We start from the raw sequence: 69,750 nt of genomic DNA on the forward strand, positions 1-69,750 counted from the left end.
ACTAGCATCTATCTTAGAGGGAAAATGTGATTTGTCTGAACCTCCATTTCCTAATTGGTTGAAGCAGGCCGTACCCTGACGAGATGCAGCACTAACACTCTGGCACCGGAGGAAAAAAAACCATCTGCTTCAGTTAGTTGCCTTGGTGTCCCCCGTACGATGGCCTGGTCCCACCGTCCCAGGCTCCCAGCTAAGGCGTCGAATTATCTCTTTCTAATCGCACTCAGCGTGCCACTTAAGTAAATGCGACGCACGGGCCCCGGCCACGATTTGCAAACCAATGCATGCATTCATGATCCACCGGGAGCTTGGGCCTCCTTTTCCTCGCAGTCCATCAGGAATCGATTGATCGATCGAAGCACGCAGCAACGATCGATTTCTGTTGAAGACAAGCGATCGAGCACCAGAACTTACTCCATCATGCACGAACCAGGGAAACGTCCAGACAGATCACTCAGTTCGCTGCTCTCAGATTCTTTCAGCACAGAACGCCGGCTAGGTTATCACCCCCGTGGGCCATGGAATTTTGACATGCGTTTATGATACACATCCATGAGCATTCCGTGTTTTGTTGCTAATTATTGGTTAGTTCTTACCGATCGAACGCGACAAGCTGTCGACGGTGCAGCTCACGAATCGATCGGCGAGGGTTACAGCTGACGAGCACCGTCACCTTTCCCATAGTTTCCACGCCTTTTTCCCCCCCGTCATGACATTTCCTTCGTCCATGCAAAGTTTCAACCCTTTCCAGGGGGACAAGCATATCTACATGCTCTCAATTCCGTTTGACAAATTAACCAGGGCGTAGTGGCGTGCACGGTTCTCTGCGGTGGCGACCAGCCTCTGCGCCGCATGACTTACGGGAAAGGGCAAATGCGTGAGGACATCTTATGTGTCCATTCCTCTCATTTCATATCTATCTATCTGTTAATTTTCTTAGATAGTTTATGATTTTTTCATCTATTTTTCGATACAAATCTTAATACAAATAAATGATCTTAATAGCATATATGTTGGCAATGTATGGGCTAATGGAATTTTTGCTTCCCATGACGGACTCGACCGCGCGTTGGAGGCAAGAGATCAACGCGATCCATAGGCCATGCATGTGAGATCACGGCGCAGGTGCAGCGAAAGCAGAGGAGGAGGAGAAGGTGGCGAAGACCGAAGAGACAACGCCGGTTCGATCGACCGTGCCGACACTTCACCGGTAAACCTCCCGAATGCGCGGCGCGGGCCCCGCCATGTCAAAAGAAAAGGAAAAGAGAGGGGAGAAGCTTCCGGCCTCACGTCCATGGGTGGCGTATCGATCGATCGTCCCATGTAGGAAAGCAACGTGCGGTCATTCTGAAGATTTATCACATATCCTCTCTTCTTAGCTCGTCAGGGTCTGTGTGTAGAACATGAAAGGCTCAACCCCAGGCAGCGGCTGCTGCAATCAGTAGCGCGCAGTGCCCTGAAAGCGCGCTACACGATCGACAACGCGCACCCTTGTCCATGCACGCAGGCAGAGCACGAGCAGCAGCAGCAACAGGAAGGACAAATGCATGTCTGTGCCGAGGTCTCCGCTGCATCCTGCAGAGTCTATCCGATTTGCAGGAACAGCTCTGCAGTGCGATGTTATGGCGACGACGACCCTATCGTTTTGCAACAAGTGCGGCCGGCTGCATCGAGTCGCTTCCCGACTCCTGTGCCTGATGCAAGGGGCAACTGCAGCTGAGCGACGCTTTGGCACTCGTTTCTGCACTGCTGAGTCACCCACTGAAGTTGCTAATTTCCATTTGCAGCTCTGAACATGGACAGCAACGGCTTCAGATCGATGTCAGAGAGGTTCCCCCGTGACGAAGAGGCAGTCCACATCAGGGAAGGATTTCGTGGGAAGCAACCGGCATGCATGCAGGATCGATTGCCATGCAACCTCACAGCGTTGGAATATTGATTTTGTGTGTGGGTGATATGGGATAATAATCTGATAAGATTATTTAAGGTGGTTGACATCGATGGCTTCATTTGCCACCGCGCATTTTCACTGGAGTAACAATGCCTCCGAGTCTGACGTGACGCGCACTCGGATTTGAAGTGGCATCTTACGATCTCGCCGCAAGGGAAAATATCGTTTGGGGAAGAACAGTGACCAAAGGGCAAGGGCATCCACCCAGAGCGTATGCAGAACGTATGCATGGGCTGCAGTGCAACAAATGGAGGAACGCAACAAGGTTCCATCCGAAGAAACTGCACAAAGGTGCATCTCTGGTCGCTTGCCAGAAGCAGAATATGCGCCCGTGTTGTGCTGATCCTCCTCCTCTTCTTCTTTTAAAGCAGACAGAATGTGCACCCTGTTGTGCTGATCCTCTCCTCCTCTTCTTCTTTTAAAGGAGTTGGGTTCTTCTATTTTTAAAAGAATTGTGATTCTCCTTGTTATTGATTTTTTTTTAAAAAAAACTAAGTTGGGGTGAGCTTTGTTTTATATATGATGAGTGATTGATAAGTTGTTGCTTTAGTTTGATGTTTTTAATATTGCTTAGACATGTATATATACTGTAATGATGATCTTGTCTAACCAAAGTGGCAAAGGATTTGGAGTTTGCGTGTTTGTATTTGAGCTCAGGGAATTTGAACACGCCAGATGATTTGGCGCTTGGCAGATTGAATACGCCAGAAGGTTTGGTGTTCAGGCAGAGTACACATCGGAACATTTTTTATTCTGAGGCAAAAATAGAAGTACACGCCAAATGTTCCGCTGATGGATCTTGTGAACACCGGAGTATTTCTTGTAGAGAGACTGAAAGATGTGTATGGAGTACACACATTGATATTAAGATGCTTGCTTAAGGTCAAGTCAAGCAGCTGTGAGTCACGCTTTGAAAAACGTGTGAGGGGGTTTCGTGACTTGGCATTAAAACCGCGGAAGGGTGAAATGCATGTGGCATCATCGTAAAAGCTAGTGTTGAGGTGAAGCTAAGTCGTGAATGTGTCACGGCCATTCGATGGACGAAGCAAAATTCAAACTAAAATGCCCTCGTGGTAGGTAGGAGACCATTGTAAGTGAGAGATATTTTAGTGACAAGGAAGTTTAAGGGCTAAACAACCTCTTTAGGCCTATAAATAGAGGAATATGGCTGGTTGCAACCCTAGAGTCAGCCATTTTGAGCGCATAGTGATAGATTTTGGAGAAGATGGGAGGATAGACTTAGTCTTTGTAATATGCTAGAGCTTTTGTGAGAGAAATAATTTTGTAAACTGCCGAAAATAAGGCTGATCTCTATGCTTAATTAAAATTATTTTCTTGCATATGTTCATGCTCATTCCTTCTAGACTCCTTCTTTTGGTTCTCCTGCCTCCCTTGTAAGTTTTCTATTTTCATATTGCTTTTTATTTTTGCCTTTGAGCTACAATCCTTTCATCTTGAGAAGTTGTTCTTCTTATTGCTAGAGGGAAAAAATTCACATACGTATATGAGAGGGTCTTGAGTTTCTTTGCCTATAGATCATCAATCTAGAGAGTTTCTTTATCTGGTGATCATCTTCTTTAGTTTCTTTGTAGGTTGCAAATATTCGAGTGCTAAGATATATGGAATAGTTTTGAATGGAATTTAAGGTTCATATTTCATTCATGAAGTCATGTTATCCCGATATCTTTCTTTTAAATTTTCTCTCTATTTTGCTTTCGTTTGAGTTTTGAGATACGTTAGATAAAAATAAAAAAATATTATTAATTTTAAAAAAAAATTATTGAGATATCTATTCACCTCTAATCGTTATTGTTGATAGTACAAAATTTCTGCTAATGGTCGCTTGCAGTTTACGTTTTAGCGGGGGTGTAATAAGTTATACCTAGGAGTACTGTCAGTGAACTAGTGGCGCAGTATCAAAATCTTCTTTAGTACTATTGTTGTACATATATATGCATATAATCGTCAAGATTCTGAGAACAGGAGCTCCAACAGTTGGGAAACCAATCAACTGAATTATTTGTCGGTAAGCTCGTCATCACCCCCGGATTGATTCCCCTTCTAGATTGAGAGGTTTATCGAATAAAATACGATCTATCTAACAAGGCAAAAGTAGCCTCTCCCTCCAGCAAAAAGAAGTGTATGTGCAAGCCAAACTGTAATTTTGAACAAAAATATCGTCAAAATATATAGTATATATGGGGATATAAACTGTCAGTGAATTTGTAACAGGACATACTTTCATTACATTACATTCTATCTATTCTTTTCAAATATATGAAAATAAATTTAATTGACGGTTATACGAAAGCAAATAATAAAAAAAGAATAATAATTTATTTAAAACTAAAAAATGAACATTGGCATGACCTTCATTGGCTGAAACAAGCTAGAAATTAAAAAGATCTAGAGATAGTACTAGCCCTACTAGGAAACTAGCCCTACTAGGAAAAGGGCGGCCTAAATTAGGTGAGATAGCTTGATTAGTGAACAGTTTGGTTTTGCATGGCTTGAACAAACGCTACCTCCTCTCCGGCCATTGTACCGAACAACTTAATCATGCAGGTTACTCATGCAAGGCAAGTGCACATCACGCTTTCTGTTGTGATGGTAACGGCACAGCACTGCACACCAACCTCCAGCCCACGGGCGATCGACGTCGCCATGAATTGATAAATAAACAACGAACATGTGGCCACTCGTATTTATAGTTTATATGATTGTGAGTTTGATATATATGCAGCCCAGGTATTTAAATGCGCGAACTGGGCGTAGCTCGGATCGTTAGATCTTTTGGTGAAACCTGTCCAGCTGGGTTCAAATTCTGGACGTAGCATAGATACTTGTATTTTCCTTGGGATTAATTTCTAGAAGGAAGTAGTAAATACATATTTGTGTTCAGTGGTCAACGTACGTATTCCTGCTACGCAAGTTTATGCTTCCGATTTTATTTAGATGTGTACTCGTACACATTCGCGTGAGCACGTGTGTGAGTACTGTGTGTCCAACCTTACACTTAAAAAAGTATGTATATGTGTGTTTAGTTCAGCTAGCTTTGGGTTTGCATAACTTCAAAGAGGAGCCAACATGATGCATGCTCGATCCCCTTTTTTTGCTTTCTTTTTCACTTTCCCTTTCCTTTCTAGAGGAGGCAAGTCAAGACCAGGCCTCGAGTAAGATTCTAGCAGCATCTTTTTGTCCACAATAGGTACATGCACTTGCATTGTAGAGGTCAATAGATTGGCCGTTCTGTATACGTGTTAGGTTGATTCGGCATACGACGATATTCTTGTAATTATGATAAGCTTATCATATATACTATAGTAGTTGTTGCTCTTTTATCACTTGTTGCTTGCAAGAATATTGTCGCAACCTATGTATCTTAATGTGACATGGAGATGTAAGGAACTACTCTTCTTATTAGGGTTCAAATTTTAGTATGTTTGTTTTGCTGCCACAATTTTAGTGTGATATAGCTTTTTAGTTTTTGACTCATCTGTTATAGACTAATTTCTTTGACATCTTAGACACGATTTTGCTAAATATGCATTCATCGATGGTAGTGAATGGAACAGACTCTTAGCGCCTACAATTTATACACGTGAGTATTTTTAGTGGTTTATTTGTAGGTGTATGATATGAGTCACACTCGCGAGTGTGTGCATGTGATGTGTATGTGTATGTTATCCTTGTAATTGAAAAAAATGATGACTTTCTCGAAGAAATGATCTCTTATATAGTATTAAAGGTACGCACAAGTGAGTCAATAGATTAATTATACTATACTCTTGTAAAGTTGTAGCATGACAATAAATTATTATCGATGTTGAATTTATGAATCATTTCCAGTGGCCACATCTGAAATTAGGTCGTGCACTCGAGATGTACGAGCGCGAGGAGTCACTTGTCGATGAGTAGCACTCACCGGTCAGTAACCGACAACTCACACGTTTGGAGTAGATGATTAGCGTACCAAATTTATTATTAGCTAGTAGTGTCCCGTAGTTGCCGTGCCTTTTTCTTTGGTTTGAAAATGGCAGTATTTCGTAACCGCTCTGCAACTTGATCGGAAAACGAAAGTCCGCCTACCTTGGTGAAGTAGCTTCAAGCTTTAACAAAGGAACAGGACAAGCTGCAAGCCTACAGGCCGGAGTTGTCCCAAAGATACTGGAAGGGCAATATACCGTCCCGACTCCTAATTCCACACAACAACAAAAAAACGTTGTATGCCTCTGTGTTCACCATGCATGAATATCCTGACCAATTTTGCAGTTGTAGCAAACCGGCCATTAACCAACTGATCGAGCATGCAATTTCGAATAACTCAAATTGAAAGAGATCAACAAGTGGCCGGTCGATGAGCAGTTGATCCTAGCTAGCTACCAGGACTTGTTGCATGCGAGCCTCTCTCAATCTCGCATGATCTGAAGCATGCGTGCATGCACTTCCTCGTACGAATCCCTTGAGACCGATCGCTCACATGGACGTCGGTTTCGCATGAACATGCAAGCGAGTAGCGCCAATGCGAGCAGCAAAGCAGTCGTCGCCCAGCGCCAACGAACGAACCGACGGCGCACGTACGTCTACGTAAACGGGCGCCTCACCACCAGCCACGCACCGTGTGTGTCCTTGCGGAGTGCAGCAACGGGTGTCAGTCAGCATGCAGGTAGCTACAGGGCCCACCCTAACCAACCACAAGAGTTGTAGTAGCTGGTACGTCGAAAGAAATTCTATATGATTCGATCTCACAGAAAGACTCTCTCTTATATATGTTATATGTTATCGTTATTACTCGATGTTGTATGTATTAATCGCTAGATCAGAGAATCAGTATAGATCAAAATCTTATAGAGATTTTTCAATAAAGAGTCTTATAAAATTTTCTTTCCTGGTAAGCATCCAGGGAAGGGGGGATTGTCTGGTCCTATGGTAGCCTCGTAAGCACCTCTTCAAATGTTTGTCATGCTCTATGAGATCAAAGACTGTTCGACTTTTCTGACACCGGAAAGAAGATGAGTCCGCGGGGACATTCCTAACAATTTGTTCTGGATCTGCTCCTGCTCGTAGTACTTGATCGTCCAAGCCTTGCACCAGGCTCGAAGCGACGATCGACCGCCCCGCCCGCCCGTCCGTCCGGGCTCCGGCTAGCCGGCGCCCTCTCGCGCGCAACCAGACAACCACGAGCGAGCGGCCGTGGCACTGGCAGGGCGTTCCGGGGCGCGGGCGCGACCTTGACCGGCCACCTGCCTAACGCTCCATCACACGCACCCGTGTGGTACGCTCGCCAAGCGCGCGAACGACGCGAGAGAGCCTGGCTACTAGCTGCCTTTCTCCAACTCACGCCTTGTGGTTGTGGCGTTTGCAAGTCACCTCGCCCCGCCCCGGCCGGCCTCTCTCACGTCTACTAGACGCTATCATTTGCCACTGCACTACTCCGCAGGGGGCTGCTACGTACGTACTCTTTTTTTCTCTCCCCTTTTTCGATGGAACCTACATGCGTATACCTACTTACACCGTGGCAGCATGCATATAGCTAGTGCATGGTAGCTTCCATCGCACTATCATGGTGCATCTGTGGCAAATAGGTAGCGGTTTAGTATCTGACTATGTGATAAATGATTTAATTACATATATATGGTCTTTTACACTTTTCTTCCCTTTCAAGTTTCAGCTCCACGTACATTGTATATAAAAAATACTAAACCGCTTTTGTTTTCTGTGGCTGCTAACTGTATCTATCACATGATGCCAAATGTCAAAACTTTCTTTCATTATTTAAAAATAGTGCATCTGTCAGGTTCGATCGATATTAATTACAAGTTGTGCAGCACCGGGTCCCATAAAAAATTTGATCAATGCTTGCTTGTTGATCACTCGCTAGCTGTGGAAATGTGTAGGAACGCGAGGGTCCTTAATTTCGAATGCCCCGTGCACGATCGGACGGTCTGGAAACGGTTGCCCATCAGCAGTTCAGCACGTAGGAACGGCCGGCCGGCCGGCCCTACCGCTGAAAAAAACTGCGAAACTTGTGCCAACTGCTCGTGCAAAACTTCAACGCTATCTTTGATGCGCGGGCAACTTTTAGATCTGCTTTTTTTCTGGCTGGATGATTGGAGAATCGATCGCCCAGTATTTTGAGCAATGGCCACACATATAGTGCCGTACAGGCGACTCATGCTGAGCATGGTGCTGCCTTTTCTTTGCTTTCTTTTTCTACTGTGGTGGTAGTATAATCCATCTACTCCTGTCTATTAGGGCTCCTGCAACATCGGTACAAACCTCCTTTTTGTTGGAAAAAAGCTACTTTAGATTTAATTTAATTTCTGATATAACATGAATATAGATAGATGCAGATAATCAATATTCACTAGATTTCGATTAGCTCTGACAAGTCTCAACTATCACTCAAATAGCTCGATTAGCTCTGACGAGTCTCGACTACATTCGACTATCACTCGAGTAGAGTTCGACTAGATAGCAATGTACGTACTTGATAGCAACGTGTGATACAGATGCTCCTATGATATCGAAGCAGTAGACGATGATGAAGATGATAAAGTAGTCGAAGTAGATCGTGATGATGTAGATGAAGCAAATCGTGAGCAATCGTGACGAGCGCTTCCTAAAAACCTTATTCGTCCTCTCCCGATGCAGGATCTCAAGAGCAACGGGTTTCGAAGACCTTCTCTACCTTTCGTCGGTGCACGTCGGCGCAGCGGGATGGAGTGTATTGCATACGATAGCACAACAAAGAGAAATTGGTGAGAATCACGTGGTTGAGATATGCCATGATAGAACTTTTAACCAACATGATTTCCATATACTTATATGTTTGTCTATGTAGCAAAAAGAATAAAATTACAAAAAGAAGTCGTACATACGCAAGCAACTAGATCTGATTTTAACAGACCATTTAGGCAGGTGCACCATGGCTTAGTGAGACGAGTGAGTACGCGTGTATTCTCTTGTTCCTCTCATCCACACATGCTAACTAAGGGAAGGAGAAAATCACTTTTAAGTTAGTCCCACTCTACCTCTATTAGCAAGATAGGACTAAAAATACACTCTCACCTCCACATGGTTATACCTTTAAGATTTATTTGGAATTACACAAAAATAATTTTTTTAAGCCTATATATTCTAACATTTTTCCCTTCAAGTGCAAGGATCAGATGCTTTGTTGGCTTGTTTGGATTACACCTGCATTAGTCCTGCCAATCCTAAGTTCGTCAAAATTTTGGCTTAGCTTTTTGTCGCCGCGGTTTCACCCACGTGTTAGGGAGAAAATAGCTAGCGAGGGCAGCGTTGTGTGAATAAGCTAAAACTTTAACGTCAATCCAAATGCCAACTAACGAAACACAGACAGCGGCAAATTTTTTACATGGCAAACCAAAGTAACGGCAATGTATTTTTCAATGTAACTTTTAGGCCTCTGCTTTTAGTTTGCTCCATTTTGTCTTGAACTACCGGGTGACAGCAAATTATTACAGTGCTTATCTTGTCCTGGTGTTCCGACAATATCAAATGGTATCGTACTTGTACGATCGACACGATTCACGCGGCATTGGTCCTGGGCAATAAGGTCAAAATTGTGGCGTACCTAGCGTGTAGTGGCCAACGATTGACCAGGTAAAAAAAAGGAGTTGAACACGTTTCTGAACACTGCTGTCGACGCTGCTTCTTCAGCAGCCATTCTTCCTTTCTCATCAATCAACAACAGCAAGGTAATAAGGTCATGATGCCAACAACACTAAATTCGCACCATTATACGCGAAACATTTCCCATCTAGGATACCGCTAGTCTGCTACACGTATAACTATTTGAGTACAGTTAAGAATCTAACTACTAAAATCACTTGAAGCTCATGAATGTATTGGATGGTATAAATACATGACTATATTAAAATGGTTGTCCGCGAAACATTTTCCGTATTAAAAATTGGTTGTGTTAGTACGTCGGAGTCTGACAAACGACGGTGAATTAAGTAAGTCAGTTTAATTCAGAACAGAATCCTCAGTTAGTTTGCCCGTCGGAAAATGTGTCGGCTTCAAACTGCAGCTTCTATCGCCGGTGACGAAGATAACCGAAAGACCCTTGCAAGGACCACGATGTATTTTTTTATCTTTTTTAGCAATGTCGCTGCAAGGTCTTCGATGTAATCTTTTACATAATATATGAATGAAGATCAATCCGGTTTCTAAAAAAAAGGAGTTAGTTTGCCCGTTGGTTTCTCTGTCGCAACTGGGAGAACGAAGGCAAGGCGTTCAATCCGCTGTCACTGCCTCCACGACGCAAACCGAAAACGATCGACGCCACTCGCTACTACACCGGCGTAAAGCAGTATAGTGAAGTGAGGCAGTGACTCGTTGACGACTGCGCGCGCGTTCTTGATTTCTCCTCCACCGACGGTGCAACTCTAACCGTCGGCGGCGGCCGCTGTCCGCTGACGGACACGCCGGACGACGGCGACCATGATCCGGCTCTTCTTTTACCACATTTGATCAGCAAAAAAATCTCTGTATTTAGACGCGCAAACGACGTCGGAGACCGCAGCGCAGCACCTGTTTGGACGAGGAGGATCAGCTGGGATGCAGTCGGATGGGACACGGAGGTCGGCAGGCCATTTAATTTACGCGACGTGGCCGGTGAGAACGAGCCAGATTAGCGACATGATCAGCTAGCCTAAGAGTGACCGGACAAGCACAGTGTGGTTTAATTAGCTTCGACTCCTGCAGCAGGGGCGCGGTGATCAAGTTGGACAAGTAAAAAAAAATGATGCGATGATTAATTGAGCCGTCGTACCATTGCTGAGACCGATTTGCAAGTCCGCGAGCACATTCATGGCTTACAGTTGCCATAACCTGTGCTTAGTCACTCTAACAGGGGAAAAGAGGAAATGAAATGGAAAGTCATGTCTCCAACCAATACCGTAAGATGAGAGAGAGAAAAAAAATCCAGCTCTCTTTCTCTCTCCTCTCCTCTCCATTGTCGTTGTGAACCAGAAAATCTCTCTCTCTCTCTCTCTCTCTCTCTCTCTCTCCTGAGCACGGCGCACTATTTTAGCCCACCATCTCTCACAAACGGGAGGTATCTTAAGCTCCAATCCATTGCTTGCGCGCGCACTGCACCTTGCTTAGAACTTACTTGATCGCTGCCTCACCTTACCTCTGCCTCTCCCAAGAGTGTGCAGTTCTTGCCTTCTTGGTACGCACGCTTCCCCATATATACCGGGCCATACATATAGCTAGCCAGCAGCCATCGATCGAGGAAGCATCCACCGATCGCCATTGCAACGATAATCACCGACGTTGCCCCGTCTTTTGTCGCCGTCGTCGGAGTAGGGGAAAGGGGATGGGACGGCTCTCCTGCGGCGGCGTGCAGCCCAAGCTCCGCAAGGGGCTGTGGTCTCCCGAGGAAGACGAGAAGCTGTACAATCACATCATCCGACACGGCGTCGGGTGCTGGAGCTCTGTCCCCAAGCTCGCAGGCAAGCTAGCAAGCTCACACACAGCACATCGCCACTCACCGGCTCACCGCTCCACTGTTCTATCACACTCGCTGCCATTCCTTCGGCTGAATTTCCTCGCGCCGTCGTGCGCGCGTGCGTGCAGGGCTGCAGCGGTGCGGCAAGAGCTGCCGCCTGCGGTGGATCAACTACCTCCGCCCTGACCTGAAGCGCGGCAGCTTCTCGCAGCAGGAGGAGGACCTCATCGTCGCGCTTCACGAGATCCTAGGGAACAGGTCGGTACAATGCGTTCACATCTTGCAATGCGGAGGAGGAGCTAGCACTAGCAAGTGCGTGTGTTCTTCAAAGGGCTAAAAGAATTCCGTGCATCCATGCAGGTGGTCGCAGATCGCGTCGCACTTGCCGGGGCGGACGGACAACGAGATCAAGAACTTCTGGAACAGCTGCCTCAAGAAGAAGCTCCGGCTGCGGGGCATCGACCCGAGCACGCACAAGCCCATCGACGCCGGTGCCGCGGCGGCGCCCGCGGCATTGACGGACGCTCGAGATCAGGACCATAAGCCCGCCGCCGCTGACGGCGACAGCCTCCCTCAGAAGCAGCCGGCCGTGTTCGACCCGTTCCCGGTGACCGACTTCGGCGGTGGCTTCGACTTGGGCGTGGCCAACGTGGCGGCATTGTACGGCCAGTACGACGTCGGCAAGGCCTCGGAGGCTGGGTTCGTCGCCGACTACAGCAGCGTGCTGGACGTGTCGGAGAACCTGGGCTACGGGGAGAGCTCGAGCAACAGCAGCAACTGGAACTGCGCCGAGATGAGCAATGTGCTCGACAGCGAGGTGCTGCACTGGGCCTCAGGCGGCGGCGCGAAGGCGGAGCCCTTCACGGAGATGGAGCAGCAGCACAGCGGCTACGGCGGAGAAGTGCGGGTGGAAGACGACGCGTTGGAGCACAAGTTCTCGCTGCCCTGCCAAGAACAGAGCCTGACGCATTTCGACTTCAACTTGGAATACTTCTGATCTTTTTTTCCCTTTCACTTTTGCCTTCCCGAATTATCTATTCCCGTATGTTTTTCACACGAGAGGAAGAACCATGGCTAGATTAGGGATTGTACGTAGTAACCGAAATGTTAGTACTTTTCTCTAGTCCCCAATACACTTTTTTTTTTACCCTTTTCTGTATACTGCTTCTGTTTCGTCAGAAGAGCAGACAGTACATACATACGAGAATATTGTGTACTATAAAGTTTTTTTTTGTAAAGAATAAACCTGCAGTTATGCCTTGTGACACTAACTCGTACCACAGAAAGCATCTGTACTTTTCTGATTTATTTTTAACTTCTCTGATATTTTTATTTTCTCTATCTCGTGCCAAGGAGCTACGAAGCCAGACGGTTCTTAGGCTTACGTAAATGCAACTTTGCAGTATGTTGCATATGCACAATTTATATTCAGCGATTATCTCTTTCACTTAATATTTATTTATCTATTAATTCTCTTATCGATTATATAATTACAATTTTTTTACCTACTCCTCTTATACCAATATTAACGTAAATAAACGGTTACCAGCCATTGGTCGGCATGACATGTAGAAATTTCCCTTCCCTGGTTTACATATGTTACACAGGTTGCTGTCACCCTTTAGTTTTTTTCTAATTTGTGTTTCACGAAACCAGAGTGGAAGTTAGTAGAGTATTACAAGCACGACGCCTCAATCTAATTTTTTGCCCAAAGAAATGCTAATGCAAGCTAACCAGTCAGCATTATTAATTTCTCCGGGTACTGGCGACGATACTTGGACCACACTTCCGTCCATCCATCCATCCATAGACGCCCTTGTTTATGGGGCCATTGGCTTCTCCCTGAATCCTCCCGGCAATGTCCCTTTCGACAAGGTCATCACGTCCTAGGAGTGGATTCCTTCAAGGAGCTGAGCTAGCAGGATCCGTTCAAGGTGCAGATTAAATGACCTCACTGTTCTTGGCCAATGGCCACAGTTACACAACAGTCGCAATCCCGTTTCCAGGTGTGGATCCAAGGGACTCGAGCGCTCCTACCGCTTCGCAAACATGAAGACGTCGCTAATAATGTTTTATCATGGATGAGCTCTTCCACCTCACTCGTCTGCATCCGCCATTATCCATAAGCCAGCGCCACTGTGCCGCAGCAGTGACAGCACAAATACGCTAGTTGGAGTGGACGCGATAGGGATCGAGCACGTCAATTTTGTCGGGGCCAGACATGAGCGACGACGCCGAGAGCACGTCGTCTCGACGCAGCAGCAGCAGACCGGAGAACACTGACGGCATGATGGAGACGATTACCATGGCTGGCAATGGCACCACCTCGTCTCGTCGCGCCGCGCGGACGTCGATGGCAAGGAGACCTGAGCTGTAAAAGAGCGGGAGCACGGGGCCGCGACGTTGAGGCCGAACGTTTCTGGTCAGGTTGAGCCTCCTCGGAGGCCTACTTTTGCGGGCATCGTTTTTGGACCAGCTCACGGCGAGAGGGCTCCTTCATGTGCGCAATTAAGCAGCGGCAGCCTCATGTGCTCGCTAATTACGGGTGTTTATTGGATGAGGAGCCACAAAGAATGGATATCATGGAGCTCAGCTGGGGTGTAATAAGCAGCTAAGCTAAGCTCTGCACATAAGTGGCGCCGAGTGATCACTCAGCTCACCTCCTGCACGATGGAAGGAGAGCTGCCAGTGCCACGTGTTGCAGGGCCCGAGGTGAGGCCACAGGCCCACCCACCGCGTGCGAGCCCAGCTGCTCCTGCATAACGAGCCAATCAAACGCTAATCGACTGCAGAACTGTTGACTTTTTAACACCGATTGCAGACCACAATACACAAAAGAACGCTGGTCGACAACCGAACGCATCACGCATTGCATCTTCGGAATCGAACGCATCACACATTGCATCTTCAGAATCGAACACAGACAACACAATTACCGACCGAGAAAAACAATAAATCCCTGAGTTTGAACGGTTACCAAGTTTGCTTCCTCGGTTACCGACCTATGGCAAGGGAGACCGCGCAACTTCATGAAGACAGTCGGTTACCATTGTAATGCGGTCGGTAACTGAGCCCCTGCACTTATAACCGCTCCTAGAACACCATAATCCCACCAGAGAGCCGCGAATTTGGTCGGACGGGCGCCAAACTTGCTTCTTCAGCTGCGAGAAATGACATGAGAAATTTCTGATGTGTACAGCGCTCTCCACATCCCAGAACAACCCACGGGAATTATTTACCCGCATTCCTAAATTTCACATGCCTCTAATTAAAACATATGCGAGTAGACTGGAATCAGGGAAACGATCGGGAGGTTGACGACGGCCTTTAAACGGTTCCCGATCGGACATCTCAAATTCGTCATCTGGTGACTGAAAAACCAACCTTAATTACCATCCCAAGCACTGCGTTTCCCCAGCCAGTTCTACGGGGACATGCATTGACGTGACCTGGACACGTCGATCGAAGCTCAGAGTGTGAAACTTCGTAGAGATCAAATCAGAGTGAAAGCACATACACCTTGCCAAGTAGCTACGATGCTGTCCTTAAAAAAGAAAGGGCCTCAATATTTGCATTCTTACCTTTATTTTGAAGTTTAATTATGATTTTACCTTTATTTTTCGGACTTTGATTTTGTTCTCTTTTTTTAAAACTTACTTTAAGTGAGTGTCTGTGCAAGAATTAGAAGGAAAACCTTCTTATGTCGACACCTGGCCGATACTCGCTCTCTCTCTCACACCTCCATATCCTTGTGCTCAAAACCCTAGCCGCCGCTCACCATAGCCGTCAGCAACCTCGCCATCCCCCTCCTCTTCTCCCTCCAATAAACAATCACCATTACACCATCTTTTTTCTCCTCAAAGCTCTTCATAAGCTGCTCTTCCTTGTTTTCACTCCCCTCCATCTTCTTCATTCCTTCTTGGAGTTGTATCAGAGAGATAGCACCTATAACAGGAACTCATTACCATGGATGATCTGACACATGGATTAAACAAAGCATTAAAAGATGTCTTTGAAAGTACCTGAAGCAGCATTAACCTGCGATTTAATGTGATGACCTTTGTCCATTACCCACTCAGCTATGAATGGTACACCCATATACAATCTACTCTTTCCAAGTTCTCTTGCTGCTTGCCGTACATAAATATAGCCAATAGTGTGAAGCATAGCCTCACCAAAAGCTGAAATTTTCGTTTGAGGTAAGTTAAGAGCTTGAAAAGCCAAAAGTGAAATATCAAATGTTCCAAGAAATAAAATAAAATCATCAGAGAACAGCCATTACGACACTGGAACAATAGGGAGTCCTATACTCCTATAGAGGTTTATAAGACCCATAAAAAATATAATCTATGCGAATGAAAATAAATCTAACGTGCCTATCTGATGATGAAATCTGACACTGATTTACTGAAATAATTGAAATGAAGTATCTGCAAGAAGCAGATGGTCCATTTTAAAAATTCACAATATGGCAGGTGTGCACAACAAACACACATTCACATGATATACCTGCTTGGGATAAATGCTGAGCTTCTGCACTTGACCAACTCACAAATTCATCCTTTCTCCCATCTACATACGGTTGAAGTCGATCCTTTAGGCTCTGAGTAAGCTTTTGTTCTCTTTCTCTTTGTAACTCCTGTGCCACAGGAAAGTTAATTAGGTTCAACTTATCAACCAGCAAGTTGGACCCTAAATTGAACAATAACTCCAATGCAATTGATTATAAAAAGAGTGTGTATTTTGTGCCATGGGTCTTGGCGTCCCCATTAGCAAATTCAGCATGTTGCAATGTTTAAAAAATTCGTCAAAAAATCTTGTATACAGTGCACATGAAGTTAAGTAAACCTGTAAATATTCAGTGTCAAATTCATCCTAGATATCAAAAAAACAAAATAGACAAGCAGTCGATCCAGCATTGTTCATCATGTGCTAACAATACCACTTGTGTTTTTTGAATCTTGATATCAACGATGAATTTGAAATTGAATTTTTGCACATTCACATAACTTTGTGTGTACTATGGCTACGTTTGGATAGGCTGCGGCTTCGGAGTTTCTGGCTAGCTGAGGAAGCTGTTGTGGCTATTGAATTTTGATTGTTGACTTTTACAATAAATTTTTAGCTTCTCAACACACCCAAAAGCCAGAAAACCCAACAAGACATATGCTTCTCAGCTTTTATTTTATTTCAGCCACAGCCGCTTCCCCAAGCAGCCAAAAGCCAGCCATTTGGATAGCTTCGGATTTTTTTCAGAAAAAAACTGAAAATAAGCCTATCCAAAGGAGGCCTACATACATGATTTTTTTATGGATTTTTTTAATCACTGCAACATATGTTGGATTATTGTATTTTCGCTAATGGGGACGTAGGAACGAATTTCCCTTCAGAAGAACAGTAGGTAACTTGGAAGGAACATACTTTTATCTTTTCTTGAACCTTTGCTCTTGCCTCATGACTGTTTGAGTTTTCCTCAATCTCCACTGAAGCTATGGATGCTAGAGCAAGCTGACCAACATAGTCTTCGAAATAGTCGCTTCCAAAAAGCATCCCAAAGACAGCAGCAGGATCGATCATGTTATCTCTGAAATGAGGTGTTAAGCAACTGAGTCAGAAAACAACTTATAGCAGAAGGCATAATTAATTTACATTATATTTCTGCAATAAACTATGGGTAGCATATTTTTATGAAAAGATTATGTTTCAAAAAAGACTAGTAAGATTTCAATTGAGCGTCCGAAGACTAGTCACTTGTCTGTTTTCCCCTAAAACGGGTACTCTTTTATAGCTTGTGAATCGTGATGTCATCTATCCACCACTAGCCTCACCATGCTCTATGCCCCAAACCAACCAGACCAATTTAGCCTGAATAATCCTGGAATGAGTGGCCTTTCTTACAGACAAAGATACCTATTATTTACCAAATCTCAAACAAAGTTCATGACTTACTGTGGAATACCCTCCTTTCCATACTTATCATAAGCCTCCTTTTTTCCAGGATCGCTTAGGACTTGATACGCCTCCCCAAGTTCCTGTTAAGATCGAGCAAATTAATTCAATAGTTTGTAGCAGCAAAACATTTAGAGAAGTGATTGGTCCCAAAGAAACATTTACCCATAGATCATGTACATTACAGTCAATAGTTTCAGTACTTCCCATAAATCATGTGCAGTCAGTAGTTCCAGTATTTACTTTGGAGGAAGACCAAACAAGTAAGAAGCAATCTCCTATTCACAAAATGAAGCATCACCAGTGATGCTCTTAGCTAACAACTTTTTAGATGCTTCAATGCGTAGGAACAAACATTGTCGTTTGTCGGTTCCACTTTTAGATAACTTTATCTTATGATGGACACACCATGCTATCTGTAGATGATCATGAGAGCTTGATGGACTCAACGCAATAGATTGAATTGATATGATGCGGAGTACATATAGTGCTAACCTTCCGAGATTGCCTCAACCGCTTATAGAACAATATCGGGAGAGATCTCAGGAAGGAAGGCAAGAGATATCCAAATACAACCGATTCTAACACCCCCCCCCCCCCCCCGCAGTCTTAACGTCGGTGGAACAGACATTAAGACTGGAACGAAACTCTGTAAAAACAGGAGTAGGGAGCCCCTTGGTGAAGATGTCGGCGTACTGTGAAGTAGTCGGCACGTGTAGGACACGCACGGCACCGGCGGCGACGTGGTCACGAACGAAGTGTAGGTCAATCTCCACGTGTTTAGTGCGCTGATGCTGCACCGGGTTGGTGGAGAGATAGACGGCGCTGATGTTGTCGCAATATACCAAGGTGGCTCGGCTCGGAGGAGAGTGAAGCTCGTGAAGTAACTGACGAAGCCAACAAGCTTCGGCGACTGCATTGGCAACGGCCCTGTACTCGGCTTCGGCGCTGGACCGGGAGACGGTGTGTTGTCGCTTGGAGGACCAAGAAACAAGGTTGTCGCCCAGGAACACGGCATAACCTGAAGTGGATTTCCTTGTGTCGGGACAACTCGCCCAATCGGCATCCGAGTAGACAACCAAATCGACCGGTGAGGAGCGACGAATATGCAATCCAAAATCCAGAGTGCCACGAACATACCGAAGAATGCGTTTGAGAGCGGCAAGGTGTGGCTCCCGAGGGTCATGCATATGTAGACACACCTGCTGCACGGCATAGGAGATATCCGGGCGGGTGAATGTCAGATACTGCAAGGCACCAGCGAGACTGCGGTAGTCGGTGGGGTCAGCAACAGAAGGACCATCTGTGGAGGAGAGCTTGGCATTGGTGTCGACGGGCGTAGTGCAGGGCTTGCAATCAGCCATGCCAGCTCTCTCGAGAACCTCGATGCAGTACTGACGCTGACTGAGCTGAAGACCAGTGGAACTGCGAGTGACACTGATGCCGAGAAAATGATGGAGGCTTCCCAGGTCCTTCATCGAAAACTCCGACTGTAGAGACTGAATGGTCCAGCGGAGTAGGGCCTCAGAGGAGGCAGTGAGGACAATGTCATCCACGTAGAGTAGCAGGTACACCATATCAGAGCCACGCCGAAAGATGAACAGTGAAGTATCTGACTTGGCTTCTGTAAACCCAAGGGTTATGATGCAACTGGCAAAGCGACTGTACCAGGCACGAGGGGCCTGCTTAAGTCCATAGAGGGACTTGTTGAGGCGGCACACCAAGTCAGGCTTGGTTGGGTCGACGAAACCGGAGGGCTGCGTGCAATAAATTGTCTCCTGAAGAGTGCCATGAAGGAACGCGTTCTTGACATCCAACTGGTGAACAGGCCAATCACGGGAGACGGCGAGACTCAGAACTGTGCGGACAGTGGCCGGTTTAACAACCGGACTGAAAGTCTCGTCGAAGTCAACCCCGGGACGCTGAGTGAAACCGCGTAAGACCCATCGGGCCTTGTAGCGGTCGAGACTGCCGTCAGACTGAAACTTGTGGCGGAAGATCCACTTGCCGGTGACGACGTTCGCACCTGCCGGACGTGGGACGAGATCCCAAGTGCGGTTGGATAAGAGTGCCGTGAACTCCTCGTCCATAGCCGACCGCCAGTTGGGATCGGCAAGGGCCGCACGGTACGTACGCGGAATGGGAGACAGTGTGGCCACACTGAGGTTGTAGCGGGTGTTGGGCTGACGAAGACCCGATTTGCCACGAGTAGTCATGGCATGCTCGTTGACGGTTGGAGAGACACCAAGTTGCGTTGGCAACCGGACTCCGGGCATGCGCACACTGCGAGCGCGGGTGGGCACTTTAGTGGGGGGAGGTTCCAGCAAGGGGGCCGGCCCGCGCGAGCCTGATGCAGAGCTGGGCCAAGGTGGAGAAGTCGGCGTACTGGCGGACGGTGCTGAAGGGGCCGGCCTGGCTGGCGAGCGCGCCGGCTCGGAGAGAGCAGGCCGGTCCGCTGTGGAGCGCGCCGGCCCAGGAGCGGCAGGCCGGGCCGCAGTGGAGCACGCCGGCTCGGGAGCAGGCTGAGGAGAGGCCGCACGCCCAGCTGGGCCGCGAAGGCCAGAGCGGGGGTGACCAATGGGGGCCTGCACAGGAGCTGAAAAGTCCTCAAGAAAAGTGAGGTTCGTAGGAACATCATCAGTACGCGCCATCTCCGCAAAGGGAAAGGATGACTCGTCGAACACCACGTGACGGGATATAATAATCCTGTTGGACTGTAAATCAAGACACCGGTACCCTTTATGATGCTGTGGATATCCTAAGAAGACGCAAGCTGTGGAACGTGGGGCAAGTTTATGTGGAGCTGTGGCGGATAGGTTAGGATAACAGCGACAACCGAACACACGGAGGTGTGAGTAGGAAGGGTGTGCTCCATAGAGGGCAAAAAACGGTGTGTGGTGGTGGAGAGTCTTAGTGGGGTGGCGGTTGATGAGGTGAGTGGCGGTGTGAAGGGCCTCGACCCAGTAGGAAGCAGGAAGGCTTGCCTGAAAAAGCAAGGAGCGTGTGATGTTATTAAGAGAACGAAGCATACGCTCAGCCTTACCGTTCTGTGGGGAGGTGTGGGGACACGACATCCGCACAATGACGCCGGTAGTGAGAAAGAAAGAACGAGCGGTGGAGTTATCGAACTCACGCCCGTTATCGCACTGAATGCTCTTGATGATGGTGCCAAACTGTGTCTTCACGTGAGCAAAAAAATGTGATAAAGTGGAGAAGGTGTCGGATTTAAGACGCAAAGGGAAGGTCCATACAAAGTGGGAGCAATCATCAAGGATGACTAAATAGTATTTAAAACCCGACACACTTGGAATGGGAGATGTCCACAAATCGCAATGAATAAGCTCAAAATTGGCCGTAGCCCTAGTGAAGGTAGTAGTAAATGGTAAACGAACATGACGACCTAATTGGCAAGCGTGGCACATGGAGGTGGGGCCTTTTGGTGGAGGAATGACTGACGCATGTGCCAGGCGGGTGAGAGCTTCGTGACCAAGATGTCCAAGCCGGCGGTGCCAAAGATCGGTGTTGGACGCGGTGGCGACAAAGGCACGGGCGGAGGTGGCCGAAGAGTAAGCGTCCGCCGGAAGGGGGTACAGGTCGCCAGGGCTATTGCACCTGACGATCTCGGTCTTGGTTTGATAGTCCTTCACAGAAAGGCCAAAAGGGTCAAGTTCGACAGAGCACCAATTATCACGAGAGAAACGACGTGCGGAAATAAGGCTTTTAATGATGTCAGGAGAGAACAAAACATTATTAAGCACAAAGGAACGGTTAGGGTAGTGTAAATGAGCACGACCAACGGAAGTAATGAGAAGCAAGGAGCCATTGCCAACTACTATGTGTGAGGGAGTGGTTGGGTTAGGACGGTGAGAGGAGGAGAGGGTACCGGCATCCGATGTCATATGAGCGGAGGCGCCCGAGTCCATATACCATTCAGTTGACGGCGGTGGAGTCAAGACGGCGGTGTTGTAGGCGCTTGCCAGCACCTGCGGGTCCCAGTGAGAGGGACCAGACCACAGGTGTTGTGCCGGAGCCGGGACGGAGTGCGGCGTGGAGGGAGGCGCTGCATACTGTGCTGGGCCTGCCTGTGAGGCAAAAGCCGGCTGGGCCGCGGCCTGGAAGCCAGACGGCCCAGCAAAGTGCGCCCCTGCAGCCCCAGCGAACGGCGCGGTGAGGCCTGCGTAGTTGGGCCGAGCACCGAGCAAACCTGGACCGTGGCCCATCGGGCCCGGCCACATTTGGATAGAGCCGGTCCAGGGGTTATAGGGGGTGGGCCAGACTGTCTGTTGGGCTGAGTTGCCCTGGCCACCCCCGTGCGCAGGCGTCGAAGAGGATGAGCTGCCGCCGCCACTGCTGTTACCCCTGCCGCCGCTGCTGTTACCCCCGCCGCCGCTGCCGCCGCGCCCGCGCCGGCGGTTGCGGGAGTTGTTAGAGGAGTTGGTGGCTTGGGGACGAGCAGGGCCGGCAGAGGTCGCGACGAAGGCCGTCGCCGGCGTGCCTTGGGTCGTACCGCCGCGGGTGAGTTCGTCGAGGAGGAGCAGGGAGCGGGCCTCCGTGAAGGTGGGGAAGGGGGACCGCATGGGCAGCAGCGAGCGCAGATTGTCGAATCGGTCGCTCAAGCCGCCGATGAGCTGGAGCACCATGGTCCGATCGGCGACGGGCTCGCCGAGATCAGCGAGCGTGTCGGCCATAGTCTTGAGTCGACGGCAATAATCGCCGATGGAGAGGTCGCCCTGGGAGAACGCGTGGAACTCCGCCGTCAGGTTGATTATGCGGCGCTCGCTGTTGCCGTGGAAGAGAAGCTCGAGCTCGCGCCAGACCGATCTCGCCATCGCGGTGCCGGACATGACCTCCTGAAGCAGCTCGGGGGAGATCGAGCCGTAGAGCCACGTGAGGACGACGCAGTCCATCTGCGTCCAGTCCGCGCGGTCAAGGGGAGGGTTGTCGGAGAAGACGTGCTCCGTGAGGGCATACTTGCCGAGGACGACGAGGAAGAGGCCACGCCACCGAGAGTAGTTGCCGGCGGCGAGGTCAAGGGTGACGGGGACGATTGCTTTGACGTTGAGAACGGCCACGGCCTGTGCGTGCAGCGCGGACAGGGCCTCGTCGTCGAGCGCGGCGGGAGGGGAGCCGCCGGGTGCCCCGTGCGGCGTATGGTGCGTCGCGCTGGCCGGAGATGCCTGGACAGACAAGCGGGCGAGGAGCGCCGTGAGTTCCGGCGGCAGCGTTACAGTGGGCGTGACGGCAGGAGACGTGGCGTCGGAGGCGCGTGGGAGCAGTTCGTCGAGGAGAGGAGCGAGAACCGCGCGCGCCGCGACAGAAGCTTTGGCCGCGGCGTCGTCCGCGACGGCGGAGGCCGTGGCGTCGTCGACCTGCAGGCCAGGGGCGGGGGCGAAGGACTCGCGCACCGCAGCGGCGATTTTCTTGATCGTGTTGTCAAGCACAGCCGCAGAGGAGAGGGAGGAAGAAGAGGTGGACATGGCGGCGGCAGGGAGCGCCGGCCGGCCGTGAAGGTGGAAGAAGAGGCGGAAGCGTAGGATCTAGGCTGATACCATGAGAGCTTGATGGACTCAACGCAATAGATTGAATTGATATGATGCGGGGTACATATAGTGCTAACCTTCCGAGATTGCCTCAACCGCTTATAGAACAATATCGGGAGAGATCTCAGGAAGGAAGGCAAGAGATATCCAAATACAACCGATTCTAACAGATCAGTCACATAACGGGTTAAACAGAAATTTTACCTGAAATTTCAATGCCGCGTCGGGGTTCCCTGGATTCTTGTCCGGATGCACCAGCTTCGCCTGAAGGAAAGAGGCACCCAACAATTTACGAGGTGAGCTCAGTAGCTATCTGTCCTCATCACTGCATCTAACTGAAGAGATCACCAAGACGTCGTAGTAGGCGCGGTCCTTCGCCATGGCAGGCAGCTCCTGGATCTCGCCGCACGCAACAACGAAGCTACGCAGTGTGAACACCAAGAAACAGCGGACGCTATCGGAGATGGAGAAATCAGAGCAGAGACTAACCAGCAGGGAGGATTTGATGCCAAGATTGGTGGAGGCTGAGTAGAACAGAATCGAATCATAGGATTTGGGGAAATTTTCGGCGAGAGAGGGGAATTTAACTTTTTGCCATTTATGACACACGCCAAAATGGCACTCTACCGTTACACTTCTGAGTCTTTTGCCGAACCTTCTTTCATCTCAAAGAAAAATGCATCCAAGCTTTGCCTAACATCAATCTGCACAGATGCAAATGCCCACTGAACTGAACTATCCTCCTACAGTTGGTTTAAGTGCAAGCAGGATTGTCAGCTTGAATCGCCTCTCCTCCATTACCAAAGCTTCTTTCATGTTGCCGTCCTTGAGAGTGTAAACTCAAAGAGCGAGTAGTCATGTCTCTTTAGTTGGCAACAACTGGAGTCAAGCATTTACATTTGCAGTTCGTATGCTGCATGTTTGCTTCATCCTTCCTGCTTCCTAGTACAGTACTAGTGTATTAAGTATTTACTGATACAGTTGTTTGTTTTCAGAAAAGATTAAGCGGCAACTGCTCCAACAGGGACACCTTAATTGCCTCAAGCTAACGGCAGGCAAAATGTTCAGTATAAAATTGTTAGTGTTCATCCTTTTCTCTAAAAAGAACTGTTAGTGTTTCATTTGAGGTCATTATCCTATAAATCTATTTCGTAGTGGAATCTGTATGTACCCCCGCTATGGCGAACGGGTGCAGGCGTTATTCTGTGCGTACCTACCATTCCTTGAAAAATTCTTGGCCTTCTTGTCCCCTGTATCTATGCATGGATCACAAGGCAATTTGTTTATTCATTTGAAAAAAAACCTTTGTCTGGAACCAGTCGGGTTTGTAAGTCCCTTTCTTGATTGAATGAAACAAAGATTTTGCTAGTGATTGTTATGGGAAGTGTCTTCTATTATAATATCAAAATATGGTCAAGTTCATGAATTATTGTACTATTACGTGGCTTTGAACAGCTTAGTTGCTGCCAGACAGCTATTCAACCGTTTTTATAGATCAAAATTCAGCATATCCACATCACAATGAAGTGAGATTGGAACATTCAACCAATTATATCCTTTGCGTCTCCATCATCAGTAAAACTATGAATTCACTCAATGGATATTCTATACGCAAGTTTGGCATAGTATTTTCTTACTTCCCTTTCACAATTGTTTGGACTATTTGTCCACAAAGAATGAAGAGGAATATATTTTTATAAACAAAATCAGTGGTGTACAAATTCAGCCAAGTTTGGCCATATACTACAAAGCATCATGTGTTTCTTGCTTATGGTAATATATCATTTTTAATCCCTTTTGTGCTTTATGCTTTGATCAGATTACACTGTAAACTTGTTTCATTTGCCAACAACCTGTTCCCGTGCGTGTGATGTGATGACAGCCAAAAATGCTTTAACATGGTTCACGGCTGATTGCAATCAGTGCAACAACTAAAGATAGGCAAGTAAGTAGCAAACCAGTCCTCAAAAAAAGTAGATGGCAAACCATCGATGGAACGGATGCATAGGCATGGACAAAAAGTTTCCAAGATGCCAACTCCATTGATATGCCCATTTGTTTGGTCACTGCTGGATTGATGCCAACAGAAAACACAGGACAACGAGCACTTGAATGGGTTCCTTTAGCTTAGCTGCTTGTTCTTTAGCTGAAGAGAGAACAATGGTACTATGGTAGGCTAATGTGCCGGTAGTACTATCTAGTATCAACTATGCATTTGAATTCTGAACAAGAAACTACTGCTGTCTTAACAGTAATTCCATTTAGAATTCAAAGTTGTGGTGCCTGATTGAGACATGAATTACTATGCATGGTGATGCCATCTATGAGCAAACCACACCCATGTACCTATCCGAGGCGGCTAATATTAGGCATTTTTCGTTCTGTTCAAGAGCAGGGAACTATTAACAAAATCAGTTGTTATTCTAGCTAACAATTTAAACTGAAATATACTCACTATTCTAGCTATACTGCATTTTGGTAAAACAACATAGCAACAGTGCAACTTATCAAGGAAAACAGCAAACAGCAAATACTACCTACGTAATAACACAGCAGACAAATCAACCTAAGCACTGCATAACTTGAAAAACTGCAGGTAATCTCAGTAGGGGCCTCCCCACTGTTCCCGGTCCAAAAAAATGCATGTAATGCCCTCAAAAAAAGAAAAGAAAAGAAAAAACTGCAGGTACTCCCATGATAAAAACAAAAGGATTAGAACGTAGAAGTGGTCTATAACATTTGGGCCACATACCCTGTTTTTTATTTATAGATCGAATATACGAAGAAATTCCACTCCAAAAATATTTTTTTGAACTGTTCCCTAAATAATAATCATGGAATAATCAGCGGCTGTAGATCAGGGTGGAGTTGTCCAACTCCTCCAACTAATCACCTAGTCTGACCTGACCTGGCCAAACCCTCCTCCATGCCTCGCATCAGCGGCACATGTTCTTGGACGCGGTCTACGGTTTACGTCCACTGCGCGCGGTCTACAGGTACGCCTAGGTAACCTGGTAATCGTGTTTATAAGTTGCAAAAAATATAAATATTATATACGATAATATTAAATATAAACTTAAGTTATTGAGATATAATTATGTTATGTGAGTATTGCCGAACAAATATGTCGAGAGGTATATCGTAGTTTGATTCGGATAGGATAAATAATGAGAAAGAGATTATCTGGTAATTTTTCTCCTAATTTTATTTTTATTTTTATTAGTAAAATAAGTCTTATATCTGTAGTTAGTAATAAGATAGAAAGATTAGAGAATAAAAGGAGATGTTAAAAATGAGTAAATTATTTAAATTTTATAAATTTTTATTAAATAAGAGGAGAAAAGAGGAAGCGATGGTATAAGAATTAACACATATTTTATATAATAGAGACTTACCGAATGCCGAGAGATACTGGGTGCACCAAGTCCATGGACCAAGACGTAATGCAGATGCAGCTTAACTGTTCGACTGTTCGAGTCTCTGCACCGGAAAGTGATTGGAACCCCCTTCGCTTCTCGTCTTGTCCCTCCCGAGTCACCAATTGTAAACGCAGGAGCTTCTGCTTCTTCTCCGCTTGGCCAAAATAAGCTCCGAAGTTCCAAAAGTAGGAGGTAAAAGGACCCCAAAATTCTCTGGATTGCTTTCTTCCCCTGCACGCATCGCTATCGGAGGCATCTTCATTGGAAAAAGATTTTTTTTTTTTTTTTTTTTTTGCCATACAGTCATCAATCATGGTGCTTTCTTGACCCCCCTTTTTCCCCTTTTGCGGGACGATTGCAGTGCATTTTTGAGCTTGGAGCTTGCCCGGAGAATCGATTTCGGAGTCGGCGGAGGTGATGTCAGGCCCCCTCGATCGATTTGCTAGGCCATGTGAGTATGAAGTGTTTCTTTTCTATGGACCAAATCGATCGATTTGCTGCGAATTAGTAGATGTTATTAATTCCTTTTGCTCCCTCCTCGTATGTGTTTGGTTTCTTTGATGTTCTAGGATTTAAATAAATATGTATCTGGATGATTATGCTCCTCGATTAGACTCTTACTGGAGGGCATAATGATACATTGTTGTTATAAGGTTATAGGTTTTGGGGCTAGAAACCCCCCAAAGTAGTTTGTTATAAAAAAAAAAAAACTCAACACAGAAATTGATTGTTTTGCAAATTATCCAAGTTTTGCCTGATCTCATTAGAGGGCATTATAGCTGATGTTTGAAGCTGATCATCTTCAAGGAAACCACAAAAAGGAAACGAGTCATTTAATGCAGATAATCGACGTATAAGGATGCTGCTGTATGCGAACCAATAAATTCATAGATCATTCAACCAATCCATGTCCCAATTATTGCCCTGCGCTGCTTGTGGCTATGAAGATCTGTTGAGTGTTAATACCTATATTCACATACTGTTTTTGTTGAGCATTAAGGTGATTGCATAGGTTCCAGTTTTAGTTCCCTGTAAAAGCACCATTTTTTGTCTAGTCCAGCCCACATATTAGTAACTGTTGTTACGCAAAATTAGCTTTCTTTGCTTTGATTTGGAGATGGAAAATTGAGATGCTACTGCCCGTGCAGGTTTTGAAGGGTTCATACATAATGATGAAAGGAAAGAGAGCAGATCTGATGCAGACAACTCAGAAGGAGATAAGAAGACTAAAATCGGCTCTTTCAAGAAAAAGGCCATTAACGCGGGGAATAAATTCAGGCATTCCCTTAGAAGGAGAAGCAAAAAGAAGAACGAAAATCGGGTTTCTATTGAGGACATAAGGGATGTTAAAGAGCTTCAAGACGTTGAGACATTTCGGCAATGTTTAATTGATGAGGATTTGCTGCCACAACAGCATGATGATTATCACATGATGTTGAGGTACAACACTTACTCTTCTCAGGGGGTTGATTTGACTTTATGCTGCATATACCAATTACCTATAGGTGCTCAAGGGGCTGTCACGAGAAGAAAGTGGTCATCATTTTAGTTGACTGAGATTCTCATTTGATCTCATTCACATACAGGTTCCTGAAAGCGCGGAAATTTGATGTTGAGAAAGCAAAGAATATGTGGTCAGACATGCTTAGATGGAGGAAGGAATTCGGGACTGACAAAATAGAGGTAAAGCTGAAGTTTAAAAGGCATTACTGTAATAGGTTAGTAAAATCGGTGTTGCTTGGAGTAACTACTAACTTCTCATTTTGTCCCTTCTTGGCCCTGTACCTCAGGAATTTGACTACACTGAGTTAGACGAAGTTATGAAGTATTACCCACAGTTTTATCATGGGGTGGATAAAGAGGGAAGACCTGTCTACATAGAGTTAATAGGAAAAGTTGATGCAAACAAGGTAGTGCAAGTAACGACTATAGATCGGTACGTGAGATACCATGTCAAGGAGTTTGAGAGATGTTTCCATATGAGATTTCCAGCTTGCTCAATTGCTGCAAAAAGGCACATAGACTCATGCACTACTATTCTGGATGTGCAAGGCGTGGTATGTAGCATTATATTATAGCTAAACATGGTTTGTAATATTAAAGTCACATTGGTAAGAGTTAATACTTGGCTACTGAGTTCTTCTATGTAAATTAAGGGATTCAAGAACTTCTCGAAATCTGCGAGGGAACTAATCACACGATTGCAGAAGATCGACAGTGACAACTACCCAGAGGTAGGTAGTTCTGTCTTGGATTATGGATGACAAATTTCAATTCCAGTATTTGAAAAAAAAAATTCAATGAAATATTTCCGTTACTTATTTTACAAAATTCAAAAGATGAAATATACTTCCTTCCTGTCATTATCTTTATCTTGGCCCAAGTCGACAATCCCTAATGCATTGTGGATGCTGCTGCAGACATTGTGCAGGCTGTACATAATTAATGCTGGCCAGGGCTTCAAGATGTTATGGAGCACAATAAAATCATTCCTTGATCCAAAAACTGCTTCCAAGATTCATGTGAGTAATGTTTTTTTATTGATTTGATTGCATCATTCTTGAGTGATTTGGTATATAGATAATAATTACCCTTTATCTTTTCTTTTGAAGCTTCTTGGGAACAAGTACCAAAATAAGTTACTTGAAATTATCGATGAGTGGTCAGTATCGTTAATCTTGTCCATATGTTTTTGTTGTTGGCTTCCATCCTAATTTCTGTTTGATACATGCATTCAGTGAATTGCCAGAATTTCTTGGTGGCAAATGCAAGTGTGATGAATATGGAGGTTGCCAAAGATCTGACAAAGGTCCTTGGAAGGATCCGAACATTATAAAGGTTGGTAATATCCAGCCACAACAGCCCCCAAACCCTGCACCCAAAAAAACCCCACATGAAATAAATACCAAAGAAGAAAGGAGAGAGGGAAAAACATTCAATATGTATTGCATGCACACAATTATTGACTGGACATCTTCTGTTGCTAATGCGCTGTGTCTAATTTGTCCAGAGGGTCCTGAATGGCGAAGCTAACTATGGCAGGCAAATTGTGACCATATCAAGCACAGATGGAAAGATAATTGGTTATGCTAGGCCAGAGTATCCAACTGTAAGTCTATAAGAATCTTGGGTGTAGAAATTTCTAGAAACATCATATTCAGTCTTCAGTGAGTACTTATTCTGTTATCCTACTGAAGCAGAGAAAAGGTAGTGATGCATCTGCTGAGTCTGGGTCTGAAGTGGAAGATGTTACATCTCCTACTGCATCAAGGAACCTGATTACCAACCCTATTTTGACCCCTGTTCACGAGGAGGCAAGTGGTTAACCCTGTTCACTTTATAGTGTATAATTAGAAACCCGATACTTCTGGCATAATCTACATCACTAACATAACCAATCGAAGATCGACTGACGACGCCACGAGGACTTCAAAATTATTGATTTCAGATCACCAAATTATGATAGTACTGTGAACATTCGAATGGCACTGCACCCTTTTTTTTCCAGTTGCATCTAGTAAAATGGACTTTTAACCAGTATGCTTCCCAAAGAACCATGGAACGTATCTTTGGGCTACACCTTTTTTTTCTTTTATGTTCTTGCCACTTTTGTTACTGTGTACCTGTTGTTTATAGGTGACATCTGTTGCTATTTCCAGTCAAAATTGTCTGCACATGCTTCCACATCTGCTGCTCATGCTACTATTGAAGAAAGCATTCCTGTTGTTGACAAGGTTGTGGATGATGGATGGGTCAGTCCCAGAGCTAGTTCAACAGCTTCTTCCGCAGGTCTTCAACATTGCTATATGATTCTTTTCTTTACTGTAAAGTTCTTGCGCAAAGTTACTATAATTCTTTTCTACTTTTAATTTAAAAAATTTATTCACTCCTAAAGTTAGTCCATGTGTGTTCCCACCAAGACTCTGCCATTCATAAATACCAAAAGTAGCTGCAGATGTACTCATCAAGTCATAAACTTTTTTACCACTATACCAATGTGTTCATATCAACATTGAGATATATCGGTTGATTACTCAGTTCTTTGCCTTTTCTTTTCCAAAAAGGAACGCCTAAGACCCCAGCTTACAACATATGGTGAAATGTTTTCTCTGTTTTTAGGATGTAGTTCTCAAAATTACACCAACATGTGATACATATGCAAGTATCATTTTGGATTTTCGTGAGCTGAACCCTGAACTTTTGATATGCAACACCAGGTTCATTATCATTGAGAAATTTGCCTGTCACATTTGAAGGACTTCGAGCTCAAATTATCACATGGCTGACAGTCTTGATCATGAGTCTTTTTGCCATGCTTTGTTCTGTCCCGAGCAAAATGGCTAGAAGGATCTCAAATCAATCCATTAAGCATGACGACTATTATGTTGAGTATCCGCAAGAACAAGAGTATAAGGAAGAATTCCGACCTCCGTCTCCTGCTCCGTCTTACACAGAAAAGGATGTACTTTCATCTATGCTAAGACGGCTAGGTGAGTTGGAGGACAAGGTTCAGGTGCTTGAAACAAAGCCGTCTGAAATGCCATTTGAAAAGGAAGAATTGCTCAATGCAGCTGTCCGCCGTGTGGATGCATTGGAAGCTGAGTTAATTTCTACAAAGAAGGTAGGCTTGTTTTGTTCAAACCTGCAGTTTTACGTCTTTGATCTCAACTGGCACAAACTAAAATTGTCTGCTACTCCACAGATAATTGTATATGTTAGATGTGAAAATATTTTTAGTCCTTTTGAAGTAATATAACAAGGTGATGAACTGTCTACTCCAATTTCCATGAGCAGGCCCTGTATGATGCTTTGATGCGACAGGATGAGCTGCTGGCGTACATTGACAAGCAAGAGCTGATCAAGTTTCGTGTATGTTACTGTTCTACTTTGCTTTACTTCTTGCTTTTCTATCTTTTGAGATAATTCATGCGTTAACGGTTCCGTTCCTCCAGCCTCCCAACTTCTGGTCATTACCTTGTTAACGTAATCTGGTACTCAGTCCCATCTAATGTGCGTCACTTCTTATGCCTTTTGCAGAAAAAGAAATTCTGCTTCTAAGAACTGAACACGGAGCAGCTGTTCTTCATGCGCATAGCATAGCCGTTCGTGTATATTGGATTACGGCAAATATGTATGTATGTATTTTGTTTGTTTGTAAAAGCATGTAATTAGTATAAAAAATAGGCGTGACGTGCGCCTTCTCTCCCCTACGCCTTTCATGTTTCGGGTTCTTCAGGGGTATTGGAATTCGATGAGGACCTGGCCTCAGTTGTAAACTTGCAAGTTGCTGCGTAGCCGATTGTGTGCTGATTGCTGTAAATGAACTGCGTGTGCTCTTGTGCTACGCATGTGCTGTTTTAGTTTTGGTTATGTGTGGTATTTGCAGTGGTTGTATGAGACTTGCTCAGCTTTGTTGAATGTTTCGTCCATTCAGGGCTCCCCTTGTTTTCGGTTGATCAGTTGCACCGAGTAACACGCCACTTATCTATCAAATTCAAATCTGCTTACTCCAATCAAATTTGCAAGCCTTTTGAACGATGCCAAATGTTCTATGTAAAACCGATCCGATAGAAAATCACACCAATAATTATGAATGCTGAAAATTTGGATTTTTTGTGAAATTGGCAAAATCAAAGTGTTTAGCATATTGATGATATTGTGTGAATTAACGTGGATCAAGTTTGAAGAACTTGTGTTTGGAATTGATTGTTGGTTTTTTCCCATGTGCAGATATGTTATGAGGGCATAGTCAGTGACAAGGAAGATCAACGGGACGTTCGAGTTAAGAAACGTGCATATAAGATAGATTATATCATAAGATATACATGGAGATGTACAATCTATGGTGTGAAGGATCGCGTGGCGTATGACGTGAAAGGATTTATATATTCCATAGACACAACGGTGCATGTGCGCATTGGAAAAAGGAAAGGAGAAAAACGGCACAAGCGCGCACTGAAAGGCAGTCGGCCTGGTGTAGCTCCTGTGCTCAGTCCAGCACTGTGCACGCATGATCAGGAGTTGACGGCCTGCGGAGGTGCGTACACGGAAGACCAGGTGAGCAGTGGCCCAGTCGGGCAAGGTATAGACGGGCGCACGCGGCCCAGGACGGCGAGGTGGTCACGCGAGCCGGCCCCAGCGCGTGCGGCAGAGCGCGGGCGCGCGAGAAGGCGAGTCAGGGATTTTTTTTTGTTTATATATATTTTGTTTAATATTTATAAAATTACACGTCCGTTTGAAAAAATCACAGAAATATGCTACCGTTGTCTGTCTATCGGATGAGATGAAGGTCTAGTCGGATGAACGGGCGACACCTTTTAAGCCCTACTTGTCAAGTAATAAAAAACCGATGGACATACGGGGTTTATAAGGTCTCGCTCGTTCGGTGGATGAAACCTTAATCTTATCTGATGGATCAGCGAGATCTTATTTCAGTACACCAAAACATATCACCCATTGATCGGACCAATAATTTTCGTGTGCACTGTTCATATAGCCATGTCAGTGTATATGTTCATGTGTTTTCATATTTTTTATTTAAATCTTGATTTTATTTGGGGCACATGAGTGATCTAAAAATTCTAAATATTTTTATGAGTAAACTAGAGCTCATTAGTAACCTATTTTAATTAGTTTGATAAAAAAATTAAGCCAATATTTAATTAAAATTCTCCAAACAGCCTACTTTTATAACTTATAGAAATTTTTAATGCCTTAAATAAATTCTAAAAAAACAGGAAAAAATTCACTAATATTCTTATCATACATGTATTAATTTATAAAATATTTTCAACTCTAGATTATTTGGTAAAAAAGTGAATTACTCTGTAATGCTCCATTTATTTGTGTTTTATCATTTCTATGATATTCTCTTTTTAATTCAATTTGATATTTTCTTTTTAATTCAATTTGAATTTAAATAAATTCAAGATGCACTACTTTTGTAAATTGATTGTGCATCTTGAATTTATTTGAATTCCCATTGGTAGTCTCTCTTTTTTTAGAAGCCTGCAATAGCAAACACCATAAAGAAAGGACTCCAGGCCAATGAAAACTCGACCCAAATGTGAGTGTGTTCGTAAGCCATGACTACTAAGGTAGTGTTTGGTTCGTGGAACGGGGTGGGACGGAGCGGTTCCATCTTATTTTTGAACTGTTTGGTTAGAGTTCAGTGGAACGGGATGGTTCTGAATCAGAGAATATTCTTCAAAGATTCGGGACAGATCCGTTCCAAAAAAAAGGCTGAACGCAGCCATCCCACTTGGGACGGGTCACTGACAGTGAGCCCAAAATCTAAAATAGACTCGTTCCATCCCACCCACCAAACAAACATCTGATTCCAGACCATCCCATTCCATCCCTAAATACATGAATGAAATCATCCCATCCCACCTCGCTCTCCAACCAAACACTACCTAAATTCACCGAGTCGGCGAGACCGTGTTGCCTCCTCCGGCCGTCCTTCCAAATCCCATCCAGCGCCTGGCAGTTGAACATTCTTTAGGAAACGTGACAGTTGAACTGACTCGTAGACAAGTACTAGTTCCACAGTCCATAAAGCACGAGCTTATAATTTATCGTTGGTTCGTTGCATGTGTGCTGCAGAACGGTCTTAAACCGTCGCTTTTGCAGTCTAGAATACAGTTACAACAAGTCCTTTTTTCCCGTTCTGACACGGAACAGCATTTCTCATCCGAAACCGTACCAGATTACCAGCCGAGAATGACTTGGAAAGATGCCCGATGGATCGAGAGAAAAAGAATGGAGCTGTGGCTTGAAGAAGAACTCTGGGAGCTGACCTGAAATGCTGACTTCGACGAGTGATGCTACCCATGACGATGGCTTACGAATGATTGGGTATCACATTAGTTCAGAATCTGGGCAGCCAACTAACTTCTGAAAGTCAAATTAGGTGTTAATTTGCGTCAAACAAATTGATCATATTTGCAACTGCAGCGAGATGCCTATCTGGATCTTGGATGAAGCTGCAACTTGTGTTGTGCATACAGTTTGGTGGCTCTGCACTTCTGCCTTTAGTCTGTCTGATCTCTTTCGGATGCTGTACAACTGGACAGGTTTCCAGATGCAGCAGCGCCACTACTACTAGAACTCCAGTCTCCATTTGTTCCGGAAGAAAAAGATTCCAATCTCCCTTGCTCTTCAAGATACCAGGGGAAAGTTCTTTTCAAGCATTAGTCAGATCAAAGCGCAAAGGCACTGGCGCATGCATGCCAAGTTTGTTGGCAGTTTTCGGCGGTTGCGTTGGCACTTGGCAACCTGCAGAATTCTTAGCTACTCTGATTTCACTCCATAAAAAGCACTCCGATTTCTTGAGAGCCACCGGCACAACTGGTGTGTGTAAACGCAAGTGTCAAAAATCCAACTACTCTGTTCTAGCCAATGCATTTTCTAAAATTACATGCCGGTCTCCAGAAACGTTGAACTGATTAGTAAATGGCATCTAGATTAGTAGAAACATATTGTCAGCAGTAAATGGTCAGTCCAAAAAAATTGGAGAAAGCTAAATGGTGTACTGGAAAAAATCAGTAGCTCGACAGAAGTGGTCTAGAAACGAGACCAAACTCCAAACGGAGACCTTGTGCGCACATGTCAGGGGTGAGCTCATCCATAGGTCTTGGACAAGTGTCCCGGCTGCCTGCATCCGGAACAGGTGCACATCATCCCCAGGCCCCAGCCTTCCTGGCAACTACCAAGCAAACGAGTACGCCTGCTATGTTTCTGGGCTCTCTCTCGCAGCCACCTGGAAGGCGTCGCGCGCGGACAGGTCGTGGCCCCGCGTCCACACCGCCAGCGTTTTCTTGCCGGGAAAAAAAAAAATCTCTAGAAGCCAAGCGCAGTGCAGCGACGCCATCGCCACATGCCTCGAGCGTGTTTCTGTGACGGGGTCGTGGTTGCAGGCTACACCTGTGCTGGGATGACGATGAAGGGCGCCCCGCGACCGCGAGTTGCTTGCCAAATTTTTCGGCAACTCCGAAAGTTGCCGAGAAACTGTAACAACCTTTTTTTGCTGTTGCTTTGGGCTTGCGACACGAGATTGGATTTGATATGGCTGAGTTGGATTTGTGAGTTGTCGAAAAGGTGTTAATCCGGGTCACCGATGCTGTCATTTCATCTCTTCTTCTTTTCACGCAAACGGTTACTGCATGGGTAGCCCTGTTAGATTAGATAGAGTTCATCGTTCTACTGGACAGTGACGCCGCACCAAATTCACGGTAATAATCCCAGTTCAGTTTCATAGGGCTGTCTTTGAAACGCGGAATTTCACACAATGTGATTCAATTCTCGCAGGATTCAAGAAAAACTCCTGTGTTCAACGGTGCCTAAGTTTGTCAGTGGGAGTCAGTAAAAAAGCAAGCTAAAAGACGATAAGAGGAGGAGGAAGAGAAACAAAGGCGATTTGACCACGGAAAGAGTTTTTACTATTTCTTCATCAGAAATATCGAGATGGAGTACAATTCGATCACTAGTGAAATTCGCATGAATATATTGCTGTTGCTGATGCGCGTAGGCATCGGCAGCTCCTACATTGTGCCGGGGGTCATCGCCGGCATCCAAGTCAGCACCAAAAACCTCAGCCTTAGCTTCTGCTTCCGATTCGTCACCCCAAAAAATTGCATAGTGCATCGTCTCCACAGCCGTCGCAGCCATCGGCAGATCGGAAACGTCACTGTGCATCTGCTCGGACGACGTCGCCACCGCCGCGTCGGAAATTTCACCGTGCGTCGGAAATTTCACTTCTTGGGCGGCGGCCGCTGCGTCGGGAAGTTCGGAGCGAAGGCTGCACACTTCGATCCAACCCTCGTCGGATTCCCAATCTGGCAAGGCCGAGCAGGGGCCTGCCAATGCCCTGATCCTGTCGGCGGCGCTCTCTGGCTGCTCATCATCCTCGTCATCCGCGTCCGACTCCCACAATGCGGCATCCAGCGTGCTCTTGGGAGAGACCCACTTGGCCTTCGTATCCTCTGCATTGACGCCGCAGCCAGCTGATGCTAAGAACTGATACTCCAGCAGCTGCGCCGCCGTCCACCGCTCGCTGGCGTCTCGCCTTAGGCACTTGTCCAAGAAGTCCTTCGCCTCCGCCGACAGCCACTCCGGCGCCTCCGGCACGGCGTCCGTGTACCCGATCATGCGCACCGCCGCGACCACGTCGTCCATGTCGCTCCACGGGGCGCGGCCGGTGGCCATCTCGATGACGGTGCATCCAAGCGCCCAGACGTCGGCCGCCGGCCCCTGCTCCTCCCAGCGCGCCACCTCCGGCGCCATGAACGCCGGCGTGCCGCCGATCGGCCCCTTCGAGCCCACGCACCTCGCGCACCCGAAGTCCGCGAGCTTTGCCCGCCCGTCGGCGCCGATCACCACGTTCCTCCCCTTGACGTCCCCGTGCACTATGGACTCCCCGTGGAGGTACGCGATCCCCCTGGCCACGTCCGCTGCGTACGCCCGTACGGCTGCTTCCTCCAGGCGGCCCCCATTCCTCTCCACCTCGTCAGCCAGGGAACCGCCGGGCGCGAACTCGAGGAGCAGCTGGCACTCCCCTCCCGCGGCGGCGCGGAACCCGATGCAGCGGAGCACGTGCGGCGAGCAGAGCGAGGCCATGATTCCCCCCTCGCGCCGCAGCTGCTCGGCGCCCGCGGCGCCGCCCGCCGACTTCACCGCGAGGAGCTCCTCGCCCGCCGAGAAGAGCGACACGGCGGCGCCCGACGCGCCGCGGCCGAGCGTGCGGAGCCGCGTCAGTCGGCGGCCGCTGATCCCCGCGTCCATCTCCATCGTCGTGATCCCACTAGGTTTCTTGCGGTTTCTTTGGCTAGGTCTCGATCGGAACTTCGCGTCTGCGTGGCGCGACGCCGCTGATCCGACTGCGCCCGCGTCGAGCGAGTATTTATAGGCGTGGGGGAAGCTGAGCCGAGTTCGGTGCCCGACTCGGTGGCGTGCTCGCGAAAGCACATGAGGATTGCGGTGACGCGCGGGGAGTACGGTTTTTCCTCGTGCGGAGGCTGACTTGTGGGCCGCGCAGGGCGGGTCCAGCGTGTGGATTATGGACTGATGACCGGTCGAGATGTTTGGCCACGTGGGATGCCGGGGAACAGGCATGTGGAAAACGAGGGCTAAATGGCTGTTTGGGTCTGGGTGTGTGTAGGGTAAGAAAAAAAGCTCGGGCCTCACGAGCTAACTTGGGCTTGTGAAAGTTTAGCTTAGCTTGACTCATTGTCCAAACGAGCCGAGTCTGAATCATCTTACTAACATGTTGTCCAAAACAAGTCGAATTGAGCTAGCTCGTGAGTGCTCGCTAGCCCAAACGAGCCTCTTTTAGTGCCGTCTCTAGCTCGTTGGACGAGCTGCCATCGAACGGTATCCTGAATTAGCCCACTCCGATCCACGACCCAACGAAGCTATTGGACCCATCAGAAGTCACAGGGCAAGTCAAAATCCACTAAAATCTTTTCGTTGTTGACGAGACTGTCCTCCCTACAAACCCTAGCCTCCCACCCCGCTTCCCCTCCTCTCCTGCCATGAATTATCGCTTCCAGAACTTCCTCGGCCACCGCCTCCTCCTTCACCCTCCTCTTCAAGTCCTCCTCTAACGTCACCCCCCTCCCCCTCGGGTGACTTCCTCCTCGCCGCAGATGACCATGGTTGGGCGCTCTACGCAAACCTCCGCTGCCACGTGGTCCTCCACCGCGTCTCCTTTAAGGGCACGCCCTCTGCCGTCCGATTCAACCCTGACAACACGCTTATCGCCTGCCAAGGTTCAGTGTCGCGCCATGAAGGCCGTCGCCGCTATCACCCGCGCCGTGGAGGCCATCGTCATCTTCGCCGATGCCTTGCAGGCCTTCGCCACCCACGTGCCCTCGCTGTCATCGCCCACACGCCCTCGTCGTAGGCAAACTCGCGAGCCCTTGTGACTTGGCTCGAGTCAGGGTTCGAGCCGAGCCAAGCCATCATTTTAGCTCAGTTTGCAAACCAAGCCGAGCTATCAGTACACTGAGCTTTCACGAGCTGAGCTGAGCCGTTTCCATCCCTAGGTGTGTGAACCTTCCCTGAGGGGTTTACATGGAAGAAATTATGAAAAAAATCAAATACCTTGCTAGGGGCTCGGCTCGTTTTCAGCCCTAGGTGTGTGAACCTTCCCTAGGGGGTTTACATGGAAGAAATCATGAAAAAAAATATCAAATAACTTGCTGGGTAATCTGCACAGGCACAACCGTCGATTTGTAAGAAGGTACGGCTACTTATGGTAGTTGACTTAGTTGCTTAGGTTTAGTGGTGACACTAGGGGTGTTTATCGGGTTAGTTGAGCCCGACGAATTTTGGTGAAATCAAATCTAAATTATTATTCTAGCTATGTATGATCCCGTTTTGTAAAGGAGAAGACTCCGCTTATCGCTCGCCTGGCTTCACCCGTGTTAGAGTTTGTTGGCGATGAAATTGTAGCTAGTGTGGGAGGATAGTAGCGGTGGATGAGGAGGGCGCGGAGAGTGTTGCTTTTAGAGTTGAGTAAAGACAGAGGTTGGTAGCAAGATGAGGAAGATGCAAAGTGTTGATGCAACGCTACATGTTTTGTAGCGACGGAAAAAAACGATGGCTTGCACTCCACTGGCTGGCAGCCTACTGTACGTGCCGTGTGGACCAACTAAACCGCGGATAATCTATGACGCCTTTCACAGTCTGGAAACGTTGGAAAGCACCGGCGGCAGCGGTGGACGAACCCACAGGCGCAGCGCAGCCAGCTCCTGATCCCGCACCGACACGCTATCCAGAAGGCAAGCAGGGCACCCAAGGCTGGATATCCCTTCTTCCCCGGAGAGACGGATCCCCACCGGGAGCAGCAACCGCGGGACGCGACGCTTACTTGTGAAAGGGGCCGGCCGGCGGCTCGCACGCTGCCTTTCCTGACACCCGGGTTACCAGGTCCGAAAGGTTTTTGACCGCAGAACAGAGCCCTTTCTACGTCCGCGCTGACGCCGCGCTTTTCCGTGTCGACGCGATTCTTCTGCGGTGGAAGCTTCGGTGCGTGGCGTGGTAGGGAAAGCTGACGAGTTGAGGATTCACGCTGGGTTCCTGTGCTTTTCGCCATCAGAGTCACGGTCACCGCGACGCGGGCGCCGCAACGTGCTGTCTCATGCGTCGAAGCAAGTAATTTTTAGCTCCACGGTTTCACACTCCCGTACGTGCTGCGGCAAAACTTCAGTTCTCTGGAGTTTACGCGTCAACACGTAACGAGTAACGAGAGCGTTCAAATGAATACAGCTTCCTACGCGAGAAACAGAATGGCTTCGAAAGAACAGGAGCTTCTAGATTAAAGAATATGAATAAACGGAGCAAAATTTGGGGACGAACAAATTTCATTGCATAGTTTGTGTCGCACAGTAAAATTACACGGTGCCGCGGCGGACTTAACCGCGAATAGGTCCCTTGACGCCTCGTCGGCGGTGAGGAAGACCTCCGCCCCTGACGCGCCGCGGCCAAGCGTCCGCACCCGTGTCCACCTCCCTGTCACGGCCGTCGGTGCCATCTCTTCCCCTCTATGTTCTTGCGATACGGTGGTGTGGTGTGGTGGTTTTATTTTGTTCTCAATGACTCCTGTCGAGTTTAGCCTACCTATTGCTATGTTGATTCTTTTTTTATGAGAGAGTGCATTTATATATATACAAGGAGGAGGAGGACTTGTATTTTGGATTAGGAAGAATTGCAAGTTTAGAACATGGAAGGTATTTTGGCGTGTGCAAAAAGCGCAGCGCAGAGGATCAGAAAGATCTTTCTGCGCACGCGTTGGTGAGCAGCAGGCTTGTGGTGTGAACGATGGGCGTGGACTTGTGAGGCTCTGGTCCACGGTTAATCAACAAGCCTTCGGACTCCTTGTTAGATGGGAGTGGACTCGTGACGTGGTGGGAGGCTGGGAGCGCGCTCTGGTCCCCGGTTAACCAACAAGCCTTTGGACTTCTCCTCGTTACCCCCCCCCCCCCCCGGTCAACTCCCAACTCTCCCGGTCACAGCCAACGGAACTTTCATCTCCCGTTCTGCCCGTGTTTTAGGAGGTTTATTAGACGTGTCAAAAGTTCTGGTTAGCGTCGCTGATAGCAATAGCAGTAAAGCCAGTTCTATGAATTAGAGTAAATTTGGTGCATGGAAGGGTGCAGTGGTCCGCGGTTTCACGCCTGACGGTACTTCCAACCCTCATTCCGCCCGAGTTATTTTAGGAGGTTCGTTAAACGTGTCAAAGTCCTAGTCAGGGTCGTTGATATCAGGAACAGCAAAGAGAATCCTACGAAGCAGAGTAAAATCAGTGCATGTAAGGGTGTTGTTGTGTTTGGATTGTTCAGCGAAGACCGTTGTGTATAAATGAATCCATGGTCATCCAAGTAAGAGTGCGCACCAGAAAGGCGTTGTGCGCTTCCGAGGCCACGATTGGTGGTTTGACACTCGACTCCACCGATGGCATCATGGAACTCGGTAGCAAAATTGTACTGTGTGGCCACCTAATCCTCCATTTAAACATCTAGAAACCATTACAGGAAGGACTCTTTAGGGTCAATGTCGCATCATCATGTGACGCAAGCTCACACACAACGGCGGCGGCTTGCCGTGGAGTGTAGCATGCACGCGGTCACTCAAGTTCCAAGCTAGACTCACGTCCGTTAATCGCATCAAGTGTACTGTATCTTTCACAAACACTTGCCAAAAACCGTCACGTCCATGCACTCTGCACGCGTGCAAGCGCTCGCGAATTACGGCAGCCGTCGGTCCTCTGGACCTGCCGGGATACCACAACACGGCAGGTTGTAAATGCGTCGCCGCATCGGAGGAAAAAGAAAAAGATCCCGATCCGAACGGATTGAATATCCCGAGCCTCCTTGGCGTCGGAGAACAAACATGCATATGCGTCGTTCCGTTCCTCAGGGGAATACTCCCGTGAATATGCACGGCGCCACGCGCAGCATGTTCACCATGATTAGAGATGTAAGTTTTGTATGTTTTGGGCTATTAGATATATCCAAAATAAAAAAATAAACTAAAATTTCACTCATATCTAATTAAGTTAAAAAATAAACTAAATAGTGATCTAAAATTATTTATTAGGTACCCACTAACCGCGACACGAGCAATCCCACGGGTGCGTATTCGGATGCTGCGCCTGCGCGCATCGGCATCGTCCCGGCGCCGCGAATCGATGGCACGCGACGTGCGGCCGGTGCTGCTGGCCACGCCGAGCCGGACACAAGCGGCGTCGCGTGAGGGCGCCGGCCAGGTGGGGGTGGGGCTCGTGCCCTGCGCCGACCGAATTGGAAGTGGCGAGGTGGATGCGTGCACTTTGCGGCGCGGGCGGCCGAACGGGTGGGCCAAGGCGGCGGATGGCTGGCTCGTCGCGTGCGACGGTGCGAGTCGGATGCGTTGCTTTGCTTCCTTGGCCAGCGTGAGCTCGTCTCCACTCGTCCTCACCTGCCCGCCGGTGCGCCGTCGGTCGCTCCTTCCCGCCGGCCAGGTCCCCCGTTTGTTCCGACGGGTTGATTCTACGTCACTTCACCTTCATTTCGCCACCGATCCAAGTAAGAATCGAGGCTTTTGCCGTCGTTTAAAATGGCAGATAGGGCTGTGCTGCTTCTAGCTGTTTGTCAGATGAGAAATCAAATGTACCGATTTAAAGTGGACGGGAAAAAATGCTTTTGGATCATACGTGCACGGTGAATGGTACAATCCAGTGAAACAAGATATCACAGCACGCGGATTGTGGTAGCACGCTGATTATGCTGCACTTGAGCTCGATTTTACCACAAGTTGCCTGTTCCGGCAAAAAAAACAAGCTGCCTGCGACAGGGAGCTTACTGTAGCGGATGGGAAAACACGAAGTAAAGTCAGAGGATGCTAATCCCTATAACGGTACGTGTGCCAGCCTTTCAAACACGGTAAACGCGTTAGATCTGGCGACGCCAAAAGGAGCAACGGCGTTTTTCAGACGGCTTGTGCACATGAACTCAACTTTTTTGAGATCCCAAAGTTACTTTGCTGCCCTGAACTCAAAGTTAGGGTTCACAACAACAGCGATCATGAGAGATAGTAGGGATACAAAGTCAACCAAAGGTACCCTTTACCCTAATGTGCTCCTCGTAGAGGAATGAGAGATAGTAGGGATAAGAAAGAGATGAGCTCCTAACAGTCCATCCTGCATCCGCTCTGATGTCAACCATTAGGTTCTTACAGGCTTAAGACTTGAAGCGTCTCGTCACCAAATGGTTGCATTAAAAAAGTTCTTCCATGATTGAATGCTGTTCCACCTGACATTCCATTTGTTAATCTTTTTCGCGCCAACCGCAATCATGCCACAGAGCCTTTTTTTTCTTTTACAAGCTTGCTATAAAAAAGAACCGGGCCCCTTTTCGTTGAACCACCCCCTCCTCTAAACCGCAACAGGCCAACCATTTTGGCATCTCTCGGTTGGTCTCTGTCCCAGAAAAGGAAGTGTTGACGTACTTGCAGTTTGCCACTTGATCAAAACGCATGCTGCTGATGTGCAAGCATGACGGCGATACGGTTGACGAGAAACGAACAAGGTGCGAGATCAGAAGTCGTGCGTCCGGTTTGATCTCGCCAGACCGAGAGGATCTTCGAGCAGATAAGAAAGTGATGGCCACGAACTCTGAAACCTCGTGTGCGCACGGCCAAGGAAAATGAGTTGCATGAAGCCTACCTTGAAACATAGTTCTAGCAGAGTGCCATTTCAATCGATCCATCTATGCTGTTTGACTTTGCGTTGCACCCAGCACCCAACTTGAGGCGACCATCCTCTGCACTCTGCATTGCTTGCAGAATACAAGTTCAGTGGATCCATCCTTGTCGTTTGACATTGCATTGAACCCAAGCGACCATTCTCTGCACCTGTGATCGTTCTCGTGGTTGCTTGCAACAATTCATGCATCTTTGAGCTCAGATGTGAATTTTATTTTTGTGTGTGCCTTTCAACAACAGAAAGTACAGAAATTGTGCTGCACTCCAATATTTGCCAAAGGTGAGCTGAACTGAAAATTTGTGCTTTTGAGAAGGATTGTCGACGTTGTTGCTTGCGAATGATGCGCAGTCGACGTAAAATGTCTGCGTGCTTTACTTGGTGTTTGAGGTAACAGAGTCAGCGGCCTAATTATTCCTCTAAAATAAAAGGAGTCAACTTCCTTACAGAAGTACTAGGACATTACAGGAAAAGGAGACTGGACTTTAGGCCTTTAGCCAGTGGATGTTGACTTGTGAAGGCTCGGCAAATAGTTTTATCGATGGAGGAGTTGACGAACTGAAAAAGATGGCATTCTTTATTGCATTGCCTCCTTTTTTGAGGAGTAATCGCTGTATCGCCATCTATGAGATGGGATGGCGGATATCATTTGGCGAAATAGAAACGAGGCAAAGAAAGTGCAGTCTTTTGGCCAACTCCACCAGATCACACCAAGTCTGTACTCTGAATTGATTCCTGCAATTGGCAGTTTGCCACTAGCCTCTGGCGTTGGCAAACTGGTGTGTTGGATAAGGCAGTTGGCTAGCCACTCGGCATCTCAACCTCAAGTGATCAAATAATTGACCTGTCAGATTAGTGCTAAGCACTGCAGCATCATGGCGGTCTGTTGTTTTTTTTTTAAGGAAGATGGCAGGTGCTCTGCCATTTCATTATAGGAAGGAAAAGAAAGAGAACAAAGTGCAGTTACAAATTGGCAACTCGAAGATACCGATCAAAAGAGCTTACATGAAGAAACTGAAAGAGGCAACATGTAGTTCTACAAGATGTAAACATCTAGTCGTGCCTGTCGTGCCGACCTTATACAACGACCCCATGAGAATATCATCTAACTCGGCATTCTGAACAATACCTGCAAGACCGCACCAAGACCATACATGGGAGGAGACTTGACTGGCGTAGGAGCATTGGAGGAGGAGATGCTCGACAGGTTCTGGTTCTTGCAGCTGTCTGTTGTTGAGAGCTCAATTGACAAAAGCGATGGATAAAATAGGTGCTATATCCAGTGACGGAGCAGTTGGCAAATTCCAAGACTCGGTCACCCCACAGCGGACCTTGTCGCTCTACCGTTTGCAATCTCAAAATTCCAAGCGGCCATCGTGAGGGACCGAAGATTGCTGCCTGTATGCTTTGTTTCATTGTCAGTAAGTACGGTATGAGCTCTGTCGATTTTATATTAGAAAAAAAAGTTAATCTAATTTTTTAGGAAAATCGGATTCAAAAACCATACAATTACACGGTTAATTAGAGAGAAAACCTGCAAAAAAAACCCAAACGACACGTTGACAACAACAACTAAACCAAAAGGATTCCCACACCACTCAACACAACTCTAAAGACGACAGAGTCCATCGTAGGTCATTGTTGTCAAGCTTGCCTCTTCAGCAGCACAGCAGCTCCGACTTCCCACAGTGGACCTCATTGAAACTTCAGAGCCTCAGCCGGGACCTCAAGGCGACACCTCAAGGAGGATGTTGTACAACGTCATTTTGTCAAATGCTTGCACCCATATACATACACATATAAAAAAAGAGAAAAGAGAAAAGAAAAAAAGGAGGTAGCTCAACCGACCTTTGGGCTGGCCCGGCCTTTCCCCCTCCTCCCTTCTCCACCAGGTCGGCCCGACCCTGCCCCAGCCTCCTTATCACCCCATCCAACCGCATCTACCCTAGGGCGTCCCCACACCTGTTCTTCTTCTTCGCCCGCCTCTCTCCCTCGCACGCGCTACCGCCTCTCTCGCGTCGCGCTTCCGAGCCGCACCACCGGCCCAGCCAACTCTCTCCTCCTCCGCTCTCTCCTTGCTCCCTGGGCTGGAGCCGGCCGAGCACACTGGTTCGGCCGTGCTCTAGCCAGTGAGCCACCGCCGTGCACGTCCATCCTTATCTCCCCACGATCTTATCCTTTCCCTCTCCAAAATCCGAACCACCCGATCCGATTCTTCCGCGTAGGAACCCTACTAGCCGCTATAAAGGCCGAATAGGATGCTCGCGGGAGGGGGCGAGATCCGAGAGCTAGAGAGAAGGAGAAGAGAGAGAGAGAGAGAGAGCCACCTCAATCCCTTCCTCTGTCGTCGCTGTTTCTTGCTCGCCCGGAGCGCCATGGTGACCATTGCCGTTGCCGGTGGGTCTCGACAGTAGCCGCCCCCTTCCCCTCCTTTCTGCTACAGGGTCGTCGGCCGGCCTTCGGGTCCGTAAGCAGGTGTCGTCGACCGGCCTTCGGGTCCGTAAGCAGGTGTCGTCGACCGGCCTTCGGGTCTGTAAGCAGGTGTCGTCGACCGGCCTTCGGGTCCGTAAGCAGGTGTCGTCTGTCGGCCTTCGGATCGCGTCCGTGCATGAGCAGGTGTCGCCGGCCGGTCTTCAGGTTGCATCCGTGTGTGAGCAGGGTCGTTTGCCGGCCTTCGGGTCACGTCCGTGCGTGAGCAGGTGAAGCCAGCCGGTCTCTTATGCTGCGTCTGTGCTATACAGGTGAAGTTGTCCGACTTCTTGTTGTTGCGTCCGTGCTATACATGTGAAGCCGACCAGCCTCTTGTGCCACATCCGTGCTATACAGGTGGTAGCCGGTCGGCCTCTTATGTTGCGTCCGTGCAAAGCAGGTGGTGACCGGTCGGCTTCGTGCCATGTCCGTATAAAGCAGGTGACCGGTCGATGCTTCGTGTCTGCGACCGTGGTTTGTGCAATGATGTTGGTAATTCGGCTATTCTTTTGCTTGTTATGGTGGTTCTGGCTGACCCTCGTGTCATGTCCGTGGAGAGATGCTATGCTTTGGCATGAGAAGAATATTTATAGTATATCATATGAGAAGAATATTAGTGATTTTTTTTAGATTTTTGAGAATTTATTTGAGTATTAAAAATTGCTTTAAGTTATAAAAGTAAGATATTTAGAGAATTTTAATTAAATATTGGTTTATATTTTTTATCGAATAAATTAAAATAAGTTGCTAGTGAGCTCTAATTTACTTATAAAAACGTTTAGAATTTTTAAACTACTTTTATATTTCTAAATAAAATTATGAATTAAATACAAAATCACAACGCACACGTTACACGGAAGAGAGCATCCAGCATCTTCACCTAGTATTTTTAGAACCTGGCAATCCCGTCCACCCGCGCTCCCAACCAAACATCGCATTTTAGTGGACGGCCATCTCCCAGATCTCTTCGTCCGTCGAACCAAACGCATCCAGTAGTTACGTTAGATCTCCTTGCCTCTTCCTTGTGCTGCCTACATCGGAGACCTAGCTTGCCAAAATTTCAAAGAAATCACGGGCAAATCTCTCCCTATCTGGATTCGCGTCGACCCTTTCCCGTTTCCTGAGACACGATCAAAGCAGCAGCAGCAGCCGGCAGGCGGACAGAGGAGAGAGAAACAAAGTGATCTGTGCTTCACAGCGCACTGAGCGCAGACACCGTGCATGCATGCGTGTTTCAAAGACAGGCAAACCGGAAAGAGGAGCTTCTTTCACTTTTATATGTGGTGCTGGAATACTGAAATGGACCAAGAATGGAAGGGGCCCACGGACAGGGACTGTCAGGTCATGCATGTTGCCATGCTTGTGAGCTGTGCGACACTAGAACTGCCATTGCTAGCGACACGCAGCTCGAGAAATTTCAGTAATGGAACGCTTGGAGTAGGCTGCAGAGAAGCAATCAACAATGCAAAGCAAAACATCCCTGAATTGCCATTGCCTACAGCGCAGCTTGAGAAAATTTCAGGACAGGGGAAACTCTCTTCTCTCTGGCAGGTGGCCCTGATGCTGGGTCCAATGTAGTGGGAGCCCACCCTCGGTGACACATGCCAAATGGGCCATCCATCCAATGATCCAAGTACCCAACACTTGCAGACAGAGGAGAGAGGAGAGAGGAGAGAGAGAGAGAGCAGAGACCAAGGGAGCGGCTGTTTAGCTGTGTGATGTGGGAGCAGTGAGCCGACTGCAGAGCACAGTACAGGCCGGAGAAAAAGCAGAAATAATAACTGACAGCCATTGCTCGCTTCCTTTCCTTTTGCTCCTTGCTTACAAAGTTACCAGTACAGCGGTACAAGCCCCCCTCGCTCCCTCTTTCTCTCTCCCTCCGCCTCTCTACTCCGCTTTCCTTCCTTTGGAAGACGAGCACACACATTTTTCTTCTGCTTGCTCCTTTGCTTCTCATCGCTCATAAGCTCTGCGCCGCAAGAAGAAGGGACAACAATGGCAATGGCAATGACGCAGCCGGATGCTGGAGGTGAGGCCACCAGGCTGCCCCCGGACATCCATGGCCTCAGCAAGAGCAAGAGGAGCAGCAGGTCAGTGCGCAGACAGTACTCTTCCATGTCACTTACATCTCGTGCTCTTTATCCTTTGCTCGTCCTGCTTCTGTTATGTTGTTCTTGTTTGGTTATTTATGATTGTGTAAAGGGAAAAAAGAGAGGAGCGAATAAAGGAAATAGAGTTATGATATGTTCGTGAGTTCTTTAGAGTAAACGCGAAGGTTTGAATGTGCATGTAGAATCCTTGCCATCTTTGTTTGTGTAAATGTAGCATGGACCAGAGTCATCTTTCTTTTCCAGCATTGTTGTATCAACACATTCACAATGTAGGAGATGCAACAAGAGTGCATGACTAGCTAGATCCATTGTTGCTTAGGAAAATGTTCAGCGATCTAGCCTGGCATCCTTTGATCAGCTGCCCAGAAAACAGAAATGATCACTCATCGTTCCACTCTTGGCGATACATTTATCTGTACAATATAAAGACTACTAAAAAAACAGAGAGAAAAGACACTCGTAGCAGCAATTTTTGGTGATTCTTGATTTCTTAGTAATTGGATATGTACTGATTGTTGCTTGATGATGGAATAGTTGAGTGCATTAGTGTTTTTGGATGCTAAATATGAAGCTTGAAAGAGATGTGAGTTGTGAGTTTTGCTGCTTAATTTCATCTACATGCCGTGGGGTCGATGTAGATGATCACCCGAATGTTATGCAATTACAGGCCATATACTCCATTTGTGCTTCTTTTCTTATGGTAATCTAGTATCTGTCCTAACATTACTAGGGCGCTGCTGTGTCACATTTCTTTCTTTCTGTGCAGTGTCCATAATTCATTCAATTGCATTGCATGAACCCCCAAGATTCATGTGGGCCATTTCGGTCTTCATGGCAACCAATTGCCTTTCCCTTTTGCCTGTATATGATCTGCATCTCGCTCTCTCTCTCTGGGCCTTCGGTCCTTTGCCGTGCAGTCAATATTTTGCAATCATATCGTTGCAAAGGGAAGTGCAGTGGTACTGCTGCTGTGCTACTCGTCCGTTATCTTTGACCAGCTTTCGAAACCTTATGCAAGTCTAGGAACTTAAAATTTTCACTATCGAGATGGCAGGCATGACAACCAGTTTCCATTCTAATGTTGTCTGGCATTAGTATACGCCGGTGGCTCACCTGCCACCTACTGAATTGAAGGCAAACAGTTTGTAGTGTCGCCCCTTTCATGTCCATGATGAACTGAATTGTTGTTTGTATCTGCAGCGGCAGTTCAAATTTTTTAGCAAACGCATAGCATAATGGCCCCTGCTGGAGTTGGGTTGATAGTTATGCCAATGCTGAAAATATGCTAGCTTGGATGCTGTTTTTACATTGCTATTGTCGTCGAAACAACATGATCTTTCTTGCACTCAGCAGTTTCGTCCTGGCTCATCTCACATTTCGCACCCCTGAAAATTCCAGGTTGCAATTCCGTGGTGATCACTGATGCTCAGGCTCCCATCGCCAAGCGTCACAAGAGTAGCATTTCCGGTTCAGGTTGAGCGCGCCGAGGTGCAGATGGAGGAAGAGGATGGCACATTGGCACGGTGAGAACTGGAGGAAGCAAGCAGGGAATGAAGCCGTATCGGTCCGGGAGCGTATACATAAATATTTTCGTGTAACATTGATAGTTTATTAACAGCGGGTATACATTCTAGCTAAGGTTAAGATATGAATATACTCCATATGATCGGATCAGGGCCTAGCCTGGGCGACCTAGTTTGCATGCATGATTTACCGGAGGTTATCATCGATAAACTTGATTTATCGGATATATCAAACAAAAAAATATAAATAATTCAAATAAAATTCAAACAAAGTATCTGTAAACATGATAATTTCTTTTTACCAGTTCCATTAGTAGACCTGGTAAACCGGATATATCAGCCGAATTTTTTTTCCCATCCACAAGGTATATCTACGAGGCAGTGGCACTAAACTTGTTAGCACTGCCATCTCACACATGCTCTGACCAAACACAGACTACCCCCGGCCCCGGCGTCTGTTCTGGCCACGCTGACTCCCTGAACCAACACGCGCAGCTGCGCATACGCCTGCCGGTTGCCGGTAACCACGCCGCGTGCCGGTTCAGTGTAACGAAAATCGATTTTTTAAATATACTTATACTAAAATTATAAATACAATAATATATTATTATTTCAGTAAATACGATCATGTACCGGTGGCCATCTTGATCATACCACGTACATTAATATAAAGAAAAAATAAAAAAAACCCCTCAAAAGTCACTTGGATTTTATCTTTCCCTAAAAGTTATTTTGTTGCAAAACCCCCCAAAGATTTAGTTTTGTTGCAAAAACACCCTAAAAATTCAAAAAAATTTAAAAAAATCACAATTTTTTTAAAAAAAACTAGAGAAAATTCTAAGACCTTTTGTGTAATTATTTTTCAAAAATAATATCCTTTGCATCATATTTCAGCGAGAGGAAGTTTGAAAAAAAGAAAAACATGCAGCTCATTTATTAATTCAAGTTAAATGCATAGTTAATTATTTACTAATCCAAAAATCACGAAACCAATTTTTTTAGTCTTCTTACATGATCCTCTATCTTCTAAAAATACATAAAATCTTGAAATAGTTATTACAACGTGCAGGATTGAGTAAATATGTTACAGATAGATTAATTTATAACTAATACATAACACCTCAAAATTAGTGAAACCATTTTTATTAGTTTACTTAAACAATTATTTATGTAGAAAAAATAATGGTAGACATGACAAAATTAAAATAACATAAATTAATAAATGATATGCATATTTTTACTTTTTTTTTTCAAACTTCCTCCCCATGAAATATGATGCAAAGGATGTTATTTTAAAAAAAAAAATTCACAGAAGATCTTAAAATTGTCTCTAATTTTTTTAGATTTTTTTTTTGAATTTTTGGAAGGTTTTTTGCACAGAGTCAAACTTTTGGGTGTTTTTTTACAACAAAACAACTTTTAAGAGAAAAAGTCAAAATCAAGTTATGAGTCACCACATATAATTTAACGTGATAAAAGGGACTAATTCTTATAAATTTAATATCCAACTGCTATTTTTAAATATTAGTTTAAAAAAGCTAAAATAAAAAAAAAACCTCGCTCGGGGCGTGCAGTGCAATTGAGCAGATGGCCGGCTGGGCCGTTTCCAGTGAACTTTGGGTCCTTCGCTCGGCTAATCCTGTATCACAATCTGAATCTGGATACAAGACACAACATGCGAATACTCATGCAGGTGACCGGACCTGATAAGCTCAGAGGGCACATGCGTGGCTACCATGGATGCAAACTAGATTGTAGATCATGTGCCCATATGTCACAAGCAATGTAACCTAACTAGTGGGACAGCGCGACGTCAAACCGCACAGGACGAACTTGACCATAATAATGCGTCTGGATTGACATAGTAGGATTGGACACAAGCACCTATAATGCCATAGCTTAGGAATAATGAGCGTTTCAGGGATAACCACAGCCAATATCTTGACTGTCCTCAATGGAGACACCAAATAGACTCCGGATCATATACCAACCAAAGATCCATCAAATAGTCACATCAGATCACCGTTTTTAAGCAAACAGTTCGGCACCACTTTGACTCCACCACCAGCTCATCGTACACTCATATAGCACTGAGCTTGCAGGTTGTAGCTAATCATCGTCGTCAAGGACACTACGACGCCTCTGAATCTGTTAAGCAAACAAGAGTTAACAGGAGGGCAAGGCGCGCGAGAGAGAGTTCCACTCTGGGATCTTTCTGCTTTACAATGCAAACTAGTTTCTTTTAAGATGTTATACTATCAATTACACTATAATAATCATGACATGCAAGGAATTTTATACTGCAAACCGGATCAGTTACACCGATTGCTGGAAGCAAAGTACATTCGTCTGATGAAATCGATAGGATTGATGCAAATATAGTATGCTGGAAGTATATAGGATCCATCATGTTTTACATACCGTAACTTTGGTTTGCTTGGTCGTCTGGGTGTTGATTTGCTCCAGAAGTGAGATAAGCCTTTCTTCAGACACCTGCAAACCAGAAGAGTGCAACAATTTACAGTCACTTCTATCAAGTTTCTTGAAACGCGAAAGGGTACATAAAGTCACAAGAATGTGTCACATATCTATTACCTTTTCAGATATTCCACCAGTTTGAGCAGCTCTCAGAAGAACATCTTCCACTCCTCTAGCCTTATCAGGCTTGACCAAAGCTATGCGGGAGACTGTCAATTTCATGCAAAGTAAACATTGTATTATAGTACCCTGCCCCTATAATTATGTACCATTTAAAGGAGAAGATTCATGATTGATTTCCAGCCCACTATATTCTCTATTTACAATGTTGTCTTCTGACAGGCAGGCAATTTACAGAAAAACAAGAGCTCTTTATTCAAATATAAATTATTCATTCATGAAAATATTAGCCACGATAAGCTATTAAATTACCACCAAACTTCAACAACTACAACAACAAAGCCTTTAGTGACTTAGTCCCTAGCAAGTTTGGGTAGGCTTAAACAAACATAACAGCATTAACTTCAACACCAAGATAAATTCCACAAATCTTAATGACAAGTATTTACTGCACACAAATAGTGAATGAGGAAGACTCAAGAAGTTTTAAATCTATTCTTCTATGTTGATGCGGCCACACACTCGATGCATGCATACTTATAAAGGCTGCATAACCATGAAATACACCGATTTCCATCTTAGACCTTACCTCTAGTTACACATAACACAATAGCATACAGGGTTTCACTAAATAATCTAGTGAGCATTTTTTCCAACAAACCAGGAGTGTAATCATCTGAAATAGCCAAAGTCACCGCAAACACCATCATCACTAAAAAAAATCATGCTCTTCTCTAGCTTAAATTCCTAATATATTTTTAATGGTTGTCATCGTTAAACATGAGGAATAGATGTAATGATGATTCAAGGAACATCGAAGATTCCTAAATCCTAACTCCAGGCATGCGGATAGGGTAATTGTGCTGAACAGCGTGGCACTGTCAGAAATACATGCACACAACTGCCGAAACACAAGACAGCATAAGTGGTATAGAGGTAGGTCATCTAAGTTGTTAAAGAAAAACCAAGCATACAAGACGTAACTTCCCCTGTGGGCCGATCTGCAATCATCTGACTATAAACTGTAAAGATCTAAAACAGCTATTCAGTGCATCACAAATGACATCAACAACAAGAACTTACGCCTTTCTCTAGCTTCAGAGGATAATATCTGAGCAAGCATCATCTGTCGGCGTTCCTCAGCTTCTCTGATTGAGAATTAGTTTTGAAGTCAATTAACTGTTTCCCAGAGAGTTTACCGTAAGAAACTTAGAGAAAAAAGGTGATAACAATATCGCGAAGATGGTGGAGGAATGGATCATACTGCTTTGCATCTTCTTGAGCTTTTTGTTGCCCTGCATTTTGCTGATTGCCCTAATTAAATTTACGATTACATCAAAGTTGGTCAGTAAACTGAGCATCACGAACTAGCTCTTTTGTTAGCAAGGAAAACTAAACATTGTTATTACAGCTTCAACTTTTAGCCATGGAGCTTGGTAGCTTACCCCACCACGTTGAGCCATTAACTCTTGCATTCTCCTCTGCCTGATAGCTTCCAACTCGGGGTCAGCCTGACAAGAAAAATGTATAATTTCATCAGAAGAAGGTATCTGGTAAACAAACACATCAATGAATAAAAAAAAACCGTTCTTTCTTGTGCCAAGTGCAATTGTCAAGATGAACATTTGATGTGATTTCTGCAGTTAAAACTGATCAATGCACCTAAACACTCTGTAGTTAAAACCGATCAATGCACTTACTCTTTCTACTTTATAGGGCATTAAGTAATTTCTTTTTCTGGAAGACTAAAGGGTTTAGATAATGAAACAGAGAAAATGAAAGATTTATGAGACAAGCAGCAAATAGATACTGTTTTATTTTAACAAAAAGCAAACGTCTCATGCTATCATATTTCATGGGGATAGTAGGGTAAATCATTGTGAATCAACGTAATATGGAAGATCATCATAAAGCAGAAATAACAGCAACAAATAAACAGCTACAAGGTAAAGAATTGCATGCTGATATCACACCCTAATGTGCTCTAGAAGGTGCACAAGCACAACAGAACTGATGAATGGACAATGGAGCCTTGAACACCCAACAAATTAATATTACACACCCTTTTTGTTGAGTGAAATATGGTTACAAAATCATAGGGTACTACATCTAGATCAACGAGGCAGTATCTTAAACGCAATATCTAAAAGGGTGTATGGCATGAATCAATCATATATTAAATGGTGTACAACTAAGTACTGTGTGCATCACCACATGAAGCAAGGACTCGAGGACACTGATTTGGGCCATAAATGCAACTTCTGAATTCATGATACATAAAAAAAATCTTTGTTCGATTCAAATATGTTTCCATAGATTTCAAGATTAGCCTAGCAATCAGATTCCAGGAACAACACATGACGATGACTTGGCATTACAATGTTTACCCGTAATGAAAAATTGAAAACAGCAAACAATGCTTTGTGGACTGTATTGATGTAAGTGCACTCCATTATGCCGACAAGAAAATCAGTATGACTTGTAACATAACTCATAGCTAGTTTGGAAGGAGCACCACAAGATCGCAACTCAGGCAGTTCGCTCAGAAAATTGGCGAAACCCGAAAATTTTCGCTGTTCCTCAGTCACTCTTCCCTTAATAGAACAAGAATAATCAAAATAATTTCGAAGTACCATGTTGCTCATTCAGTCCATATAATAGTAATAAATTGGGAAAACAGTTCTCCAAAACCTCTCCCGGCCAATGAAAACCAGCAGCAACTGAACCAGTGAGGCATCAACCAACAAAAAAGGATCAACATGGGTAACCACATGACACAAAAAATGGGGAATCACAACATATTAGGCACTTGATCTTCTCCACCAAAAAGAACTGAAGAACCCTAATATTTAAGCACGGATAGAGGTCAACAGATCCTCGCAACCAAAAACATAGCAATCAAAGCGCCGATCTTACCATCTTGCGCGCGCTCGGCGGAGATCCCGAGCCCCTCCACTCCTCACTTGAGCTGCGATGCCCTCCGCGGCGAGCTGGTGGGGGAGAGGCGAAGAGCGAATCGAGCCTTTTTCTCCTGCTTTGCCCGTGGGTATCTGCTTCGAGCCATATCCACCGTACATTTTCCAATCAAATGGTTAAAAATTATTAAAATTATTTAAAATTCTGAAATTAATAAATACTATCAGTTAAAAATTATTAATACACTATTATTTTTTCATCTTTATCTAATAAAGAGAATCAATACATCCTCAATTTCTATATTTAATTAGTTTTTTATAAAAAAATTTATTCCTGTAATAATATTATTGACTCATATGTAAGGGTTCGCTTATTTTAACTATAAATTATAAAAAATAGTTTGTAATTTATAGATTATAAAAGTTACATCGTATAATTTATACAAGCTGATAAAAGATATGTTACTGAATTGCTATAATTAGATGACTAGATTGCACAACACTTGTTGCTATTAATATAACTAGTTGGCTTTCGCCTTTCCACCCTATTGCCCCGTATCAGCCGTCCAATCTGAATCCTCTTCCCTGCACCGTCCGATCGGAGCATTGGGGATCTCTTTTCCGGGCCCGATATATTCGCGAATAAGACTCTACTTTTCGTGCGCCGTTTCCATTTTTTCCAATTTCCACCCTCGCATCCACCGCGCCGCCGAGAGAGAGGAAGGGTTTCCGATGGAGAACGGCGAGGAGACGTTCGCCTCCCCTGCCGCCGCGGAGTTCGAGTTCGACCCGGCCGTCACCAACGGCGGGGGCCGCACCAAGCCCGGCGGCGCGGACGAGATCAGCGCCCTCCGCGCGACGAAGCGCGACCTGGAGGAGAAGCTCGACGCCGTGGGCCACCAGAACCGCTTCCTGTCCTCGGAGTCCCGCCGCCTCGAGGTCCTCGTGTCCCAGGCCCGCGACGAGATCGTCTCCTTCGAGCACGCCGCCGCTGCCAACGAGAACGAGGCCGCCACGCTCCGCGCCGAGGTCAAGCACCTCCAGGACCTCCTCGCCACCGAGAAGTCCAGCCACGAGGCGGAGATGCGCAAGGGCGCGGGGCTCGGGGACCAGCTGCAGACCGTGTACCAGGAGAAGGTCGCCCTCGAGGAGGAGATCGAGGCCCTGAAGGCTTCCGCCGCCGCCGCAGAGAAGGAGAAGGGGGAGGAGAAGGAGGAGGCGGAGGAGGAGTCGGCTGCTCCCTCGGCCGTGACGCCTAAGGAGGCGGTGGCGGCGTCTCCCGTGCTGATGGCGGCCGCGGCTGCTGGTGCTGCTGCCACGGCCGCCATCGCGGTGGTCTTGCTCAACCTCAAGAGGTAATCTGGTGGTCCGATATGTGGGAAGTTTTGATCTTCTGCTATGGCCTATATGAGAATGGATTATCCGTTTTGTGGTGTTACTAATGACCGGTTGTAGTATCTTTAGTATTTCACTGGTTAGTATATTAGAGCAACGTATAGTGTTGGGCCTTTATCGCAAGTCCTTTTCCTTTCTGCAGACTGCAGTTTTCCATGCTAATAAGAGTTGTCAACACAAAGAGAGACTCTGTTATTTTGATGTTGCACCCTAATTCTAGTTACTATCACTTGGTTAATTGCTATGCTATGTCCCCTGCATTCCTGGATGGTTGTTCTTTTTGTTTGTGAAGTTCCTGTGTGGTTGGAATATTGATGACTCAGATTGGGTGCATTGCGACAAACTGCAATGTATCACTGGGATGAATACCAGGTGTTTTTTTACTCAGGAATTGTGAGCTTGCAGCTGCTCGTTGGTTGGTTAACCCAGCAAGTGCTGTTGATCACTCCTATTTGGTTCGAGGCATTTATCGCCAATCTTTTCAAGTGGTAGATAAGAAAGGATATCACTTTGGTTGGTGAATGCTCGCAGATCTGAAATATGTTTGATGTATGATTATTGCTGCATGATGCTTGTAGAGATGTTTTTCGGATGCATGTATGCTGGCTGCTTGGTTATGTTGCTACTAATGTGTTGGGTTTCAATGGATTTTCAAATGAAGATGTATGGTGTATCCATGAAGTAGTTTGCAGAATTGTGGCTATGTGATTTTATCAGCTTCTTCTCCTTGTAAGTGAAGCTTGTACTTTTTTTAGGAACACCAGTACAACTTTTAATCGTGCACACACACACCACCACACGCACACACTCACCTCAAGCTTGTACCTTGATTGATGTTGCTCAGCACCACACTGAATCACTGATGCTTCATAATTATACTTTGATTGAAAGTAAAAGCTGAGGGAAAGAAATTTAGACTGCAAACCATGCTGTAACTATCAGTGAAGTTGGCGACTGAACTAAATGCATAGTGTTTGATTAAAAAAATGGTGCAGTATATTCAAGCAGTTTCAAGGTTTAGCATTTTAGCTCAGAATTGAACTCTGCACAATTTTTTATTTGTTCAGATAATTCAATGATACTTCGATATCATCTGAATGTTGCATGTGGTTATTCGTTTTTAATTCTAGTGTCAAAACAATGTCATCTTGCAGTATCTCTTAGTGGATGAAGCAATAAACCATGCTCTCTGTCTGTTTCTGATAGTTGTTGGTCGAATTTGTCTTAATATCTTGTGGGCATTCAAGCCACTGTTGTTTAATAGATGCTAATATATTTGAGATGAAGGCCTGTACAGATTTATCACCTAACAGATTTTAGCTAAGTAGCAGCATATCAGTCTATTTTTGAGTTTTGGTCAACTCATCTATAGGCAACTGGTTTGATGTAACATATTTGTCTAGCCCTGTTCTGTGCATATCTGTCCGATGGTATCTGTTCCATGGGCATGCTCTTTTTGTTCCTGATAGCCAGATAGTTATTTGTGTCTAGATATTGCTCCAAGGTCATTTTTCTCTATCGGTTATCATAATAATGGAAAGTTGGAGACCATTGCGTGTCTTCTGTTCATGGTAGAAGCTATTATATTCAAATTATTCCTGACACGACTATAACTGATCTTATGTTGGTATATAGTGCCTAACTGAAACCTTTGTCAGGAAATTGTACAATAGTGTATGCAGGCTGGTATATTTGTTTGGAGGATAGGCGGGTTGTAAGTTGTCACGATAGCCAGAGTAGTTCTGATGGTTGATGCCGTTCGGTTCCTATATTATTGACTGGAAGGTGATAAGATTCTCCATTGACCATCTCTGTACTGATGATTATCATCAGCTTATACAGAATGCATTGCATTGATCAATGTCTTGTCTTCTATAGCTGTCGCATTACTGTTAGATAGCTTCCTCAGTGATGACCGTTTTCGCATGCGGAATTATTGGGCTTCGTTAGCGTCATGCTATCATATTCTTTGCTTTGAGGAAGCTTGATGGATGGTACTGCAAATAACTGGACGAGTTGAGCATAATGCTGTTTAGTAAGGGAGCTGCTACAATTCGTTAATGATTCCAGTTAGGTCAGGCCTGGATGTGACAGCATTGTTCGAATGGGAAGTTTTTTCCATCATAGGTGATTGCAGAATGCATTTTCGAGTTTGTTGTCATGATTCTTCCGTCAGAAATGAATTGAGTTTAGGATTAGAGAACGTTGAAATTTACCGTATCCATTATTGGATTGGGATGGTTCATGGTTCCCTTTAGGGGTGAAAATAGGTAGGATTTTAACCACCTGTCTTGATCGCTCGAACCTTTTATATGCTAATCGGATTTTAGATATTGGATATTTGAAAAAAAAATCATAGATATCAGATTGGATCTCGGATAGTTAATATCGGATATTGGATTCGAATATAGGGAGCTATATATCCATCATATGTCAGATATCCGAGAATAAAATTAAATATATCTTAAGACTATTCGTAGTTGAGTTTTGGATACGTAGAATGTTTGAACATTCATAATATATGTGATATGTATACGGGTGTAGTTTTTACTCAATATCTGAATAAATATTTGTGACCGATATTGTTTGCATCTGACTCGTTCTGTATATGTGATCGAGACTATCCGTATTTGATACTATTCATGTTCAGTTTTGATTCCGATGAAAAAATATGAGATAAAATATAGGATAGCAATATCTATTTGTATCCAATCTGATTACACCTCTACTTCTCTATATTACTTCTCTCTAATGTCGTCTCACTGAGCAATAGCGCTGTAGTTCCAATCGTCTCTGTTCGTAATTTCAGTGAAAACAAGCATTGATTCAACATAACAGATGTGTTCGCTACACTCGAAATAGGTCTGTTCATAATTTCAGTGAAAACAAGCATGGAATTTCAGTGAAACCTGAGCAATAGCTGAAGAGATGTGGTCTCGAATACACAAGATTTCAAAACGATTAATTCTGGTCACTTGGAACTTAACAAACAAGACCATACCGGATCAGCTATAACGAAAGGGATAATCTATATGCATGCCAAAATACAGGAACCCAACCTTGGCAGATTGGTAGTATGACTGACACCCGGCATGCGGGCACAGTTCCCTGTACTCCGGCTTGATGGTGCCTTCGGCGACGCCGGTGGCCACGGACACGTCCCGGAGTGACCTCCCGGCGCTGGCCTGCCGTTCCATGGCCATGTAGATGATGGCGGCGGTGGAATCAGGGTTGCGCTGCACGTCGAGCCGCTCCTGCAGCCTCCGCGCCGCCTCCTGCACCGCACCCACCTCCAGCTCTCCCAACCCGAGCAGCGAGCCGAAGCGCTCCATGTAGTCCGCCGCGCGCACCACGCCGATGTCCAACGCCTGCCCGCCGGCCTCGTCCCCGAGTCGCTTCCTGATGAGCGTGATCAGCTTGCCGATGTCCTTCTTGGCCGCCTGGCCATCGCGCGTCGCCGCGGCCAGCTCCTTGAACGTCTGCGGCTGCGGCGCGCCTGCGCCGCGACAGGCGACGTAGAGGCACGCCGCGTAGAGCGCGTCGCCGCTCCGACCCGCGCCCTCGGTGTAGTAGTGGTGCGCCTTGCCCTTGCCCTCCTCCATCCTCCTCAACACGTCCTAGGCCCGGTCCCGGACGTTGCCCGCGATCGCGAGCCGGTCCGCCATGTCGGCGATGGCTCGGAACGCCTCGGCCATCGCCTTCTCTGAAGGCTGCACGGCCCCACGCGTCGTCGGCAACGCGAATTCATCCAGCATCGTCCCGGGGGCGGCACGGGTCCGCGCCTCCTCGGGAAGGCGGCGGGTCCCTCCAGCATAGTCCCCGGGAGCAGCATGGATCCACGCATCCCCATCAAGGCGGCGAGTCCCTCCGTCATCTTCCCAGGGAGCGGCACGGCGCCGCTCATCCTCAGCAGGGCGGCTTCCTCGGCGTGCATCTTCATCGGCGCCGAGTACGCACTTACTTACAGCCTTGAGCAAGGACGGTTAAAATATATTCATATGTTCCCATAAGCAGTGATAAATTTATTCCAAAATAATACACAACAATGAAATTCAGAATATAAATCACATTACCTGAACTATCCACCACATATACAGGCCGCAATTGCTTCTTTTACATACCCGCGGGTAAGACAAAAGATGAAAATATATTTTCTGGTTCTTCGTCACAGAGGACGCGTGAAGAATTTCGCAACATGCATGCTGATTGAATCACGTTTAAGTTGCCAATTTGTGGGATATGACAGCAGCTAGCGTACCCAAAATGACTAGGGAAAATGGAAAATGTTTAACGACATCTTCATCTACTTGTGTTGGAATACTCCATCCGATCAAAAATACATGATGTTTTTAACTTTTTGTGATCTTTGACGAGCAACTCTAATCATTGTTTCTACCAGAATATAGTTATAATATCTAATGAAAATATAATATTATGAAAGTTTTGGGTCCTTTTAAACTTGTTGTTTTGTTGCTTAGCCACCATCTGTGGTAGACTGAGGACGTGCCTTTTGTTCAAACTCTTTTTTTCTTCTTAATGAATGGTAGAACTCATGCCCTTGTTTAAAAAAGAACGCCAACATTGTGATGAAACATTCTTCGGTTCGGTTAGACATTTGTATGCGTAATTTTTTGACATTTAATTATGAGCAGCAAAAGGAAGAGGATTTTGTCACGAGGTCCCCCATCTTGCCGTTCATGATCCCACTGTTTCTTCACTATTGGAGGGTGCACCTCCCATCTTTGCTTGCTGCACCTTCAACGACTCCACTTCTGTCAGCCCCCTTCCTCACTTAGGGGTGGCAACGGATCGAGTCGAGATCGGGTGGAGTAAGAATGCACCCGATCCAAAACCTAAAGTATCAAATCCGACCAGACCCTGAAATAAATACCGGGTGTAAAACCACCCCGACCCGAGTGAGGACCTGAGACCCGATAGGGGACCTGAAATCCGACATCTCATCTTCTTCCTTTGTCTGTGCTGGTGTGCGTCCTCCTTGTTAGTGGTGGTGGTTTAGGAAGCCAGAGGGTCCAAATTTGTCCCTCCTCATCTCAGGCCTCTCTAAATTGGGCCCTCCTTGGTCATCCCTAGCGACGGCGTACGTCCATACCACCCTTGAGCTTGCCATCCGTTGAGGCACCGATGACTAGGTCACCAGGGGGAGGGGAGGGGAGGAGGGGGTGGAGGGTTGTGACCGATGGCTGGGGGGAGGGGGATGGGCGACGTGATGTTTAGTGCTAGCCCTAGTTGCCGACCCTTGGTTTTGGACAAGGAGTCAAGGGACAGTGGGGATTAATGGACAAAATTGTTAATACGCCTCGAGATTTCAAGGCCCGTGGGTACCCACGGGTGAAAATTACGACCCGGATCCAAACCTGACTAAATTGGAGCCCAACCCGATGACCTCGTAGGGCGATTTCTACACCCGAATCCACCTCCGTCAGGTCTGAAACCCGCCGGGCCTTGACCCAACCTAGCCCACTGCCATCCTCATCCTCACAATTGGTGCGTGCAACCACTGGCTTTGTGTGAATTTATTGTAGAACTAGTTAAGTGTCCATACTTTGTAACGGGAACACAAATATTTGATATTTATGTCAACGGATCTATATGTGCTATTTATGTCAACGGATATATGAAAGTCTTTGACTCAATTCTTATAAGTTGTATATGCTCCGCATAACTTTGATTGAAGGTTTTTGACACAAACTTTGCTATGGAGCAGTTTCAATGATAGTCCCAATATTACCTTCTTCCCTACAAAGAGCTTCACAGATAAGACATGGCAAACCATGTCAGGATAGAACAAATATTATAATAGGCAGTCTTGATAGAATATGAGAATATAAAAAACATGGAAGTTCTAGCCTCTTGAATAGCCCTGCTGACCCTTTGAACAGCTTCTCTTGGCCTGACTTTTGCACATGAATCACATTCACATTACCATCATCTTCTTGCTGTTCACCCTCTGAATGGTTTAAATCCACTTCTCAAGCGCTGATCTTCTGCCCTTTTTTCCCCTTCCCTTTGACTTTTGCAGTCATTATGTTAAAGAATTTATTTCGCACATAAGCTGGTACATCATCACATGGAGTAACATATCTGGGAATATATTCCAGCAGGATGATTCTTCAATCTAGTCACACCATACACAAATTTAGGGCAATACTTGCGCTGAACCTTCTTTTTCTTTTCCCCTCCATCCTTTTTCTTGTTCCCGCTGTTCTCTTCTCTTTGTACAGTTTTTTCTCCTCGTTTTTGTTCTTTATATATTTTAATAATAAAGTAACACGGTACCCTATTGTACAGCCAAAAAAAAAAAACCTTGCATTGAACCTTGCTCAAGTTGTTGGTTGGATCTTTCAGTTTAGCTAGAATAATATTATCTTCGTTCTCTTTTACTTATCATTTAGGATACTGATACGACCTCCAACAAACACATTTACTATTATTTTTGATAACTAACTATTAGTATAAGTTGATAAATTAGATGATGTCAAAATATTTTTATAACAAATTCACTACTACTATTTTTATGTGCTAAATCCTAATATTTTTATGTATATTAGTGATCAAAATTTATAAAGTTTGACTGTACATATTCTATGACGATATATATTTAAGAACGGGGGTAGCAGAATGTAATGCAGAGCTGGACATTGATTAAAGATAAAAAAAGACTCAATATTTCAAGAATTAAAAGCCGATATTCAAGAAGAAACGACTTCAGAAATCATATGAAGATAGATATACTAGAGCAAAAAGGGAATATTAAAGCACCCATTTCATGCCTAAAACATGACAGATTGGCTTACTTGGCAGTTGGCACGAAAGGGAATCATACCGGGGAGGAGGAACAAAGAAGCAGCAGCATGCAGTAGTAAACAGCTCAGTTTTGAGAGCACATGTAACATACTTCCAAACTTTTAAAGCTTTGACTAAGAATAGCTTTAAAATATTTAGTTTAAAAACTTTAAAATTATATATGTAATTTGTTTTGAAAAATACTTTCATAATATCATAAATTTAATATATTTTATAAATATATTCTAATAAAAAATAGTAGTTAAAACTATACATTGGAGACTATATGTTATCTAAAATAACATGTATTTATGACTAAAGTGAGTATGACGGCTAGAGCTTCTAGCTGCACTTCTCCCTCATATATTTCTCCTTCATATATGTGGCAATTAGGTTGGACTCTATTTAATCAAAATAGCTAAAAAACCTAACCCAAACACAAGTTGACATATATCACTGTAATCGGCGATATGACGATATATCACTGTAATCGGCGATATATCAGCGTTACGACGATATATCACTGTAATCGGTGATATATCGGCTAAAAACATGAATTGCGATGTTCTTGTATTATTTTGGCACCGGCCACTATTTTGACCCTTATGTTAAAGAATGAACCTACAGAAATCTCTGCTTCATCCGGTACGGAAAACCTTCTGCAGCCACGAATGACCCATAATCTGTGCCTTCTTCCAATAAAACATGCTCCTGGATTCATAAAAGTACAATCCTCTAAGAGATGAACAATTTTGTGGATCCTATAATAGAGGAGGGTCCATAGATTTGTCAAAATACTCCTGGAACTTGGAAGAAACATACAACCTCTTAATGTCTTAGTCAGCTCGGTGGTCAAAATCAATAACGAAAGAAAAAAGATCACATTAAACATGCAATCTGTGCACTCACTGTTATGTTAGAGCTTCTACTACAAAGATACTTCAGAACTTGCTCAGCCATTGTTTCGGACCATGTCAGGCTCATGCCTATACTGCCTGCAGTTGTCTAACATGCCACAATTTCTAAGAGCTACCCCTATGTAGTTTACTTCTTAACTAAAGAAAAACGAACTAATAAGCTTTCCAAAACTTGTATCACACGAATAAATTGTGCATCATTGAAACAAAATGTGTTTTAGCCGTCGATAGATTTTTTTTGCAGTTATGCAAAATTTCTATCACCATGTAAAATTGGGCTACATCTTAAAAGAAAAGAATCTGCTTACCTCTAACCATAACCAGAACTTTATTACACTGACAAAAATAGAGGAATGAAGCCAAAAACTTGAATAATTCTATTTCAAAGTCTAGGAGGTCCAAAAGTTTTCCTCGATGCCGAAAAGTACAAAATGCTCTGGAGAATCAGCGAAGGTGCACACACTATAAACTTCGAGTCCTTGAGAAAGAAATCCTCAAGAACCTGCAAAGACAGCAAGTGCAGAGGAAAGGAATGCTTTGTTGAACAGAAAATGCAGCTTCAGATTTGCATTAGATGGCAATTGATACAAGCATATAGGAGGGCGAATCACTAATAACCTTATTAGCACTAAATACCCCACAACCCAGTTGCACAACTGCACCCAGCAGTCACCAGACGAGGCTGATGCTACCATTGTGATGAAGAAGGAAGTGTTTCAGACTTTCAGTGACCTTGGTCCTCATAGAATATGAGGTCAACAACTCGACGATTGCCGCCATGTGGCCGGGTTCGGCAACAGTTTGGCCCAATGCCCCAATCGACTAACAAGAGAAGAACGCGTGAGTTGGATCAAAAGAAAATTAATTAGGGAAAGTGTAATTGGGGGTTACAGGTACCAGCCATGGCTGTAGGCTGCGGCGTTGCACTTAGTTGCTGTCAAGTGAACTGGTCGAAGCTGCAGATTGTAGTGCCATGATCGTCGGCGGATATTGTGCACACCTTGTAATCAATTTGCAAAGAATCAGAGGTGAAAGGCGAGAGCTAGGAGACCAACATTAGCACCAGCCGCCCCATCCCCCATGCGCTACACCACCCGCACCACCATCGCGCCACCTTCATCGCTACCTCCGCGCTGCCGCCTATGCCCAAACCCCTCCAACACTAAGGATCCGAACTCCTTGTTGCTCTCCCGTCGGGAGCCCGTCCAAGAATTGGGCAACGCACGTTGTGCTTGGAGCTGGTGACGGCAAGGCCGTCGCCAACTTCGGGCTCGCATGCAGCTAGCGAGGTCGTCACCTCATTGCCTTCTTCCAGAAGCGCCATGTGCTTGGCGTTGGGCGTGCGCGGCGGTGCCGTCGCACCTCGGTGACGAGGACCCTCGGCCCTTGCCTTTGTTTTGGAGCCGCGCGGTGGGCGGCGGTACCTCCGGCTCTTCTTGGAGTCTACTGTGGACGCGCTCCGAATTCCGATCACCCGTACGTCCCGTGCTGAAGCGTTGGGCATCGGATGGTCTGCTACGTGCAGAGGAAGAAGGAAGCTGCGGGCAGAGAGATCTTTGGAAGGATTGGGATAGAGTTTGTTGGAGGGAAAATGCGAGAAGGTTGTTGCATGGCGAGCGTGGAGTGGACGCAGCGGAGGACCAGGCGCGGAACCGAGGAGGCAGGGCGAACGGATTCAGGAACGGGTGTGGAAACGACGTCGCGTGATTTTCAGTTTAGTCCAGTTTTGTGCAAAAAAGTATGTATGCGTCTTCTTTTGCAGGGTCCATGTTTATAAATACGGTAAAGCTAGCATCCGGATATCCGATATATTAGACGTTACAACTGCCCGTCGCAATATCGAAGACTAACGTCTGCAACATTTGAAATCAACGTTCACCATATAAAAAAATGCACCAAAAAAGCACACAGATGCGGACCTAAAAAAATTATTCATTTGAGTTAATTCATATATTCCGAGATGCAACATTAAAAAATAACTTTTGCAAAAAATACCATAACGTCTGAAACATTCAATTTGAATGTCTAAAACATTAGATATGCGAAAATATAGGAATTAACTCAAATAGATAATTTTTTCAGATCCAGATCTGTACATAAGAGATTTCAGGATGCAACATTCTCTAAAAACTTCTGCAAAAAAAAAAATTCATAACATCTGAAACATTAAATTTGAACGTCTAAAACATTGAAGATATATAGGAACTAACTCGAATGGATAATTTTTTTTTTGTCTGAATCTGTACACAAGAGATACCCAGCATGCAACATACGGAAATAACTACGGCAACAAATTTTTATAACATCTGAAACATTAAATTTAAACATCTAAAATATTGGAGATGCGAAAATATTTTTAGACCGACCTAATAATACTGTGGACTGAGCAGACCATTCGTTCGATACATCGAACGTGTGAAGGAGAGCATTTCCGTTATAAATACGCAACTTAAAGTTTGTATGGTATACGTCTTGAAACTTCAAGTGCAAAAAAGTATGGAACTCAGTTCTCAAAGATATCAAAACTTTGATCAAACAACCTCCAAATCCAGCCAAATTTTATGGGATGACTTCACATGAACTAAGGATGATCAAATCACACAAAGTAATTAACCACAACACTCACCTAAATCAAGATGAAGTTTAAAAAAATGACAAGTTTTCTTTTCTCGCATGAATCTTCATCAAACTTGCAAATCCTTCAACAAGATTAAAACCTTTTCACACTGGGATGGATGGATCTAAGTATTGCGGCAAGCTTGAAACACTAAATGGAAATCAGAAGCATTGATCAAGACCCAAGAGGAGGAGGTGCAAAAACATAAAAGGTGACTCAAGAAACAACAAGAAGAAAACAAGAACGCATGTGATCACAAGGACCACGTACGTAATCGAGAACCAAGTTTGTTTGGATAGTTAGTGAATGTGATTGTACCTTCTACCCACCAGGATCAAATCTTAAGTTTGCTCTTTGTGTGTCTCATCAAGGTAGAATTTTCTTTCAGTAGTAGACGAGATACTCGTCGATAGCAAGACACCTAGGATGACTTCGTTAATCTCCAAGCTCTATATCTTCAGTCTTCAGAAGATGCAGTGTGAGTGCGTGCGTATATGTGGTGGCGGTGATGTGTGTGAGTACGTTTACGAGTTATATTGGTGATTTTTTTTAAAGGACCACATAATCAATCTGTTCATACATCAAATATCTCACATCCAGTTAAATTCTTATCTATGATTACAACATGCTCTCCCCAGCGCCCTATAATGCTCTCTAAAAATGGCTAATGGAAGGCTCAAAGCCTCTATCTACCCTTCCAAACAACTAATTAACCATTCATTAATCTCATACATTGGACCGCTTATATCTTAAGACCTTCAAAACTCGATCTGATTGCTCTTTCGTGGCCATTACACCTTCCCTTCATGAAGCCCGAAATCCTCTTGTGATTTTGGCTTCGCTCTGCATTCCTGGTATTGGACGATTCTATCAAAATGTACTTTCTTTTGATTGAAAGCACCTCACTGCCTTGATATGTGAATTCGTTGCTTGCTGATCAGCTATCTAACCGAGTCTCTTCCTCTTTCGAACTCCAATAAATTGGTTTAGACACATGTGCTGATGTGCACCTCCCTGCTTGGCCCATCTTGTCCCTCCATGGACTTGGCCTTCACCATGCACACTCTCATTCATTCATTATATATATATATATATATATATATATATATATATATATATATATATATATATATATATATATATATATATATATATATATATATATATATATATATATGCAAATTATTAAACCCTTGAATGATTAGACTTCACACGAAGTCCATAACTGTTCCAGACCTCAGTCGTTGGCCGTCATTGCTTTCAAGTACGTAATACACATCATGGACAAAGAAAACATTTAAGAACATAAGAACCATGCAACATATCGGCTAGTCAAAACACAAAATTCCTAACATGGATGCGTCAGTCCCATGTACTCTTCTCCTTACAGACGGTGTCAGCTGTCAACGATTGTTAAATCGTCGATCTAATGAATTTGTTAAAAAATAAGAGATGCTTTGAGTAAATGAGTCATAAGAGAAATACACATGAATTTTTAAACAGATTTGGATCTCTTTGAGGATAATAACTCTATATCATGTTTATCTTGTATCGATCTGATCCTGTTACAAGGAAGGGTGACTAGCTTAGATGGATCTAAACCTAGTTGGTAACTTCTTCCTTACCTTCTATTAACTTGTATGGGCTTGTAGAACTCGTATTGTTTGTGATGACTCATTCTTGCTTCCCCGTAGGGTCCTTTGATTCTGTATATATATGAAAGGTATCATGTTTTTTTGGACTTTTCCTTTATATTCTTGAAGATAGAACTTCTTGATCACGGAATGTCTACACTTACAAGTAGTTTATTTTTTTTCTAGGATTCTTTTCTCAAAAATAAAAATATGTTTCGAAGATTATAGGACACTATGAGATACCTAGATATGATAACTATCTATTATTCATCGTCACCATGATTGCTTAGACTTGAACTACTTCCATGGCGTTAAAATACGAAACGAACCTAATGACCAGACCATCTAGCTAGTCTAGTGCCTGGACTGCTGAATAAAAAGGTTTTCACAATATTTTCAGTGTAACTCTGAATCGAACATTGTGTTATGAGGTTTTTGCTTGTAATATAGTAGTGTACTACAAAATGTGTTTTAGCCTATGGCCTGGGTTTGGGACTTTGGGTCCCTTGGTTCAGCACGACAAAGTGTGTAAAACTATTTCAAAATCCTTTGTGCATATATTGCATAAATTTTATAAAAATAGTCTAACATACAGAAAATCAAAAAGGGAGACTCTATCTAGTGAAGCACCTCTTAAACATCTCTGAAAACCGGACAATGGTTTCTGAAACTTAGTCCAACGATTTTTGAAAACCTGGCAAGAACTTTTGAAACCTGTCAACAATTCCTAAAACCTAATTCAAAGCTTTAAAAAAACTCGCAGCAATATTTTGGTGAACATTCATTAGTTAGCAATCTCCATAAAAAATACTTTATTTTATGTTTTGGGTCTTGGGGCCAGCATTGTCGGCCGAGGTCGACATTGGCCTAAGAATTCTAGCCCAGGCTTTTTCCATCCCCAGTCATAAGCGGACCCCGATTCTCTGCGGAGAATGCAATGCATTTACTGTAGCAGATGGGACAGTAAATACGAGTCGATGAACAGTGATTTGCAGCGGTACTGTAGATAAAGTACTGTAGCAACAATATTCCGTTATACTGTAGCGACGGTCTCTACTGTTTACCAGCTACTGTAGCATCTGATCTGATCCGTTTGATCTGACGGTTGAGAAAGGTCGTGATACATTTTATTGTAGCCCTCTGCAGTTGCAATGCCGACCGGTCATAAGCAGGTCTAGTGAACAGCATCGTGAATGAGTTATCAATTCATCACAGACACTATTACGAGAGCTGCCAGGCCAACAGATATGTTCAAATGTCAGGTTCTTTCAATGGACAGATATGTTCAAGCGATTCGGTTGTACACTAGTACCAATTTCTTTCAGTGCCTTGAATGACATCTGAACAGTCGTCAGATTATCTCGCAAGAACGAGCATCGCGTTTCACTCATGGACCTGCACCTGGCACGAGCCGGCGAGGACAGGCAACTCATGCCTCGTGAACTCGTTCCCGGATCGTGATCACTTAGCAACCATCTCGGTCCATGAGTTTTGGAACCAACGAATCAAGCACGGATTCACGAATGAACGTACTTAGAATCGAAGTCCAAAAGAAAGTTCGATCACATGTGTTCATGGATAGTAGCTAGGACACACTGACGTGTCAAAGACATGCCATGATGCCAAGGATCAAGAACGCGACACGGCGGCGGCGGGCATGCCAAGATCACCGAGGAACGCATC

General features: G+C 45.3%; 6 protein-coding genes and 1 pseudogene across 12 annotated transcripts; 3 read left to right on the top strand and 4 right to left on the bottom strand.

The window, feature by feature from the left end:
• Positions 1–10,775: 10,775 nt before the first annotated feature.
• On the top strand, positions 10,776–12,706 carry LOC133929338 (myb-related protein Hv33-like). The gene is made up of 3 exons (XM_062376058.1): positions 10,776–11,439; positions 11,564–11,693; positions 11,796–12,706. The coding sequence occupies exons 1-3, from the start codon at positions 11,304–11,306 to the stop codon at positions 12,430–12,432; spliced, it is 903 nt and encodes a 300-aa protein (XP_062232042.1). The 5' UTR covers positions 10,776–11,303; the 3' UTR covers positions 12,433–12,706.
• A 2,193-nt stretch (positions 12,707–14,899) lies between these two features.
• On the bottom strand, positions 14,900–23,547 carry LOC133929336 (chaperone protein dnaJ 10-like). Of its 6 annotated transcripts, none has more exons than XM_062376051.1 (8): positions 23,414–23,547; positions 23,273–23,345; positions 23,129–23,188; positions 17,385–17,467; positions 16,857–17,019; positions 15,945–16,074; positions 15,458–15,616; positions 14,900–15,380 (listed from the first exon to the last, which is right to left on the bottom strand). In XM_062376051.1, exons 1-8 carry the CDS (start codon positions 23,470–23,472, stop codon positions 15,199–15,201), a joined length of 909 nt encoding a protein of 302 aa, XP_062232035.1. In that variant the 5' UTR covers positions 23,473–23,547; the 3' UTR covers positions 14,900–15,198. The 6 variants fall into 6 exon arrangements, with proteins under 6 accessions (XP_062232035.1, XP_062232037.1, XP_062232036.1 ...); XM_062376053.1 differs by having other exon boundaries at positions 23,273–23,330; positions 23,413–23,544; XM_062376052.1 differs by having other exon boundaries at positions 17,409–17,467; positions 23,414–23,543.
• A 2,845-nt stretch (positions 23,548–26,392) lies between these two features.
• Positions 26,393–31,722, top strand: LOC133929339 (phosphatidylinositol/phosphatidylcholine transfer protein SFH8-like). 2 transcript variants are annotated; one of them, XM_062376059.1, is made up of 15 exons: positions 26,393–26,535; positions 26,705–26,794; positions 27,492–27,783; positions 27,930–28,026; positions 28,134–28,400; positions 28,500–28,577; positions 28,764–28,865; positions 28,956–29,005; positions 29,082–29,181; positions 29,354–29,452; positions 29,541–29,657; positions 30,003–30,132; positions 30,561–30,964; positions 31,138–31,212; positions 31,381–31,722. In XM_062376059.1, exons 2-15 carry the CDS (start codon positions 26,761–26,763, stop codon positions 31,399–31,401), a joined length of 1,866 nt encoding a protein of 621 aa, XP_062232043.1. In that variant the 5' UTR covers positions 26,393–26,535; positions 26,705–26,760; the 3' UTR covers positions 31,402–31,722. The 2 variants fall into 2 exon arrangements, with proteins under 2 accessions (XP_062232043.1, XP_062232044.1); XM_062376060.1 differs by having other exon boundaries at positions 29,544–29,657.
• Positions 31,723–35,688: 3,966 nt separating this feature from the next.
• On the bottom strand, positions 35,689–37,228 carry LOC133929340 (mitogen-activated protein kinase kinase kinase 17-like). The gene has a single exon (XM_062376061.1). The coding sequence runs from the start codon at positions 37,129–37,131 to the stop codon at positions 35,704–35,706; it is 1,428 nt and encodes a 475-aa protein (XP_062232045.1). The 5' UTR covers positions 37,132–37,228; the 3' UTR covers positions 35,689–35,703.
• A 13,829-nt stretch (positions 37,229–51,057) lies between these two features.
• On the bottom strand, positions 51,058–54,866 carry LOC133929341 (uncharacterized). The gene is made up of 7 exons (XM_062376062.1): positions 54,702–54,866; positions 53,231–53,296; positions 53,050–53,099; positions 52,869–52,933; positions 51,783–51,874; positions 51,609–51,680; positions 51,058–51,335 (listed from the first exon to the last, which is right to left on the bottom strand). Exons 1-7 carry the CDS (start codon positions 54,702–54,704, stop codon positions 51,297–51,299), a joined length of 387 nt encoding a protein of 128 aa, XP_062232046.1. The 5' UTR covers positions 54,705–54,866; the 3' UTR covers positions 51,058–51,296.
• Positions 54,867–55,369: 503 nt separating this feature from the next.
• LOC133929342 (uncharacterized) lies at positions 55,370–56,333 on the top strand. Its single transcript, XM_062376063.1, has one exon. The coding sequence runs from the start codon at positions 55,433–55,435 to the stop codon at positions 56,057–56,059; it is 627 nt and encodes a 208-aa protein (XP_062232047.1). The 5' UTR covers positions 55,370–55,432; the 3' UTR covers positions 56,060–56,333.
• A 2,701-nt stretch (positions 56,334–59,034) lies between these two features.
• Positions 59,035–60,057, bottom strand: LOC133929893 (transcription initiation factor IIB-1-like; annotated as a pseudogene).
• Positions 60,058–69,750: the final 9,693 nt, after the last annotated feature.

Source organism: Phragmites australis, chromosome 9 (genome assembly GCF_958298935.1).
Source record: "Phragmites australis chromosome 9, lpPhrAust1.1, whole genome shotgun sequence".
NCBI classification, from domain to species: Eukaryota; Viridiplantae; Streptophyta; class Magnoliopsida; order Poales; family Poaceae; genus Phragmites; species Phragmites australis.

Bases quoted from the DNA above. Each gene is read 5' to 3' on its own strand.
- LOC133929342 (XM_062376063.1), top strand. From the start codon at position 55,433: ATGGAGAACGGCGAGGAGACGTTCGCCTCCCCTGCCGCCGCGGAGTTC.
- LOC133929336 (XM_062376051.1), bottom strand. From the start codon at position 23,472: ATGATTCGATTCTGTTCTACTCAGCCTCCACCAATCTTGGCATCAAAT. The intron at 17,468-23,128 runs GTAAAATTTCTG...CGATCTTAACAG, and splicing joins ACGCGGCATTGAAATTTCAG to GAACTTGGGGAGGCGTATCA. The intron at 15,617-15,944 runs GTATATCATGTG...CGAAAATTTCAG, and splicing joins TCAGCATTTATCCCAAGCAG to CTTTTGGTGAGGCTATGCTT.
- LOC133929338 (XM_062376058.1), top strand. From the start codon at position 11,304: ATGGGACGGCTCTCCTGCGGCGGCGTGCAGCCCAAGCTCCGCAAGGGG. The intron at 11,440-11,563 runs GCAAGCTAGCAA...GCGTGCGTGCAG, and splicing joins CTCTGTCCCCAAGCTCGCAG to GGCTGCAGCGGTGCGGCAAG. The intron at 11,694-11,795 runs GTCGGTACAATG...GCATCCATGCAG, and splicing joins CACGAGATCCTAGGGAACAG to GTGGTCGCAGATCGCGTCGC.
- LOC133929339 (XM_062376059.1), top strand. From the start codon at position 26,761: ATGTCAGGCCCCCTCGATCGATTTGCTAGGCCAT. The intron at 29,182-29,353 runs GTTGGTAATATC...TAATTTGTCCAG, and splicing joins AGGATCCGAACATTATAAAG to AGGGTCCTGAATGGCGAAGC. The intron at 30,133-30,560 runs GTCTTCAACATT...ATGCAACACCAG, and splicing joins TTCAACAGCTTCTTCCGCAG to GTTCATTATCATTGAGAAAT.
- LOC133929340 (XM_062376061.1), bottom strand. From the start codon at position 37,131: ATGGAGATGGACGCGGGGATCAGCGGCCGCCGACTGACGCGGCTCCGC.
- LOC133929341 (XM_062376062.1), bottom strand. The intron at 53,100-53,230 runs GTAAGCTACCAA...AAATTTAATTAG, and splicing joins TAATGGCTCAACGTGGTGGG to GGCAATCAGCAAAATGCAGG. The intron at 51,875-52,868 runs GTAAGTTCTTGT...TGAAATTGACAG, and splicing joins CTCTGAAGCTAGAGAAAGGC to TCTCCCGCATAGCTTTGGTC.